This window comes from Carex rostrata, chromosome 15, assembly GCF_964058835.1.
Source record: "Carex rostrata chromosome 15, lpCarRost1.2, whole genome shotgun sequence".
Classification (NCBI taxonomy): Eukaryota; Viridiplantae; Streptophyta; class Magnoliopsida; order Poales; family Cyperaceae; genus Carex; species Carex rostrata.
In genome coordinates this window covers 5,567,327-5,639,415 of record NC_135932.1, presented here as the reverse complement: position 1 = coordinate 5,639,415, position 72,089 = coordinate 5,567,327, and the positions used below count along the sequence as shown (strand labels likewise).

Sequence of the window (72,089 nt, the reverse complement as noted above, 5' to 3'; positions counted from 1 at the left end):
TGAAGCAAAATAATTGCTAAAGCAAATTTAACAACTCTTCGTGCCAAACTTCCTAAAGAGGTACCATTATTCTGTCCAAATGCAGAATTAAAAGAGACTTGACTGAGACATACTATTCTACCTTGTACCAGTACACTACATTGACTATTTTGCTTTTGGCTTGAACTTGATGTCGAAGGTTCTAAAGTAATTGATTAATCCCATTAAGCACCAAACACACTAAGAAGAATACATGAATCACCGAAGAAAAAAAAATTGTGTTTAATTATTGAATAATAATAACAAGTTACCAAACAAGAAAAAAAATAGAAGGATACAGCTGCGGCCAGTATTTTTAAAAGGGAGCTAAATATTATTAAATCAATTACAGAGAAATAGACCAAGAAAGAAAAAGAAAAACAAAGAATAAAACAAAGAGATAAAGTAACTATGTACCAGTATCATAGCCAAAGAGCAGTCCACCAATTCCAGCTGTCATTGTAAGGCCAAGCACATACTTATTGCTCCAGAAAGACATCTCTCTCTTAGAAGAGGCCTTCAACAGACCTGAACTTCTCAGCATCATCGACTTGTTTATTGTCATATTTTTTCTCAAATTAGCCCAAATTTCTTTCAAAATTTTCTTATGTATTGTTGTTTTACCGACCCAATCCCCCAAAACAAAACACCCAAAATAAAGCATACAATAATTTTCTTTTTGAAAATGTGCAGTCAACATGGCTCCCTTTTTCTATTAGCAACAGAAAAGATTACATTAAACCAGAATTATTACACAGCTGAAAGACAACTAATTACAAAACCCTGAGAACCCTTCCTGAATAACAAGCCACATGCCATCAGCTAAGATTTTTTGCCGTAAGAGAGGTGAGAAACATATCTACATCATCAGCACATCATTGTTTGTTATCAGGGAAGACTCATGCTAATGCCCACTAAAATCTGGTACAATTCCTTATTATCATCAATTGCCTACTGGTACGAACGTACCATACTACAATAAAGAATCATTACAATCAGCCACATCTTCAATATTAAAGAAAGCCATACAAATTCTCATGCACAATGGGAATCGTATATGTAACAAGGTTTATTTGCAAACAAAGGCCAAACTGACCATAAAATTAGTATAACTAACTGATATATCATACCACTGCCATCTAATTTGAAATTTTCGGCTGAATCACACATCCCATTCCCATCAGGATTGTTTAAGTTTCTTCCAGCAGAGCGAGCTGTCAGAATGGATGGCATGAGCAAACTCCTTGTGTAAGTTACTTGGTTTCTTGTAAGAAAAGAGGAGGTTATGGTTTCTGAAGAAGAAAGACAAGATGAATAGGTGAAAGGGGGCAACTGTGAGTGAGAGATCACTCTGCTTATCAACATTTTCTACAATTCTACTGTTCCGAGAGAGAGGGAGGGACTGAGAAGAAAAGAAAGAGAAATAGATTTCGCACACGACTTTTGGATTGAGTGCGTATCCTCTGAGATATCTCATAGCCGGTGCATATTCGGGGACAGCGCAGGGGGCCGGGGGGCAGTATTATTTGTGCTTTGAGATTCGTGCGGAATATATTTGAACGGTTAGGATAATCCACACAAAAAACTCATATTATTTGATAAACGCTATTTAAACTTTTGATACGAATAACTGGAGTCTCTGTTCAAAACTACAACTGCAATCCAGGGATTTGTCGACATATTATAGATAGATGCATCTCGTCCTTTCTTGCGATTAGGAGTGTCCATTCCTTTTTAACTTTCTGTGTGAAGAACCACAGATTCTTGGACTCGTAGGTTAAGACTGCAGCATGGAGAGTTTGGTTTTCTGTCAGTGACCCGCCACAAAAAAAAGGGTTATCAGCCCTCCAGAGATCTGGTCATGGGTCTACTAAAATCGGCCTGTACAAGTTGAATTTCAAGATGGGCCTTAGACCCTTGGTTGGTTAGTTTCCTATTTGTATATCCAATTATAACGCAGATTACAAAACTAATTAACTACGCCCAGAGTTTGATTTGTGGGCCTGATGGGCTTAGAGATGGCACAACCCAATTTTGTCTGAATTAATTTTTCGGCGGGCTCTCTAAAGTCCAAAGCGAATATTTATGAATCAAATTAATTATAATAAAGAATAAGTTGAAGTAATATAATTTGCTCGTAAGTAATGGATATACGTCTGGTTCTACGGGATAATTTAATATTGAGTTTTTGGTTTGGAAAATAATATGATTTTTTTAATTATTCATGTAGATCAAATGGGGTTAATAGGTAAGAAGCAACTTTAAATCACGAAAAATGAAAAACCACCGATCGTATTTTTGAGTTCAATTAAATTAAGTTAGTATGCACAATATATAATAGTGTAAACATGAATTTAGAATATAATGTTGTTACACGAATTAAACAAAAGAAAATATATTATGAAGATATCAAAATGATTAGTTGTGCATACCAAGATCTAGAAATATTGTCAAATCTATACCTAAATTAATTAGATCTATATCTATATCAACACCTACATCATATCTTCCTTTTTTATATCTATATCTAAATAGACGAGTTTTTATCGACCACGATTTTTTTTGTTAACCGCAATACCCAATCAAACAATTATCAAAATAAACAGGCCGTAAAAGATAAAGAAATGATAGATTATCACTAGTACAGAAAACGCGGTCATACACGGATACAAAAATTTTCCACATTAACAGTGTGTAATGGAAGGGTGTAATGGAAGGAGGCGCTTACGCAAAAAGCTCACAGATATCCACACAGTCCAATAGTACCGAACTGTGTACGAAAGTCACTAACTTTTATACACAGTTTGATAATACTAAACCGTGTATGCTAGAATATAATTGTACACAATTAGTTAGTTAAAGGCCGTGTATGGTTATCACCAATCTTCAAACATAGATTTATACTTTTAAACTGTGTAGTCTTTGTTCTCGTTTTTTCAACCAAGCCTGTTCAAAATTGATTTCTTGTACTAATCGCCCCCTCGCTATGCGCGTCTTTTGAACTTCTGCCCTTAAATCCAATTTAAGTTTGCCCCCTCTCTCCCTTGTCTCGCTATGGCTACTTTCCTTAATAGGTTTACTGATGTTGAGCATCTGGAGCTACATTTCAAGTGCAGAGGACACCGGGTATGAAATTTCATTAAAAGATAAATTCAATATGCCTGACTATAATTTGTTCTAACTTTATGCATTTTTACATTTTTTGCGATTTAAGAAAATGATCTTGCCAGTTGTTTTGCTGGTACAACGGATATTTCATTAGTTGGAGAACGTCACTGTTTTATCTCTTTGTTTTTCTTCATGCATTCAGATGGTAACATGGATTATGAGGAGTTCACCAAACTTGAAGAGACTCATAGTAATTCAACAATGCTGTTGATTTTAGCGGAAGTATGAGACAGAGAGAGTTATGAATATTTTGTATTAATATTGATCTGTTTTTTTGTTATTGAAAAACTTTTTTTTTACACAAGTCCTATTCTATATTTATACTACAACTTCTAACGGCTATATTATGTACCTGTTACTCTACCAACGTTACTATTCCTATTTATGGTATATACTATTCATACTTTATACATATTTCTAAAAATAACAACAGAACATATATTTTATTCTTGATTGATTCTAGGCTGCTTGATCGATGATGAATGACTAAGATCAGCCTTCAACTTTTTTATTATTTTTAACACTCCCCCTCAAGCTAGGAATGTATATGTTGTACAATCCTAGCTTGCTTGTGATATTTTTGAATGGACTCGGGTCCAATTCTTTGATGTGGATATTGGCAAGTTGCTCCTCACTTCGCATATTGTGGAGTTTCGATTTTGGCTTGCATATTTTTCATGCACGAACGGATTGCATCGTCTCTAAGTCTTGAAGATGGTTGCATCACCCTTGATGTTCTTCGCATTTCTTCAATCCTACAATTAAAAATTCAAACAATCGCAGTAACCCGATCTTTGTATCTAAATTAATATAAAGTCAAGGTGCCAAATTTAAATTCCTGTGTTAACTTATTGATTTTGTCATTTTTGTTATGTCTAGATTATAAAAAATATTTTGTCACCACTATCAATTATCAATTATTAATTTATCATGTAAGAAAATTTTAATTATATTAAAAAAAGATACCGTATTTTTGAGTTATCTTATTGAGCCAGCCACCCCAAACACCCCTTTTTGGGGTTATTACTGACCCCTTTTTTTGGGTTTTGTTTTGGTGATTTTTCGACTCTAGATAAACATCCATGAATTAAATTGTTATGGTCACCAGATAAAAATAATTTTTTCAAAATTCATGAATTAAATTTTACAAGTCCATGTATATTAAATTTGTGCACTGAATTGGGTTTTCTGGTAAATTGACAAACATAATTAATACAATTGTTATAGGAAAGTTAGAAGATTTTAAATATTTTATTGAAAGGATGTCCAAAAGTCTTGTGCTATATTTCTCTCATATTTTTTCAAAAAAAACAATTCACTGTAAGAAAACTCTGTGTATTAATTTATGCATTAAATTTGAGAGAGTATTAATTTTAAATTTTGATTTACAAAAATAAATAATTAGAACTTAGATATAATAACTTGGAAATGTTTCAAATTTTAGAAATTTGCGAAACAATTTTATACCGTTCAATATGTCAACATACAATTGAAAAGAGTCAAGCTTTTAAAAATGCCGAAAAGTAAGTTTTGAACTTTTATAATTAAAATGTTGAAATTTATCAAAACATGTTTTTTTTTTTTTTTTAATGAAAAATTTGCATTGCAATCAAATTCGAATTGTACTAATTTTTTAATAGAAAGCAAATTTGTTGTAGATGGTTCTATAAAAATATTTTGAACATTTTCAGAAATATATTCGGAAAGTTTTTAAATTTTTCTATTGATTGGTGCACAGCTATATATATGATTTCTTTATTATTCAGATTAGGTCTAACGGGGAATCATTTTTTTTTTTTTACATAAACTTAAAGGCTACACAATATGAATTTAAATATTGGTTTTAGAGTACCACATGGGGATTCTCATGAACATTAAGCGTATTGGATCACCTTCACTGGACCCGTTTGACCCACTAAAGGAGCCTTAAATGGATACCTCCATTTTCCTGACCGAATGGAGAGAATTCACCTTTTCCCTTTCTTCTTCTCCCCGTTCCTCTTTTCTTCGGTCCGATTCCACCTTCCTCCTCCCTTCTCCGCTGCCATCTCTCTCTTTGGTCGGAGATGGGAATAGAGGAACCAACGCCGGTCAACTATATGCCCTTCTTTTTTGCAATCTATGCACTTTTTTATTTCAATTTTAGAGCTAGGTTTTGACGGGAGCAAAGTTGCTCGTGTCCCTTGCCTCCGAGGACTTGTGGACCATTCATAACGCAGCATCGTGACTCTTCTTATTGAATCATAGAGAATACGGCTGAGAGAGAATTTGTGACCTCACCGCATCAAGGTTCGAGTTGAGGCCAACTAGAACTTTCGGCTCTTCTCAAGACTTCGACACTATCGGTTGTGTGAGGTTGGTGTGGTATTTTTGTGGCTTTGGCTTTTATTGGTGCTGTCTTTTCTCATTTTTGCTGATATGGCTGTTTTTTCGGTATTTGATATGAAAGGAGGGATTTTGATAAATTTTTGGTCACTGGTTTTTTATGGATTTCTTTTCTGGTTTTTTGTACCAGGTTTTGCTGGTATTGGCTGAAACAACACTGTTCTTTTTCTGAAATTTCTGGTATAAATCAGATAAAATCAGATCTTGGAATTTTGTTGGGTTTTCCTCTTGGACCTGATAAGAACAGGTACCAGTATGGGTATTGGTTATTGATATCTTATAGGAACAGATGCGATTTGGTGCTATTTTCGGTTTGTTTTCTGGTATTAATCTGATCAAAACAGATCTTTGAGGGGGTTTTTCATTTTTTTTTCTGGTATTTGCTCGTTGGTTTTTGCTGGGATGAATAGCCTTTTTTGGCATTTTTGTTGGTATGAATCTGATATTGGCTCTGCGGTATTGATTATTTCGTGAATACCAGTTCTTACTGGTACTATGGTGGTTTATTGGGTTATTGAGTTATTGGGTTATCGGGTCTCGGTGCTGCAGCCATCTCTCTCCTTTTTTCTTTTTCTGATATGGGTATTTCTGCTTCGCCCATGACATTCTCATATAGATCTCAGCTCTGGCCCATGATTGAAAGTTACGATTGTTGAGCAGCGTGACGGTTAAGCGTGACGATCGTACCTTGATGGTGCTGTTCATCGCCTCTGCCATGTTGGTGTCACGATCTCAATCGCAACAATTTGTTGATTGAACTATTCTGAGGCCTTAAAGCAAGGCTCTGATACCATGTTGATTTTAGCGGAAGTATGAGACAGAGAGAGTTATGAATATTTTGTATTAATATTGATCTGTTTTTTTGTTATTGAAAAACTTTTTTTTTACACAAGTCCTATTCTATATTTATACTACAACTTCTAACGGCTATATTATGTACCTGTTACTGTACCAACGTTACTATTCCTATTTATGGTATATACTATTCATACTTTATACATATTTCTAAAAATAACAACAGAACATATATTTTATTCTTGATTGATTCTAGGCTGCTTGATCGATGATGAATGACTAAGATCAGCCTTCAACTTTTTTATTATTTTTAACAAATGCAGATGTGTAATTTTTTCTTACCAAAATAATACTAATTTTTTTATACTTGCAGTAGACACGCGCTGAAACAACATAAATTACATATATAATAACTAATTAGTAAGCTGTAAAATACCTGATTACTTCAATTCTTGCATGCATAGTTAAATAAAGATATCGTTAGTTATTATTTGATTATTTGTTAGTTATTATTTGATTATTGTTTGTAGAGTTGTTCTAGTATAACAACTGAATTCTCAACGGAGATTGAAATTAATTGGTGGAAAAATGATGACACGTAAGACAATTGATCAGCGAGATTTGTGCTAAAGAGGAAGTTCATCATACTTCGATCCTTGACACAACAAAAAGCTTAAAAGAGAAAGAAGAGGAATTAATGTTCAGAGCCTAAATAGAATATATTCCCCTTCTCCATTATACGCACATGGGGAACATTAATTTACTAATTAGATAAATATAGAAATGATCTCTCTCTATTTTCTATTATTATTTATTTTTCTTCTAGTTTGTCGTCGCCTGTTAATTTAATTCGCTTTGTGGTATAATTTAGTAATCACACTTATCATCAATGAGGTAATGAAGATGTGCTTCGTGGAAGGTAGGTAATTAAGAGGTGCAAGGTAACTGTCAAGGAGTAATATTAATATGAGGAGGGCATATAGAGAAACTTTCTGGGGACAAACCAATTAAACTAATGCAAAGGCCAGGGAAAAGAAATCTTCTATTCCTATGTATCACAGCATCAGTATCGATCATTTCAATCATTATTATATATAATTAGAGATTTCTTTTAACTTCGTCTAAAAAAATGTTTGAAATATTAAATTATAAAATAATATAACAATTATTAATAAATTTAATGTTGGATTTATTGCCAACCTCGTTGGATTTAATGCCAACATTGAGCATATATGTAATCTAATTATGCATTGTTTACTGTCATATATGATTGTCAATTAAAGTGATCAAATAAGAAAATAGACAATCAATATATTCATTAGGATGTGGTCCACAAATGTGTAGAACAATTTAGGCAAAAATTAAATCATTGATGGACTGATTCTGAAATTTGCAATTAAGGAAACCAAATTTTCAGCTGCTGCACGGATTTTGATGCAGATGCACATTTTTTTATGCACGTTTTTTTAAGTTGGCATGTGGCTGAAAATTGGTTTAGAGTTAGGGTGGCAATATGCCGACTCTACATCTCTATAAATAGGTTGGTCCCCAAAGCACAAGAATATACGAAAAGTTGCAGAATTTTCTAGCCGTCATCTAGTCAATTCTGTAGCCTTCTCTACTTCTCCCCATTAAAGAATAGAGATGTGAGATCATTAAAAAATTGTGAACACGATCTCACAAGGGCGGTCTTGTAGCTTTGGAAGGCTTTATCCTACCACTAAGGAGGCCGCCGACGCTTCAACCTCTACATCGGCACGAAGTTTTTCTTGCCGCTGTCTTACAAGTTCATCAACCGCTTTTGAGAGAAGCTTTGCATAAATACGCTAATGGAGTCAGGTATTGCGTCTGCTCCCTAAGAATTGATGAATTTTGCATGATGACCATTTTGGCATAGGTAGATCAATAGTGACATATAGAATTGAATTGTTTATGTGTAACAATAAGATTCCAACATTTAAAACAAATAAGTTTTTTTTTTTCAAAACACAAGACTATATAATAACAAAAAACACAATTAGCTACATGAAAGTTTCTAGAGAGGAATCATAAAAGAGTGTATCACTTCAAAATTTTCATTACATTTTAGCTATATATGTTAACCCGATACTTTATATATGGTTTCGTATCCGTATCAGATACGTATCTGATACACGTCCGATACACTCCCGATCGATATCAGATATATCAAGACGTATTTGATTATTGTAATATATTGATTGGCCGAAACAGTCTCTAATATGTCCCAAAACTTGAATTCCCAAATATTTTGCTTGTGATTCGAACCCAGGTTCTATGGATATATTGAGCACCGAATTAACTCTTAGCCACTATATTAGACTATATATCTTAATTATGTGATGTATGTTAGTAATTAACTATGGCATTTAATTTATACTTGAGTTAAGCCTTTGATTTTTTGTGCAAATTTGATTTAAGTTATGGTTATCATTATTATAAAAATACCATAATTAAAATAACAATAAAAAAGCAAATCGAACAACTGATAATATAAGTTAACATAGATTAAAAAAGTTTGAAACACAACCACTTTTATGGAGTATATAGATATTATCTAACCATCAATTTTCATTTTATTACTCATTTTATCTGAGAGTCTGAATGATTTGGATAGGAATAGATCAGTATTTTGTAATACCAATTTAATTTGTTTTAATTATATTAGCAATCATATATTATATATAGTGCAATTTCTACGGATATACCAATTTTTTTTTTTATTATATTAGGCATGAACATTCACTCATTCAGCCATGTGCATATACCAAGTGTAGCTTGCGTGGCTTTACGTTGACTTAAAAGGTATCACAGGAAGGTTCTAGATTTTTTTTTAAAGTCCTGATCGATATCACACAAGTGACAACAAACCTACAAAAGCCCTTGAGAACTGAGATCAATTTATTTGGCTGTATGCCTCACAAATCAACTGCACATATTTTCTAATTACCGAAAGAAAATCGGAATTTGTTAATTGAGAAAGCTTAATTACATTCAACTGACTCGTTTGTAATAGATGTAGCAATAAATCAGGTTGGATGTGTTGCATTGAGGATCATGTCGGCTTAGATATTGGTTTGACTTCAAAATATTATTTGGTTTCAAATCTAATCAGGTTGGGTCGGATTTTGAATTAACCATTTTTGAGTATATTTTTTAATTTGAAATTGTCCCAAATTACAAATTGAACCTCAAGACTTCAATTTTGAATTGTTTAAGTTTTCATTTATCTTTACTTCTTTTGCTGATCTAACTTAATTAAACCGTTTCAGTTAAAATTTTGAGCGAACGGACAAAAATTACTATTTAAGGATCATTATTACCGACAAAATTATCCATAACAATATAAACACTAAAAACTTTTATACTTGCCAATAGCAGATTCTTGTAATAAGTCTAATATTTATTCTCCCTTCCTCTCTTGACTTCGCCGACACCCTTCTCTCCTCTCTCCTCTCTCTGATCTCTGGCGATGAACTGATACGCTCTCTCGTCGACTAAAGTCTTGCCTCCTCTTAATTATCCCCTCCGTTGATGAAGGGGCCAATCTCTCCTTAATAACTAGATCTCATTAATAATGGAAGTTCTACTGCCTCCAATTGTTTCAAAGAGATAAAGTTCTGACTTTTTCATACGAGTTCTCTTTCCTCGCAGCCCACATGCATGCATTTGATTAAGTGTATGTAATATGTATCGATCTGATTGTTATATTCTAACTGAAGCAAACATTAAATTGACCAACAGATTCAATAGCACGCCAGAAGACAAAACATGCCGTACGTATATATATATATATAGTAGTACTATACATCCCATTTTATATAAAGACAAATAATATATTGACTTCTATAACAATTTGCAGCCATTGTTTCGGATTGATCAAATATTTAATTTCCTCTCAGCATTTAAATAATGTTTATGTGGGCCGCCATGCATATTTAATTTCCTCATCATGTCTAGTTTAGGTTGTGCATGTATATCAAACAATTACAGAAATCTTACTTTTAGCATGTCACCATCTCTCATCGTTGACCCTAATTAATGTTTAAAAATTCACATTTGCACTAAAAATTTCAGTGTATACCAAATTAGTTAGCATTCAATTATCATCGACAAAATAGAAAAAATAAAAACACTTGGCTACAGTTAATAAGCACTAGAACATCTAATATATGATTCTTATAATTGAGAGGCATTCAATATACATGTTTTTTTTTATGCTAGCTCTGTAGTATCATTAAACAATTAAACCTGAAAAATATAATAAATGAATGTTGAATAAATATCATTTTTCTAATTAGAATTAGGACCACATATATTTTCAATAAATATCACTAATTTGAAAAAATATCATCGACTATATAATTAAATAATATAATAGATATTTGAATAAATGAATTTTGCAGTTATAAGAAACTATATATATATATATATATATATTAAATGATTGTTACAAAAGAGGAGGGTTCAAATACCTTTATTTTTTGTGCCTCCATGCCTCCACTTCTCAATTTTCTAATAACAAAAATTCTAAAATTTATATGCCAAATGAAACCATTAGATGCGATCCATATTATTTTCTTTACATTCACACAAAAAATGTCACTTGTCGATTTTGATTTTATATAAATCAATAATTTGAAAAATTAATGTCCTTAATTAATTTATCTACATCGGTGTAAATTTGCAAGCTCTTTATACTAATTAAAACAAAATTGAAATGTCATGATATTTGATGTGTGTATAGAGAAAATGATATTGATCATATATAATAGTTTTATTTTGACATTTAAGCTTTACATTTTTAGTTATTATAATTCTAAAAATCGATGCATGATTGAGACACAAGAAATGGAGTTATTTGAATAAACCCTCCTCATTACAAAAATATCATAAATAATCTTGTATCTATCAATTACTCTAACCCAATTAACTAACGAAATATTTTATTTCCATTTTTTTTCTGATGAAAAGAAAGTTCTTTTATTAATTCCCGTTATAAAATAGGTATGGATCAACCTACTGGACAAAGGAGTTTTAATTTGTTGATACCCATTGGGTGAATATACTCTCCGACCTAACTACTATATTTGCAACTAGATTAATCGTTGAGAAAAAGAAAAATTAATGGATGGAAGACTTGCATGATCCAAAAGAACCCAAATTTGAAAACATGAGGTCCAAAATTTGGTCAGAAAATTCAAATTCAAATAGCCATATAAATCATGCGCAATTGCATATTCATATAAAATATCACCTGGAAAAAATTACAATATATTATATATGCCAGTTCTTATCCAAAGCTTTAAAAAATTTCTGTTAGCAATTTCTTTCTATTGATCACTGTTTTCATAATTAATTTAGTCCCGTTATTTCATTTGAGTTGAATATTGGTGATGTGGAGTTATTCTAGACACGGCTGCTTATCATCCTATCACGATATCCACATGTTGATATACTCTGCATATCTATAAAAAATTGCATAGTGAGCGCAATCTTAGTGCACCATCTTCGTGAGAAGATTCAATATCGCCAAAAACGGAGCTTGAAAAATTTAACTTTGACTTATATGCGCCAATACCTCTTGTCTATATAAGCAAGCCCATTTGGGAAAAGCGAGACAAACATAGAGCTGCGCTACCAAATTGTTATATATATACATATATATTATTCCACGAGATCTATAGAGAAAGAGAGAGTGAGAGAATATGGAGACAATGGTCGATTGGAGAGGAAACCAAGTAAATCCAAAGAGGCATGGAGGAGTCAGAGCAACTCTATTTCTCTACTGTAAGCACCCCTACGTACATATATATATATATATGCACATTAATTTACTGATATTGTATTTCAACTCGTGGATGTGAAAATATATGCGTGCATCTCTTGTGACATGCAGCCTGCATTGTCTTTGATTGTATTTTGTAAACCAAAATGACGAATTTATGTATAAATTTTTCTTCAATAAAAAGTTATGTTGAAAAATAATCAATATTCGAAATCTTATGGAAGTTTAAAGCTCATGACTAACTAGCTCAACATTATGTACCATTGCTTGTATACTAAGCGTAATATCTCATAGTAAATTTTTTGGATGTTTAAAACTTGCTTGTATACTAAAAGATTTTCCTGCCAACAGGTAGGCAGGAGATTCGGTTCCTATTAAACGTAACAACATAAGCTTGTTCAATATATTAATTAATTTTACATATGCATTCATGCAGTGTTGGTGATAGTGAGGAGCAGCATTAATGCGGCAAACACAAATCTGGTCGGATTTTTTCGTTCAACACACAACATGACCATTGCACGCAGCGTGATTCTCAGCACGAATTTTGGTGGTACCACGTGGATATTATCCATTTTGGGAGCATTTGTCGCAGATTCTTACATTGGCAGATTCAAAGCAATATTTTTCTTTGGTCCATTTGAAATCCTGGTAATCTTCCTGCATATCTTTATGAAATATCTTCAAAATTGTTGTGGTACCACGCGCACGAAACTAAATAATTACGAAAAAAAACATACATGAAATTGAGACGTTTCAGCTAAAACTTCAGTTAGCTGCTTTAAATTAATGTTGTGCACATACTTTACATCATTATGGAAGGACAACTTTCATCTCTTTCAATGAACTGAGAAATTAATTTAAGCATACATCATGTACATGATTTTCAATTGTGTTCATTTTCTAATTGACCATATCCACCACATGTACAAACAGGGATATGGAATACTTGCATTCCAAGTGCACCACTCCTCGCTCCACCCTCCTCACTGCAACATAAAACAAAACCCTAACGCACACTGTGAGTCGCTCCAAGGCTGGAAAACCTCGTTGCTTTACCTCGGCCTCTTCATGGTGGCATTTGGTGAAGGCTTCATGCGCTCTTCTACACCCGCATTTGGCAGCGACCAGTTTGACACCAATGATGCACCTCAGATGAAGCAAAAAATTAGGTTTTTTGACATCGCTGCCTTTGGTACTTGTTTTGGAGCAACTGTTGGACTGGTACTTGTGGTGTGGGTTCAGAGTTTTAAGGGGTGGAATCTGGGTCTAGGTGTATGTGCATTGTTTATTCTGTCTGGATTGATTGTTGGAGCCACCGGAACTCCTTTTTATCGCTATAGATTACCCGTTGGAAGTCCGCTGACTCGAATTATACAGGTATTTTTATAGCAGTATGTACACAATTTCTTTATGATTGTTTTCAAAGAAAAAATAGAATGTTATGTGATCGTTTGATGTCAGTATATACGTGCAAAACGACTAATTGGAGAGTATAAAATTATAAGATAGTTCTTAGTTTGCTATAATAGCTAGAGATTGATTGAGAGTTTGACACTTCAATACTTCATCTCACTTAGCGGCTGGTGGATAATAAAGTATTGGTAATATAGTAAGAATTAATTAATTAATGACTAAAAGAGAGTAATTTATGATCCTATGCTTTGACAAATAGACTAGTAATACAATTGTATAAGCCAAAAATAATAGAAGTCCAAAAGAAGTCCATTGGAATAGCAGCATCTATTGTGGCATTAACTAAAATAGTATCATATCTACGTTAATTGTAGACTTGTAGTTGGCAAATTAACTAAAATATTATCTTAATTTGTTTAGGTCATTATTGTGGCATTCAAGAAGAGGAAGATTGTAATGCCTGAGAAGAGCATCGAAGATCCTGAGCTTCCTGCAGCAGATGCCAGTGATGCAGAAATGCTTTCTCGGACAAAAGACCTGAGGTAACAAAAATAATAATCTTTATAAATATGTATATGAGTTAACATTTAAGTTGTCATTTCTAGAAACACAAAAGAAATGTCAAATTGCAACTCATATATATGTATTTGTTGTAATTATGTCCACAAAACGAAATGGTTGATATTTGACAAGATACATATATTTATCATGCAGATTTCTCGATAAAGCATCGATATACACTGGTGACACAAATGCATGGTCCTACTGCACCATTTCTCAAGTGGAGGAGACTAAATCTTTCCTAAAGATGTTACCGATACTCTTTAGCGCTGTATTCTGTTACTTTCCTTTCGCTCTATTCTTCACTCTTACAGCCCCTGTAGCTGCCACTATGAATACTCATCTCGGCGGTGTCAGGATAGCACCAGCAGCCCTCTATGCTGTGCCAGTATTAATTCAGTGGATTGTCCTTGTACTATATAACCGTCTAATCACACCATTAGTAGGAAGATGTACCAGTAACAAGTACAACACCATTACTATTCACTTGGTACGTGCTGGAGTAGGCTTTGTTTTTGCAATGATTGCCACGATTGTTGCTGCATTGGTTGAAAGAAAGAGGAGGATGGCAACAGACCCCAAAGATTTATCTTTTCTTTGGATGCTACCGCAATTTATTCTTGTTGGTCTCATGGAAGTTACATCATTTGTGGGGTTAATGGAGTTTTTCAGCAATCAGCTGCCAGAGAGAATTAAATCTCTTAGCTCTTCTATGGTGTTCTGCATTGTAGGTCTATCAGTATGGCTGGACGGAGCGATTGTTGCAGTCGTAAGTAGAGTTACAAGAAGTGGAAATGATGGAAGAGGGTGGTTGGATGGAATGACATTTGATACCACTAGGCTTGATCTCTTTTATGGCATGCTATCTGTGCTTGAATTTGTTGCTTTGTTAAATTTTGCCTTTTGGGCAAGAAAATACTTGCAGGGACAGAGGTCTCAATGAAGATCTCTCTTTGATGACCTCTGAACATAATTTTGAAAATTGATATAGTTCAACTTTTATAAATGCACATAATTTTTTACGAGATTTATTTGTAACATCCTACCAATAATATATACTTAATTCTTTGTATATTAATATTCGTTTGGAAGTAGTGGAGTACCAATGTGAATTTATCCGTCAAAAGCGCACATATAGCATAGTTATATATACAGGGCATAGAGAGTTCATTTCCAGAGAGTGTTATGGAAGTTTAAACCTACATTAATTTAAGGTTAAAAGTTTTTGTGTGGCCCTCCTAAATAGATTTCTTACTAAAGACAATCTAGTAATTAGGAGAAGCTGGAGACTAAATTCATCATATATTCTATGCTCTTCAAATTGGTTGAGATAGTAGATCATCTTGTCTGACTTTGCCCCTTTGCTCAATATTTGTTGCTCACTTCAAATTTCATATTGTAATGGGATACAAGAAAAAAATGAAATTATAGGCATGGTGGATAAATTGGCAAATTAAAGGTTAGCAAAATCACAGAACAAAGAATACAAGTCTATTGGTTGGACATTATGAAGGAAAAAGAACATACAATATTCTCTAGAGAAGCAGGGTTCGAAGGAACTGCTTGCAGAATTGCTAACTGGTATGTTTTAAGTTTTGTTAGACTATATATGAAGTAGAATTAGTGTGTTCCTAAGTTCAACAAACCTCATTGTGAACTCAACTTTAAAACCTATCGAATTGACTTTAAATGATAAATCTGAATTGTTGAAACTCGTCTACTTTATAAGTGATGCATCTATATACAAAAAAAATTAACTTTCAAATTAATTTAGTATAAAGTCAAGCGGTCAAAATTAGAAACTTTATAAATTAATTTTAATGCATTCATTTTTTGAATATTTGTTGACCACTTGACTCTATACAAAATTAATTCGAAAGTTTTAATTTTTTGCATATAGATGCATCACTCATAAGTTAGATGGATTTCAAATTCGTCATTTGAAATCAAAATTTTAAAGTTAAATTCACAATGAGACTTGGTGAGAAACACCCTAGTTCTACTCTATATATGCTTTTCATCGTAATGTTTAAAGTCTCAAGGGGACCAATGAAAATAGACGGTTTAAACCATAATTTTTTTTTTTTATAAAAATTATTAATGCAAAGGGTTCTCGAGCCCTTTTCGGAGAGTTTTCTTAGCGACACGCTACAAAAAAGGGTTCCCCAGCCCTCCAGAGATCTGGTTATGGGTTTACTGAAATCGGCTATCAAGGATGGGCCTTGGTTTCCTATTGCATATCCAGACCAGCTGATTTTAACACATATTACAAATTTAATTAACCAGGCCATAAGAGTTTGATTTGCTAGCCTGATGGGCTTGCAGATGGCACAAACCCAAATCCAGCCCAGTTAATTGCTTACTGGCGTGGTCTTTAAAGTCTAAATTGAATAATCAAGAATCAGATTGTAATAAAGACTAAGTGGAGGTTTTAATTTGCTGGTATGTAATGTGTGGGTGGGGATGTGTGCCTCCAGACAATGAATCAACGGATATAACTCTGGTTCTACAGGAAAAATTGATCCTCGCAATTGTATTGAGGAGACAGATTTGGAATAGCACTGAAGAGAAGCTCGTTCAACATCGCTTGAGATGGTTTGAGCATTTTCAAAGGAGACATCTCAAGATAACGGTGCGCACTGAAATTATAACCTGTATCAAAAATACAAAAAGAGGAAGTTGTCGGCCAATATTAACTTAGGAGGAAGCAGTAAGAAATGACTTAAAGGAGTGGAATGTATCTGAAGAACTGATTTTGGATAAGAGCGCATGAAAGTTAGTGATTCATGTATCAAAATCATAACCTATAAAATATTATTGAGGGGTAGTATTATAGACTTTAGATCATATAAGACCAGTGATTCGAGATCAATGACGTAGGACTTAGGACTTTAACCCCTACAATTTATAGTACTGTAGACATAATATATTTACTATTCGAAAAATCCAGCGAGGGTATGTTTAGTTCAATTAAAGTTAGTATGCAAAATATAGAATGGCGTAGACATGAATTTAGATTATATATATATATAGTGTGCACGTGTTACACGAATTACATAAATATATTATGAAGATATCAAAATTATTAGTTGTGCATACTAAGATCTAGATTATATTAATTTGTACAATCTATACCTAAATTTAGATCTATATCTAAATCAACACCTACAATTTTATCTTTTTTTGTTTAAAATATCTATATCTAAAGAGATGTGTTATATTATATATCAACAACAAACTTTTTTGATAACCGTACGTGATACCCGATCAAATTATTATCAAATAAAAATAAATAAAGAAATGATGGATTATGTTGGTGCAATTTGAAGATTGATTGGTCTCATTTGGAAAGAGCGGTTAAAAAAAATTAAAGTTTCATTTTTGTAAAAATGATAGACTATACTACTAAATGATTTTCAAATTTATCAAATTTTTATATATGTCTGTACATCTATATCGATTTTTTTTGGTCAAAATTTCAAGTCTATCAATAATTTACGGTCCAGAACGACAAGATCCTAAAAAAACATGAGGAAGATGCAAGATTCAGTTTATATAACAAGAAGAACGATAGCAAACTAGTACTCTCAAATTAAACAAGAAATGTTAACGTAATTCTACTCAACATTTGTCTAACAATTTATTGTTTTATAGGAGAAAAATTAGGGTGTGATGTACTCATCAAGAGCGGTTAGTGAACATACACATCTTTAAAAAGCTATCGGATTGACTTCCAACTACGAATTTAAACCGTTGAAATTCATGTTCTTCATGAATGATGGATGTACATGCAATTTTTTTAAAGTTTTGAATTCATTTAGAACATGGTCAAGTGGTAAAAAATATGATGAAAAATAAATACATAAAACAATTTACAAAACAATTTATAAAATGTTCATTATTTTGACCGCTTGATCATACACTAAATAAATTCGAAACTTCAAAATTTTTGCATGTACATGCATTACTCACGAAATACATGGATTCCAACGGTTTTGATTCATAATTCTAAGTCAATCTGATAGTCTTTTGAAGGTGTGCTCATCAACATCTCTTGGTGAGCACATCACACTCTAATTTTGCTCATTTTATAGGAAGAAATCGTGCATATGCGCATTCATCTAATAAATATAATATTCCCTTACAATTCGTGTGAGAATATTTGGTTTAATAATTAAGACAAATTATATATCTTTTTTCTTAGGGTAAGTCGACATCAATTATATATTATATATATATACATCTTAGACATTATATATTAATTCTATGAGTGAAAAGATGTTTACCTAGCCTTTTAAGATTTAGAAAAGTTTATGTATGAATGCCTACGGGAATTTTACTTACAACCAAAGTCGACGAAGTTTATAAATGAATCTGAGTTATTTGAGCTTGTCTACTTTGTCAAAACAAAAATGTTTAAAAAAAAACAATCAATAATACCAAACAAAGCTTAAGAAGAGGAACTGTCCGAGCCTAAATAGCATATTCCAGTTCTCCATTAATATACGCACATGGGGAACATTAATCTACTAAGAGAAATGGAAAAATGATTTCTCTGATATTATTTTATATTCTAGTTTGTCGCTTTGTGGTAATTAATTCAGTAATCACTTATCCCGTACGATAAATGTTAACTTAATATTAAAAAGAGAAACTCTTCGGGGTTGCAAACCAATTAAACTAACGCAAGAAAAAAAAATTCGACCTTTCTATATATTATGGGTACAGAATCGCAGGTCCTACGATTTCAATTTCAAACCCTTCATTTATTAAAGTGTGGAAATCTTAAAAATAGATAGTTTTTATGCACGAATCTCAAAAAATATAAACGGCTGAGATTAGAATCGCAGGAACCCTGCGATCCTGTAGGATCGCAGCAGATTTATTTCCTTCTATTATATCCTTCTATTATATGTCGGCTTTAAAAAAAAAAAGTTTCGGAAACAATATTGAATTAAAATGATATAATTTTTTAATTATTAATGTAACAAATTTGAAACAATAAATATTTTCTTCGAAACATATTCAAACTCTGTATAATAAATATAGAACTAATTAACAACATGAAAATCTTTGCATGATAATCACAAATTTAAAGAGAGAATTATTTTTTGGTCTGGTAGGAAAGGCAATGCCTTCTTTATAGAAGGTCACTAGTTTGAAATTTAGATTAGAGAAATTTTTTGTGAATATTAAATAGTTGGGTAACTTAATCTTCAATTTTTATTTTTAAAAATAAAATATAAAGAGTGTATCACTTTAAAAATGAGTAGAGTGTGTTCTTAAGTTCTTCAAATCTTTTTGTGAACTCAACTCTCTAAAATCTATCATATTGGCTTAGAAATTTATATTTATTACACCTTAGACATATCAAACATATTTTTAAATGAGTGAAAAGTAGATAACATGAACCCTCCGATAAATAAATATGAAGTTCAACGAAGCACATTGAATTATTGATAGTATAGGTGACATGGCTAAGAAGTTTAAAACCATTTAGTTTTATTAAATATATATTTATCTAAGCATCAGTTTTTATCACTTATTTTATCAGAAAAAAAATTAATTAAAAATGTGCCAATTTTGAAATGACTAATTTAACCCAAATTATAAAAAGATACATACAACTGTAAATGCTTTTAAGAGGTTTTACAGAATAAGAGAGGTGACAAAATCTGCAAAGGATACATAATCCATTGTACAACTAATTCAACATACCATAATGCAGTGTACGTACGTAGCTGACTTGTAATATACAACAAAACCGCTATAACCCCTTTCTCCTTGAGAATATAAATCTGTAGTAGTTGGATTGTAAGAATACTCGTTAGATTTTGAATTTATATATAATAAATTCGTTATAAGAGGACAATTTATTATAACAAACATGTCTTCAGGGGTGGACCTACTGTAGCACAGGGGAGGGGGGGTAGCTGTCCCCTTGAATTTTGAGTTTTAGTGATAATCTATTGGTACTGATCGATTTTGTTCCTTTCTGAATTTTTTTTTGCTCCCCTCTGGATGTTTGATTTGTAATTCAGGTTAAATTTAGTGTTCAAATCAAAATAAATTTCTTGAATTATGATTTGTAATATTAATTATAACTCAAAACATTATTTTTTTTATCGAGTACTCAATTAGTTAATGTGTTTAAATCCGATAAGCTATTTAAACCCGATTCGATATTTTTTTGTACCCCTCTGACGAAAATCCTGGGTCCGCCCCTGCATGTCTTTATATTGAAAATACATACTTTTATACTACATAAACGAACGTTTATGCTAAGCAAAGGCGATCTCGTTGTTGCATAGCTCAGGTCGAAGCAAGGTGCCATCGGACAGAAGGCACTGGACTTTGACAACTAATGAAAAAAGAGTTCAAAGAGAAGCGTTGTTCCTTAGAGTCATTTCTCTTTTCTATTGTCAAGTACTCAGTCTCCCCTCTCGGAAAGGAGAGAATTTTATGAGGAGTATTGTCAGTTTGTCGCGAGGTGTGAGAAGGAAGGGCGGGCAAGTGCAAGTTGGCTTGAGTGGGGGATAGAGCCGTAAGCGCGGTGGGGTTACAGAGGACGTGCTCGTATGGTCTACTTGTTCTCCCTCTCCACCCATCCATCGCCAAGTGAAACCTAAAAAGTAGATGTTTATGTTTGACAAACATAACATGTGTATATAGTAAATAGTTATGTGCTTATACATATTAAATAGATGAATATTTTAACATATATAACTGAAGTTTATGCTAAAATAAAATGTGTTTATACTTGCAAGCTCGATCAGGTGTTTATAATAATGCACATATATATATTTTGATTCATCAATCTACACAATAACTGTATAGTTTTCACATTAATATATACATTTATAAGGGAAAATTCAAGATTGTGTTAAACAATTAAGAGGAGAGAAATATCTGCTAAAAATAAAACAACAAAAAAATGAATATATAAGCATTCTATAAGTAGAAATGCTGAAGGGTGGTCAAAATCCAAATAAAAAAGATTGCTTGAAAAAAGGTGCTAGGGACAAATCTAATGGACGATATAAATGAAGGGTTTATAATAACAAAATTTACTGCAAAAGAGTTTTAAAACGGGGTTGAAACTTGAATTAAACCATAAAGATAACAACAATGAAAAACGATTCGGACCGAACTATTATGTGGAACCTTATAGTCACGGTATAGCAGAATATTTTCATGTTTTCTTTCTGAAATGATTTGGAGAGAAATGGATTTGTACTTTGTTTACCAATTTTATTTTTATTATTAGCAAATAAAATTAAAACATATATAGTGCAATTTCTACTGATGTACCAATTTTGTGTTTATTATATCCGGCATGTATATATATTCAGCCATGTGCCTTTACCAGATCTTCCAAGTGTTGCTTGCGTGGCTTTACGTTGACTTACTACGTACTTATCATAGAAGGTTCTAGTAGGCGTATTTTTCTAGTCCTGATCGTCACAACAAAAGTATAAACAAGTGACAACAAAAGCCCTTGACAACTGAGATCCACATATTTCGGCTGTATGTCTCATCTATTAATTTATATATAAATCAACCGCTTAACTACATTCAAGTGACTTGTTTGTCCTGTACTTTAAAAAAAATAAAAAGTAGAGGTGGCAATTAATTAATCAGGTAATTGAATTAGGTTTTAATCAGATTAATTAGGTCAGATGCAGATTATCTTGAATTTGAATCATTAATGATCTTCACATAGCTAGCTAGGCTGGGTTTCAAATTATTTCAGTTTGACAGTCTTCTCAATCTAGTCAGATTTAATTTGCCACTATATATAAAGATGATAAATGGACGTGTCATTAGCTTGACTTCAAGATCAGATTTAGTTTGGAAAATATTTTTTGGAGTTTTTATTTATATATCAAGATGGATTGAGCTCGAATCGATTAAATATCATATGGAATTGAATTTGATGGAAGCTCTAACGTAAGCCTTTTCCGGATCCTCCTGTATTTCTTCAGTTTGTTGATGGGTCTCTCCTTCCCTCAAATTATAGTTTTTAAAATTTGTGTTTAATGGAAGCTCTAGGTCTCCAATTTTTTAAGAGTTTTAAGTTTTGACTTTTTTTCTCACGACTCACTTTCCTCGCACCCCACATGCATTTTATTATAAGTATATGTATCTTATCGTTATTATATACTTTCTAACAGAAGCAAACATTAAATTGACCAACAGATCCAAGATGCCAGAAGACAAAAAGAGGCCGTACTTATATAGAATATAGTACTATACATCCTTTTTATATAAATACAGATCGAATATGTTGACTTTCTGTGATCGATCTCTATTATTTCGCAGCCAATATTTCGGATTGACAGATTTCCAGCCTTTGAATAATGTTTTTTTTCTGTTCGTTAATTAAAAGCACAATATAGGTTGGTTTTGTGGGCCGCCATGTTTGTCCTCGTCATGCCTCTTTAGGTTGTGTATATCAAACAATTACAGAAATATTACTTAAAACATCACCATCTTTCATTGTTGACCCTAATGTATACAAATTAACATTTTGACTATAAATTTCAGTGTAGATCATTCAATTATATCATCGTAAAAAAAAAAAAAAAAGTTAGCTACAATATTTAATTAGTACTAGAACATCGAATATATGATACTTAAGAGGCATTCAATATCCATATTTTTTATGAGAGATTTGTAGAAGAATCAGAAAACTTTAAAAAGTAAATGAATGTTGAATAAATATCTTTTTAATTGGTAATTAGTATTATAACGACAAATCTTTTTTCAATAAATATCATCAACTTAATAAATAAATAATAGAATAGAAACTCAATTGCTTAAAACAATTTTGTTGTCATTATTAAAAAAAAATATCATAAATGATTTTGTATTATCAATTATTTTAACCTGATTAACTAATGAAATATTTTATTTTCATTTTCTTATCTGATAAGCTAACGATATGAAAGTTCTCATATATATTTCCGTAATAAACGAGGTATGGGTCAAGTTGCTGGATAAGGAGTTCTGTTGATACCCATTGGGTAAATATACTCAGATATATTAATATGCAACTAAATCTTGAGAAAAAGAAAAACTAAATTGATAGAAGACTTATATAATCCAAAATAATCCAAATATTTAAAAACATGAGGTAAAAAATTGGGTCACAAAAGAACCAAAATCCTATTTCATTAGTCAAGAAAAGGAAAATTCAAATAGCCATTCAAATCATGCGCAATTGCATATTCATATAAAACATCACTTAGAAAAATTTACGATGATCGAATCATCAACTGCTTTGACCAAATAAACAATTATTTATTATTCCAGTTCTTATCCAAAACCTTCAAAAAAATGTCTGTTAGTTTTTCTTTCGTTCATTAAATACTGTTTTCATGATTAATTTAGTCCTGTATTTAATTTGAGTTGAACATTGGTGATATGGAGTTAATCTAGACAGGGCTGCTTATCATCCTATCACGACATCCACATGTTGATCTACTCTGCATATCCATAAAAAATTGCGTAGTTAACGCAATCTGAGTGCACCATCTTCGTGAGAAGATTCAAAAGCGACAAATACGGGAGCTATAAAAAAAAATTAACTTGGACTTTTATGCACCACCTCCTCTCTATATAAGCAAGCCCATTAGGCGCAAAGTTACTCAAATCAAACGCAGGAAAATAGAGAGAGAAAAAGCATAGCAACTGCTATTAAGCTGTTATACATTTTTCCGCGAGATCTTGAAATAAAGAGAGTGAGAGAGACCGAGAGAGAGAATGGAGACAATGGTCGATTGGAGAGGAAACCAAGTAAATCCAAAGAGGCATGGAGGGGTCAGAGCAACTCTATTTCTCTACTGTAAGCACCCCTACTGATATTGTATTTCAACTTGTGGAAGTGAAAATATATGTGCATCGGTTGTGCATTGTCTTTGATTGTATTTTGGCTACATAAAAATTGATGCCACAATTTTTCCGAATAAAAGAAAATTAATATAAAATTTGAAATCAAAACGACGAAGTTTTGTTGAAAAATAATATTCGAAATATTTCTTGAAGTTTAAAGCTCATCACTAACTAAGCAAACCATTACCATTGCTTGTATGTATACTAAAGTAAATATTTCTCATTTATAGTAAACTTTCATATGATTATGATAAGTGACAACGTAAGCATTTTCAATATATTAATTAATTTTACATATGCATTGATGCAGTGTTGGTGATAGTTAGGAGCAGCATAAATGCAGCAAACACCAATCTGGTCGGATTTTTTCGTTCAACTCACAACATGACCATCGCACGCAGCGTGATTCTCAGCACGAATTTTGGTGGTGCCACGTGGATATTATCCATTTTGGGAGCATTTGTCGCAGATTCTTACATTGGCAGATTCAAAGCGATATTTTTCTTTGGTCCATTTGAGATCCTGGTAAACTTTCTACGTATCTTTATGACATATCATCCAAATTGTTCTAGTACCACGTGCACGAAACTAAATATTAGCTAGGAAAAAAAAAACATTTGAAATTGAGACATTTATCTACGATTTACATCAACTACTCCATTAACTAGACTTGAGATTTCTAGCTAAAATTTCTGTTAGCTGATTTAAATGTTGTACACATATTTTGAGTAGAACTAGGGTGCTCCTATGTTCACTAAGCATCTTTGTGAACTTAATTCTAAAATATATCTAATTAACTTCAAAGAACGAATCCAAACCGTTAAAATAATTCTACTTTACGAGTGATACGTCTACATACACAAATTTTAAAATAGTTTTGTATAGAGCAAGTGGTCAAAAGACATTCAAAAAATTAATGCATTAAAATTAATTTATAAATCTTCTAATTTTGACCGCTTGATTTTATACTAAATTAAACTTTATGATTGTCAAGTGTTACTTTTCTAATTAATAATATCCATCACATGTACGCACAGGGATATGGATTACTTGCATTCCAAGCGCACCACTCCTCGCTCCACCCCCCTGACTGCAACACAAAACAAAACCCTAACGCAGACTGTGAGTCGCTCCAAGGTTGGAAAACCTTGCTGCTTTACCTTGGCCTCTTCATGGTGGCATTTGGTGAAGGCTTCATGCGCTCTTCTACACCTGCATTTGGCAGTGACCAGTTTGACACCAATGACCCGCCTCAGATGAAGCAAAAAATTAGGTTCTTTGACTTTGCTGCATTCGGAACTTGTTTTGGAGCGACTGTTGGACTGGTACTTGTGGTGTGGGTTCAGAGTTTTAAGGGGTGGAATCTGGGTCTAGGTGTATGTGCATTGTTTATTCTGTCTGGGTTGATTATTGGAGCCACTGGAACACCTTTTTATCGCTATAGATTACCCGGTGGAAGTCCGCTGACTCGAATTTTACAGGTATATTTATAGCAGTATGTACAATTTCTGTATGTTTATTTGTTTTCTAAGAAAAATTAGAACCTTAAGTGATTGTTTGATTAATTTGTTTTGTGTATGTTTATGATCCTATGATTTGACTATTAATAGACTAGCTAGTAATACAATTATATAAGCCAAAAATAATAGTAAGTCCTCCAAAGGAAATCCATTTGAATAGCTGCATATATATCATAGATAAATTAGTTGTAGTTGGGAAATGAACTAAAGTAGTATCTTAATTTGTTTAGGTCATTGTGGTGGCATTCAAGAAGAGAAAGATTGTAATGCCTGAGAAGAACATCGAAGATCCTGAGATTCCTGTAGCAGATGCCAGTGATGCAGAAATGCTTTCTGGGACAAAAGATCTAAGGTAACAAACATATATATAATATTTTATATATATATACATATATATGAGTTGTCATTTGTAGAACCACAAAAGAGAAATGTCAAATTGCAAGTTTGCAACTGATATATATGTATTCATGATAAGTCCACAAATCGAAATGGTTGACATTTAACAAGATACATATCTTTATCATTTAGATTTCTTGATAAAGCATTGATATACACTGGTGATACAAATTCATGGTCCTACTGCACCATTTCTCAAGTGGAGGAGACTAAATCTTTCCTAAAGATGTTACCGATACTCTTCAGCGCTGTATTTTGTTACTTTCCTTTCGCTCTATTCTTCACCCTTACTGCTCCGGTAGCTTCTACTATGAATACTTATCTTGGCGGTGTCAGGATAGCGCCGGCAGCCCTCTATGCTGTGCCAGTATTAATTCAATGGATTGTCCTTGTACTATATAACCGTCTAATCACACCATTAGTAGGAAGATGTACCAGTAACAAGTACAGCACCGTTACTACTCACTTGGTACGTGCTGGAGTAGGCTTTGTATTTGCAATGATTGCCACGATTGTTGCTGCATTGGTTGAAAGAAAGAGAAGGATGGCAGCAGATCCTAAAGATTTATCTTTTCTTTGGATGCTACCGCAATTTATTTTTGTTGGTCTCATGGAAGTTACATCATTTATCGGGTTAATGGAGTTCTTCAGCAATCAGCTGCCAGAGAGAATTAGATCTCTAGGCTCTTCTATGGTGTTCTGCATTGTAGGTCTATCAATATGGTTGGATGGAGCGATTGTTGCAGTCGTAAGTAGAGTTACCAGAATCGGAAATGATGGAAGAGGGTGGTTGGATGGAATGACATTTGATACCACGAGGCTTGATCTTTTTTATGGCATGCTAGCTGTTCTTGAATTTGTTTGTTTGTTGAATTTTGCCTTTTGGGCAAGAAAATACTTGCAGGGGCTGAGGTCTCAATGAAGATCTCTTTGATGACCTCTGACTATACTTTTGATAACATAATTGAAACTTTTGTAAATGGCATGCACATAATTTAATTATTAGATGTAATTGTAACTTGACTAACTTCCTATATATCAATATTATTTGGCAATAATGTAAATACTTATTCTGAATATAATAATATTAGTTTGGAAGTGGAGTATGAATGCCTTGAGTGATCAAGGAGCAAAGCCATACTAGTACTCTTTTTAACTGCGTGCGCTAATTTTTAGGCGTGCATCATTGCAAGAGGCCAATTGGACGGTCTAGGTTTTGCCATCTCTTATTAATTGATGAAATGGCGAGATTAACTGCTAATTGAAAGTTCGAAGCAACTGCTAATCTAATAAATCAATTAAGTAGTAGAATAGCAAGCTAACTCTTAATATCGACAACATTTCAAATTTATTTATGGTGGTCCGTCAAGAAATTTTTTTTTTCAAAATATAAAATGACCTAATATCGTAAACTAAAATTATTAAGAAAAAATAATTTATTATTGAGAGGTTAAAATTTAAAGAAAACACACAGAATTAAAATATTCAAATAGTTTCTTGGTTCAATTTTTTTTAATTTTCAGAATTATCATTCTCTGTAATTTTTTTTTTAAAAAAAAAAATCATCTTCTACGTACTTTCTAAAATCAAGTTAAAAAAAAAGTTTTATTAAAATTTGGCTGATTTCAATTTTTGAGAATTTGATGATATATTGATTGAATTTTTTTTGTTTAGAAATAAAAACTATGTTCTACTTGTAAAAAAACCTTAGAAGAATTTTTGAAAAATAGATCAAATCGTGCCAATATCGTAAACATGGAGAGCTCTCGGTGTGACTGTATTTCAACTCAAACACAAAAACCACACATTCTCACATCAAAATGAAAATAATTATCATACCTGTGTGACAGGTTTTGTGAAATCAACTGCATATGCACATATCGATTTGGAATCTACGATGAATATCTCGGTGGATCTGTCGGATCTCATGATTTATATTATCTTACACTACAAAGTACAAACAGTACTTTTTATTTGCTGCATAATAGAAAGTCAATGGGTGAGAGAAATGGCTAAACATAAACTACTAGACCAGTGGTTTGCTAAAATTTGTAATGGGTTACTCAAACTTGGTCTGCCCGTATCCGCTGCCCGGGGTACTCATACCCAAGGCCAGATATAAACAGGTAAACAGGTACATGGGTACGGGTATGAGACGGGCCAGACCCACCTTTTTTGAAAAAAAAACCCGCCCATACCCGTACCCGCCAATACTCGTACCAGCCCATTGTACCCGCCACCCGTACCCTACCCGTTTACCCATCCCGGTTTACCCGAGGTACCCATACCCTATCCGTTTACCCTCTTTTTTTTAATTTGATTTTTTTTCAAATTTCCCTTCCCACCCCCCACCCAGTTCAACTCACCAGGGCCCGGACCGGTCAAGTCAAACCCGGACTGGCCAGGCCCAATCCGTCCCATCCCTTTTTTTTTTAATTTCAAATTTTATTCCCCCTCCAATATTTTCTTTAAATACATCCCTCTTCCTCTCAAAAAATTCACTCTAATTTTCTCATTCTCTCAATCTCTCAATCTCTCAATCTCTCATTCTCTCAATCTCAATTCTCAAATTTTATTATTCTCAATTTTTAAATTTATTGTTTAAAAAAAATATAGTTGTAAATTTAATTCATTCTACAAATCCGCAAACGGAATTACGAAGGTATCGAAATTACGAAGTTCGACATCTCCCGCAAGATTTATCCGCGAAATTGGTTACATTTATTTCATGTTAAATTAATTTATTTTTGTAGAGTAAATTTAGTTTAAGTTAGATTTATTGAATGTTAAGTAATTAGATTTGTTAGATTTGTTAAATTTGTTAAGTAATTAGATTTGTTAGCTTTGTTTTATGTTAGATTTGTAAAGTAATTAGATTTGTTAGATTTATTTTATGTTAGATTTGTTAGATTTATTGAATATGTTAGATTTATTTAGTTTATGTTAGATTTGTTAGATGTGAAGTAATATTTGTTTTGAATATGTTAGATTTTATTTTTGAAATTCGAATTTATTTTTAATAGGTTAAAAAAATATGTTAGATTTATTTTTTTGAATATGTGAAGTAATTAGATTTGTTTTGAATATGTTAGATTTTATTTTTGAAATTCGGATTTATTTTTAATAGGTTAAAAAAATGTGTTAGAATTATTTTTTTGAATATGTGAAGTAATTAGATTTGTTTTGAATATGTTAGATTTTATTTTTCAAATTCGGATTTATTTTTATTAGGTTAAAAAAATGTGTTAGAATTATTTTTGTGAATATGTGAAGTAATTAGATTTGTTTTGAATATGTTAGATTTTATTTTTCAAATTCGGATTTATTTTTATTAGGTTAAAAAATGTGTTAGAATTATTTTTGTGAATATGTGAAGTAATTAGATTTGTTTTGAATAGGTTAGAATTTATTTTTCAAATTCGGATTTATTTTTAATAGGTTAAAAAAATATGTTAGATTTATTTTTAAACATGTTAGATTTATTTTGAATAGGTTAGATTTATTTTTGAAAATGTTAGATTTATTTTTAAATAGATTAGATTTATTTTTGAGAATGTAAGATTTATTTTGAATAGGTTAGATTTATTTTTGAAAATGTTAGATTTGTTTTTAAATAGATTAGATTTATTTTTCTGTTTATAATTTCTGTTTTTTAAATTATATTTTTCAATTTCTGTTTTTTAAATTCTGTTTTTTAATTTCTGTTTTTAAAATTCTGTTTTTATTTCTGTTTTTTAAATTCTGTTTTTTAATTTCTATTTTTAAAATTCTGTTTTATTTCTGTTTTTTAAATTCTGTTTATTAATTTCTGTTTTAATTTCTGTTTTAATTTCTGTTTTTTTAATTTCTGTTTTTTTAATTTCTATTTTTTAATTTCTGTTTTTAGTTCTGTTTTTATTTTTTGGAATAGGTTTAAAAAATGACATCTCCTCATCGTGAATCGGTGGAAGAAACATTTGAAGCGAGAATATCGGCTTCTATTTTTTACCCCGATATGTCACCACCTAAACTGCTACTTGATTACTTTTTTTTAATGTAAGGTTGTTCACTTTATTTTATTACTTTTGTATTTTTTTTATTGCAGGAATTTTGACAACTCATACAATATTGGACATAGAAGGTTACATAAATCGTTAAATTTATAATTTACAATTTATAATCATGTTTTATGTTTTGTATTCTTTTATTTTGTTGGTATAGTAATTTATGATTTGCAATTTATATATTTTTATCTTGATTGGCATTGGTTGTTGCCTAATTAAAAAAAACATATATTTGATAATATATATTAATTATTTAATTGAAAATTTGTTGCATGTTTATAAAATATTTGTTGTCTATTATGCGCTCATTAAAGTTCAATAAGAGAGAAAGTGCTAAAATTTTATGAGAGTAAATAGGAGGGAGGAGGAGAGAGAGGGAGAAGAAGAGAGAAATGGGGATCCATAAGGATATTTTGTTAATTATTTTAGAGAAGGGATATTTTGTTTGAAAATTTAGGAAAGTAGAGTAATTTGTAAAATTTGCATATTTTTATTTCTAAATAAAAAAAATCTGAATCTTATATATATCTGTTCCTTTGTATCGAAGAAGTCAAAGAAAGAAGTTATGATGAGTTGTGACTCGTGAGTACACGAATGTACGGTTGTACGACCTCCGGCTTGTCCTTGCCCATGTGCTTCCAAGAAGATGGAAATTGGAGAGCTACGGAGTGAGAGAGGAGATGGAAACTGGAGAGCAACCGAGCGAGAGAGCGACGAAGCGAAGGAAAGCGAAGGAAAAGAAACGAAGCGATGGTTCGACTCAATGGACGGCCCGGCTCAGATCGGATCGATTAGGAAAAGGATGTTATATTTCGAGTTCGAGCTGAGTTTGGACTCAACTCGAATTGAACCCAGCTCAATTCAGCACATTCAAGAGCCTAGCTCAAAGCCCATGAGCTGACCCGGCTCGTTTAGCAGACCTAGTTATAAGCGTATAAAATTAAACAGTTATTTGTCCTACCCTCCCATTCCCCCCATTTTCTCCTACAATTTAATGATGTGCTTTCAAGACCCAATATATATATATATATATAGGAATATGCTAGCATGCTATGCATAGCATAGAGCCCCTCCATGCAACGCCTTGGATTTTGACTTTTCAAAATTCTAACGGTCGATCCGAACCGTCCATCTTGTTCTCCATATTAATATGTGTTTGGGGACCAAATTTTATATTTTTTGGAATTTTTTTACTATTTCTTTAGATTTATTGAAAATCGCTGTTTTTTTATGGTCCAGATTTGCTGAAAACAGCGATTTTCAATAAATCTAAAGAAATAGTAAAAAAATTCCAAAAAATGTAAAATTTGGTCCCCAAACATCCAAATTAACCTAACATGTAATATCCAATAATAATAGAAAATTAAGTAAGCTTACATGTATTATTGCTTAATTATGTTAGTTAAATAATATATGCTTCTTGAACTAACGATGAACATGGACAATTGTTGACAAAAGAGCCAACAGCTGGAAATTTTAATGCAAAAGACTTTTGAACGGACTCTAATCGGAAAAAAAACAGTAAAATAATTAGTTATTCAATATTCAGATTATAGGAGTACGGATTTAGGCCAGTCACATGAATTGGTGTGCAAGCTAGGTTAACTATCAAACAACTAGCTAGGCATAAAAATATTTGATTCTCAAACTAGTGCTAAACTAAAAAGAACAATAATGAAGGGCTAAAATATCACAATAGCACAAAATTACTATGAAAGCGTCTCAAATTAATCAGCGTTGAAGAGAACAATATATTATCTAGTTCTGAAGTTATATAAACCAGTAAACCACCATTTAGGAAAAATAAAGAAGAGCCAAACCAATTCAGTTTATTATAATAACAATAGCAGTTATATGATAACGATAAAATATTGTCCTTATATATATATTTTATTAGCAATATTAATTTGTAGAGTGCTGAGTGCAATTTTCAGAAAATTAGTATTATTATATGAGGCATGTACGACTGATGTACATTCAGCCACGTGAGTATGTGATAATACCAAATCATCCCAGTGTTTCTTCCGTGGCTTAACATTGACTTATGATAAGTTATTATATACGAAGATTCCAGGGCGTTCCCATTTTTGCGCCTGATTGCGACAAAAACAATACAATAACGAACTGACAGCGTAACAAAAGCCCTTAATTTGGACTTTAAGGGCTGAGATAAACTTATTTAAAAAGGAAATCTACCAAATATTCTTACTGATCAACATCATAAACTCGGAACAAAAGTGTTAATTTCAACTAATATGTTTGAGTATATATATATAAATACACGTGTGTATGTCGAGTCGCACACTAGTCACATTTAGTGTATTGCAAAACCACGGCATGTCGGGCATACGTGCCGATATATATGTACCATGTACGGCTAAAGACATGGCATGCCTTGTTAAAAGTGCTGTGTCAACTGTCAAGATGTATATGTATGTGTTCTTAACTGTGTTGTATTCAAATTCTATAATTGAAATCTGCACTGCTAAATATAGCATGTCTAAACACAGATATGATACGGCAGGTTTAAGTTCTGACATAGCACGTCTAGACATAGATATTAAAAAGGAGGGAAAAATTCGAGTTAGCAAATTTTGAGAGATGTTTGAACAGTTAATAAGATTTTTTCTAAATGGGAAAAAAAATGAAAAAGTGAATAAAATTCGTGCATCAAGAGAAAATACAGTGAAATAAAAATTATATTTACTAAAACTAAAACTTGAATTTAATTATTTTATATTTTTTAAGGCATGCATTTTCAGAATTTTAAATTTCTTTACTAACAAATGTTTTCTCAAATTATACCAAAACAAATATACTATAAATATAGGCCTCATCGAGACATGATGTTGGCTGATATTTGGCTATGCATCAGATCCTCACTACATGGACAGGCAAAGCGCTCGTGGGATACGGCATGGGCGGCAGGGGCATGGGGTATTTGGCGGGAAAGAAACAAGAGGATTTTTACAGACAAGAGAAGACCACCTGGTTTGGTCATTGCGAGCGCATCACTAGAAGTTAATGATTGGACACAACTTTCTTAAATTTTGTAAAATGAGCTTAGATAGCAGAGGGGTCAGGGATAGAGGGCATGGAAGCACCTATAGTATAATGTTACAAGCAAATTTTGACAAATAGTTAATGAGAGAAGAGGGTCAGGGGGAGGAAAACAGGGCAAAATACCGTGTATAGTGCTAGATATGTAATCAACTCTTTTATAAATATATTTATTAGTTTAGCATTTGCCAACTAACCATCAAAAAAAAAATATATCTTTAAAAAAATGAAACTTACGTTAATATAAATGTAATTGAATTTATTTCTGATTTTCTGGAAATTTTTCTAGTTTTTTTTGGAGATTAGCACACATTTTAAAATAATAAATTAGCTAAATATAAAAAAAAAAAAAAAAAGCACAATATGTATAAGTACCGGCACGACAGGTTCAATTAATAAGTTGTACTAAATTGGACCGTACCGTTAAACATATTATGTTCATCTAACGGCACGATTTTGCTCCAAATACATTTAAACACAATACATTAAAACACAGTTCGCTACAGTCACAATACACTAGTCATATCGCCAGATTGGCACCATTAATTAATTTGCAGATCATTTGGTGATACTGAGTTCTCGTTGACTTTGTCATGTCTCTTTCCTGGAAGCCCACATGGATTTGGTTAATTGTATATTTCAATATTATTTTACTTTCCAAATGACGACAAAACATCAATTGACTAACAGATCCAAGATCATGCCAGAAGGAACAAAATAGGACGTACGTATATAGTACAAGACTTTCATATCCTCCCAACTAAATAGCATGCTAATTTTTTTAGAACCCAATCCTCTATTTGTCTAGAGAAAATCTGAGCCGTTGATTGTATAAATCTCAGCCACTCATCAAAATAGATCTTAATCTCAGTCTTTAATAAATAGTTCTGATTTTATACATCTGTTTAATGTTGTCAAGCGTGTAAAAATCTAAATTTAATTAAAACCATATCCATTACATGAAACGCCGCATAGTAATTGCAGTTAATTCTCCATGCGTTTTCCCTTCTTTCCACGCACTCGACGCGTTTTCCTTCTCTCCACGAATTCGTATCCTCTGAGATATCTCAAACTTAGCGTGACATAATGGAAAATCCCAACCATTTAAATACGCTCCGCACGAATCTCAAAACACACATAATACTGACCCTCTACATCACCTCGAATAGGCACCGGACACGCGTCACGCAAAAGTTGGAATATCTCACCGGATACGCAAAAGTTACGCAAAAGTTGAGATATCTCAGAGGATACATTCCCGGATCTTCCGTGGCCTGTTTGATGTGGTTGTTTGTGTTTTCATCTATTAACAATTTATTGATTTTTGTTTCTCTCATTATTAATTAATACATTATGACAAAATCAAATAAATATTAATCACATCTAAAGAAAGTAATCAAAATAATATTTCAATCCCGTTGCAACGGACGGACACTTAGCTAGTAAAAACAAATATAGCAAATATAAGTTGACTTGCTCCAATTTCTAAATTGATAGTCTCTAGCTGGCAGCCTTTTTAAATAACAATGCTTTTGGTCCCTTAATTACAATATGCGGCTTTTGTGGGCCGCCATGTTTGTTTTCGTCATCTATTATTACTTGAAATAACATCTAAGGGCCCTAAATTATATATATTATTATTTTCTTTAAAAACGCTAATTTACCTTATATTAATTAGCTATTCAATAATCTATTGTAATAAATAAAAGATTGCAAATGCATCACCCGTGAAGTATATTAGTTCCAACGGTTTAGATTTGTCATTTGAACTCAATTGGATAGATTTTTTATTTTTTATTTTTTTAGACAGAAAGATTGAGGTCTATACTTTTAAATTTCAATTAATAACTATAAAGAACTCTCTAACTGGACTTCAAACCCACGATCTTCCACATGAAAGATATTGCCATTTACCCACTAGATCGACCAAATGCCGATTCTTAAAATAATAGATGTGTAATTAATTATTTAAGTTGGACAGTATAAATTTAAAATTATTGGATGGAATGCCAAGTTACTATCAAAATAAATTAAATTTAATACACTCACTATTTCATTAATAATAAAACATCATATTAAATTTTAAAATTTTGAATTTATTTTTTAAGAATATCAAACATATGTACATTAAAGTTTGTCGTATATTAGAATTACTCTAATAAAATAAAAATCACCTAGAAAAATCTTATGTGCTTATCATCAATTGCTTTGACCAAACAATTTTCTATTATATATGCCATTACTTACCCAAAGCCTGCACAATTCATTGTAATTAATTTAATCATGTTATCGATCTGAGTTGAATATTGGTGATGTGGAAACTAATCAAGAGATAACTGCTTATCATCCTATCACAACATTCATGTTGATCCACATAATTTGTATATATTGATAGAAAAAATAATTAAATCCAAAGAGTGCTGATAAAAATAAAATCCAAATTGCCCCAATTATATGGATCTTGAAGAAAACGAACTTGGACTTAAAACCAATATATATGTTCTAGAGAAAACTATTTGATAAGCCCGTGTTCCCAAGGCCCTCATAGCCTCAATCTGGACCATGAACAAGGCTGGGATTAGGATCTCGTTCTGCGAGGCCAACCCGGGACACAATGCAAAGTCCATGATTGAGGCCCATAATAAACCGGCTCAGCTATGGTCAAGATAGCCTACATCTCAGGACATAAAGTCCAAAGTCGCCCTTGAGTCAATAACTGCTTATAACTGGCAGCCACGTCGGCTATCAATCTCGCCGCTGCCCATACAGCCACGATTACACGATCATACGTGGCCACGATCACATGACCTTATAACTAACCCATGTTCTGGCTTACTCTGGTAGGGGTAAGGCGGTACGTAGGTCATACTATATAAGGACTTTCCTTCTACAGGAAAAGGGCGAACTTGAAGCTGCTACAGCTTACACACACACAATCATCTCGGGAATGAGACATGTTAGAGTTAAATCATTTTCGAGATCTTCCCTCAGTCTCCGAAGCCCCCTGCGACTTCCGAGATCAGAGATCGTCCTCAGATCTCCCAAGCACAACCACTACTCGACCTGCGATTCCAAGCAGGACAAGCCTAATCTAAGCCCATTTTAGCATACGGCCCACTATCCCCAGATAGCCCGTATCACTATTAATTTATTGGTTCTCATATTTTGTGCGCAAACTAATTTTCTTATTGGTTTATAACTTCATATGTATCGTAAATATGTGAACTTTCTACTTCTTTCAGTGTCTTGTTTGCCAACTTTATCATTGTTGTATGAATTGAAAATATACGTGCATCACTTTTATCATCATGCATGGTTTGAGATTACCCAGTTCACCCGAGTTATGTACAGGAAATGGCCTTAAATTATTTCCTCAAAATTGCCTTTCGTAAATTCGAACCCCTCTCAAATTTGAGGAAATAATTTAAGGCCAATTTTCATCATTGTTTTCTTGTTTGCATTTATTTGTTATTTGTTTTTTTGTTGTTAAACAATAAGTCTTCCATTGACCAAATACTCGACGGTTAATTATACCGACAAAAAAATACAGATACAAACATGTTATTCCTATTATATACACTCTCTATGCGGTATCAAATCTATAGTTACTGAGACCTTTGCCTTAATAAGTATCTCCTTGCACAAAATACAAAAATAAAAAAACAGAGAAATTCAAGAGCAGTTGAGAACGCATAGAAGAGATCAAGTCTAGTAGACTCAAAACCCATGCCATCCAACCATCCATTATCCTTATCTCCATGTCTTGTAACTCTGCCTATGACGGCGACAAGTGCACCATCAAGCCAGATAGCCATGCCGACAATACAAAACACCATTGATGAGCTTAGAGATTTCAACTGCACTGGCAATTGATTGCTGAAGAACTCCATTAGCCCGACAAATGAAAGTATTTCCATGAGACCGACACAAATAAATTGCGGTAATGACCAAATAAAAGATAAATCCTTTGGATCCTCTGCCATCCTCCTTTTCCTCTCTACTAATGCCGCCACACCGGTACCAAGCATGGCAAATACAAAACCTACACCGGCACGTACCAAAGGTGATGTGGTACTGTAGTATTTGTTGCTTGTATACCTTTGCATTATCGGTACAATAAAACGGTTGTAAATTACAAGTACAACAAATTGAATGACTACTGCAACTGCGTAGAGTGATGCAGGAGCAATTTTGACGCCCATTAGTTTTGTGTTCATAGTGGAGGCTGCCGGTGCAGTTAGTGTGAAGAAGAAGGAAAAAGGCAAGAAACAAAAAATTGAGCTGAAGAATATTGGGAGCATCTTTACAAAGATTTTTGCCTCCTCGACTTGAGAAATGTCGCAGTACGACCAAGCGTCAGTGTCACCTGTGTACATTGACGCTTTATCGAGAAACCTGCAAAGAAATTTTTAGGATTAATTGTGAATATCAGCAAAATATATAGTAAAGAGGACATACAAGTGATTTTACTTTGTCCTTGAAAATTTTGAGTAAAAGACTGTCCTTGAAAATAAAAAATTTACCTAAGATCTTTTGTGCGAGGAAGCACTTCTAAACTTGTTATATCATCTCTCAAGTCCTTAATAATTTGAGGATCTTCTAAATTCTCAGGCGACACATGAATTTTTCTCTTTTTCAACGCCACCACGAAAACCTAAAATTCAAAACAGTACTTTTTGTCAGGTTGACATAAATTGCTTATTAAAATATACAATAATAATTTAGCACTTTCATTTTGTAAAATGGATACAGTTTTCGTTCAAGAACAAAGATATGATTATATATATACACAATACAGAACGCTTTATCCAAATTACGGTACCTGCACTATACGAGTAAAAAAAAAAAAACAAAGAGAGAGAAAAAACTAAAATTCAAAAGAGAAAATACATGAAATATCATGCTAGATGTGTCTAATTGATGTCATGCATTACAAAATAGGTACCTGCACTATACGAGTCAATGGACTGCCACAAGGCCTTTTGTTGCGGTAGACGGGAAATCCAACGGCTGCTACTATCAGCCCGGCCAGAATAAACAGTGCGCACACACCTAGTCCCAAATCCCAGCCCTTGAAAATCTGAACCCATACCACGAGTACTAAACCAAGAAATGCTCCAAAGCAAGTTGCCATGGCTGCAAAGTCAAAGAACCTTATTCTGAGCTTTGACTCTGATGGATCGTCAGAATCGAATTGGTCGCCACCAAATCCCGGCGTGGCGGCGTGCATGAAGCCCTCTCCTAGCGCTATCATGAAGAGGCCAAGGTAAAGCAGTAAAGCTCTCCATCCATGCAAAGATTCGCAGTCCGAATTCTGATTTTGATTTAAGTTACATGGAGGGAGGTGGAACGAGTGGATGTGCACTTGTAGTGCAAGCAAAGTATATCCCTTCATATATATTATAGTTCATAACATTAGCATGTTAATGTGAGAATTAATTATCTCAATTTCTGAACTGAAATTTTTTGCTAATTATATGTAAGAGTGAGAGAGCACACATAAGAAATTGAATAAAGGATGTACCAGTATCTCAAATGGACCGAAGAAGAGAATGACTTTGAAGCGCTTGATATATGAATCAGCGACGAAAGCACCTAATATGGACAACATCCATGTGGCACCACCAAAATTTGTGCTTAGGATAACACTACGCGCAATGCTCATGTTATGAGTTGAACGAAAAAACCCGACAAGATTTGTATTTGCAGCATTAATACTGCTTCTCACCACCACCAAAGCTGCATACACCCAAATTTCTCAGTCAATACAAAATTATACACAAAATAAGAAAAATAAATAGATGTTTATGCAGCAAACTTATAATGCCACTTAAATTTTCTTAATTTGTGGGAGCAAAGATGTTAATTTTTTTCTTTTTCCTTTTATTAATAATAACAGAGACTGAAAAATGTGATTAATAAATATCAGATAAAAAAATGCATTCTTACTTACTGTAGAGAAACAATGTAGCTCTAATCCCTCCATGCTTTCTTGAATCCACTGGGTTACCTCTCCAGTTCCCTATCCCCTCCATTTTCTTCTCCCGCTCTCTCTGTGAAAACCTTAACAGAGGCTGCTCTGTTTGTGTGTTTTTGGAAGAAAAGATGTGTGCAAGTTGCGTATTTATAGATGGAAGTCGTATTAAAGTCAAAGTTTCTTTTATATTAAAGTAAAAAAGATCAGTACATATGCTGATGAGTACCGTACATGTCGTTCCAAAAAATCTGCTAACAGTAACAAAATAAAAGAAAAATGTCTCAAGTCCACGGTCCACCTCTTAATTGTCCTCCTTAGTGTTTACCAAATCAATGCTATGTCCTTATAGTACATCGAAAAGTACGGCATCTTAAACTTTTATTTAAAAAGTAATATTCGGATTACTAAAAATAAGAAAAATTGGGAAATTGTCGCCCCAAGAAATCTGTTGAAGGTTTGTTCTCACATTAGTAAGGAAATAAAAAAATTAATAATAGATTGGAAACTGAAGTGATTACTAAGCGAGGTTGTATTTGTGTACAGGGGACGACTTATCATAAGTAGAACAATCTATGGAACTTCATCTGAAACTCATACTTGACTAATTAATTTTTTTTTTTTCTTATTTACAGGGGAAGTAGATAGCTCTAGCTTCATGAGAGATACAGATAAGCATGTGTTATGATAGGCTGATAAGCAGCTATGTCAAAGAGAAATTTCAATCCTACACGTCTCATTCGTTTTAAAATCAAAGAGAAGTGCTACCATCCAAACAAAAGACAACTGCAAAATGAGAAAACAAAGACAAGTGTATGTCTCTTGTCAAGTTTTTTATCTAGTGACAGAGATGATGTTTTTTATGAGAGGTTGCAGATTTGAAATCTAAATAAGAGATGCTGGATATTAAACTATTTGTTTATTTCTTTTAGTTTATTTCCTGTTACTTCTGAGTGTTTTGGTTTCTGTTTTTTTTTCATTTCTTTTCCATTCCTATTTGCTGTTTGTTCTTTTTTCCTTTCTTTTTTAGGGCTCCAATGTTTTGAGCAAATTTAATTTTCTTGTAAACATGTTTTAGTTCAAAACCTGAACTTTGTTTTTTACCGGTTGGAGTAATAAAACAAATATGAACATGACATATATAGATCCCTAGCTATTCTTCCTCAAAAATAATTTGTGTAAACTGTATAACATAAATAAAATTGAGCGATATATATAATTTACATTAAGAAAGTCCCCATGTAACCGACAAGTAGAGGTGTTAATGGGTACGGTAAAAGTTGGGTGGAAGCATTTTCATATTCGTACCCGTCACAAATTATCCTTATCTGTATTTTACTCTTACTCGTTACAAATTGTCTTACACGTATCTTACCCTTACTCATTGTAGTTGTCGGATAACGAAATGGTAGCGGGTAAATAACGGTTAATACTTTTATAATAATTATTTTTATTATTTATTAAATAAAACACTAAGACATATATATTTGTCGCATATATAATCACATTACTAATATGCAAATTAATTTCAACTAAATTATTTTTTTTATCAAAACACAAATATCTATGTTCTTTAATAAAAAAAAAAATTAGGCATGCAAATAAAAGTAAGATGGTCAATTGTTCAAGTACTTTAATGGTGAATTATATTTAACACGGTTTCATAAATGGTTAATTTTTCAAATTAGAAAATTTAATAAATTTTATTTTTCAAGATCAAGAGTACGTAATTGACAGTTGGACTGTTGGAGATGGATAATAATTCAATACTTATTAAGATATATAATATATATAATTTTTTTTATATATAATTACCCGATCGGATAATTGATACGAAATAGGCTTTACCCGCACCTCTACCTGTTTTGATAACGGAAAAAATCTTTACCCGTATATGTATCCAATAAGTTTACGAAAAAAAAAATCTTATCATTCCAGTTTTATCGAATACGATACAAATCGGGTAAACGAATAAAAAGGTGCCATTGACACCCCTACCGACAAGGTGATCATTAATTAATGATCTCGATCGGCAATGGAAATTAAAAAAAAAAAAATTGTTTTGGCGTTTTGTGATTTGGGAAGGATAGTAAGCGATTTGCATGCTGATTGCTGAGACAGACAGGGCTAATTACTTGCTAGCCACTTATCTCCATGAGTCCATTCTTCGCTTGAGTTCCTATTTTTTAGGAGAAAAACCCTTGGAATTTAGTGGAATTATATATAATTAAGTGATCTTTCAATAGATTGTGAAAGAAAATTACTCCTGTTAGGTGAATAGGTGGTTAGCTTTTCTTTAAGTATCTATCATTTGAAATTAATTTTGCTGGTGTCAGGTTTTGGTGGCTCGTTTGTTTTATTTATTCCTTTTTAATTAAGAAGTCGAGAAGGTAGTTGTGAGTAAACGAAGGTACGGCTGCACGGCCTCCAACTTGCCGTTCTCCATGTGCTCATAATTGTATAGTCAACGCTATGCTTTGTTTATTTATTTGTTTAGTTGATTACATTTTATACAAATATTGTTTTCCTAAATAAATAATAGTAGGTCGGTCATCTGTATCAAGATTCGGATCGATGAGGTTGAGCAACACAATCAAGCAACAAACCCATCTAAAATAAATCAATACATAATTAAATAATTAGTTGATGGTAGGGGTGAAAACGGATCTGGATTCCGATCCAAATCCGCTCCATATCCGCTTGAGATCCGGATTCGAATAAATGAATTCAGATATTATGTGGATTCTGATAATTTTCAAATATATTAAATATAACCAGATACAGATTCAAATAAATATTCTTACCTGCAAACGGAGCGGATATCTGGTGTATCCGGATACATCCGCAAATATAAGTAAAGCGAATTCAATACCCACAGTCTAGGATCTGTTCCCTCTTCAAAGGGGGCTTCACGTGGGTGAACCAAGTGGAATTTTTTTTTTTTTTACAAATTATAATTAATAAAATTAATTTTAGCAAAATAACATGATTATTTTATTTTATTTTTTTAAAAATTAGAAGAACCGAATAAGTTATTCGGACCCAAATTTGTATTTTTTTTTTAGACCGAATTTTTACTTTTCAACCAAGTGCTACCTAGGGAGCTCTTCTCTCTCCACGTAAAATTCGGATCGCAGCAGATTTCATTCCACAATGGAAACAAATCTGCTGCGATCCGAATTGAATGAACAGTACCCTTAAATCCCTGTTTTTCCAAATCCAACTATTGATTTATTTTGAGATGCGTGCATAGAAAAACTAGCTGTTTGAAGATGCGTGCACAGAAAAAGTTGAATAGTTAGATTTGGAAAAATAGAGATTTCAGGGTACTGTTCATAAAATTCGGATTGCAGCAGATTTCATTCCACAATTCAAGTGCTTCACGTAGGTTAGAATGGTCTCAATTCCAACTGTTCTCTCTCCAACTATTCAACATACAGGTCAATGCTTTATTAGAGAGTTATATACTCTTGTGGGTAAATGTATGTGTGTGGAGTCCACAGATAATTCTCAAAAAAAAAAAAAAAAAAAATTCTTGTGGGCTAATACAAAAAAGACACATTTGGACATTTTAGTCGCATGAAGGACGCGCTTATATTTTCTGTGATACATAATTTAGATGGAAATCATGTTGCTGCATTTTTTTAAATTATAAACTAACTTAAATTATTTATTTATTTTAATATTTGCATTTTGTTAATTAATATATGTATCTTAAAGTTTATATGACTTAATTATCTGATAATTATTCATTTCCACTACAGCAAATCCCACTTTCTGCGACCGGAAAACCGGTCGCAGAAAGTATTGGCGCCGGTCGCAGAAAATCAATTCGGTCGCAGAAAGTGAAAAACGGTCGCTAATACCCCGGTCGCTGAAAGCATTGTCGCAGATACCCTCCTGATGACGTCACCGGTCGCTGAATGACGTCATCCGGTCGCTGATACTTTTTCTGCGACCAAATTTTTTGGTCGCAGTTATTTTTTACTGACGTCATGAAAAGGTATCAGAGACTGGTGTAACCGGTCTCTGATACCTAAATACCGGTCGCTGATACTTATATCAGCATTTATTTTGTATATTTTGTTATTTACATTTATCCATGACATTTCAAATAACATAAATAAGACAACAAATAACATAAATAAGACAACAAATGACATATAATTCCACATTCACATCGATCAAACAATAATATCAAATAATAGCTCAATTCGAATAAGCCGATTGATGCAATATCAAATAATAACAAATTGATGCAATAATAGCTCAATTCCACATTCACATCGATCAAACAATAATCAAGAAGGACTTATTGCGAGAAATTTTAGCTTCAAACGATAAGCCGATTGATGCAATATGGTTCTGCGCATGCTTCACGAAAAGGGGCGTAACTTTTGATCCGTCCGTCGGATCGAGCTGAAATTTTGACAGGAGCTCCACAGCCCAAAATCCAAGCTTTCCTTTCCAGCCCGATCCGACCGTGGGATTCGCGATCCGAGCCTTCCTTCATGGACCTTTCTTTATAAATATATCAAGCAAATTGAAAAGCTGAGATTCAAAAATTCATAGAAAATAGTATAAAAATCCAAATAATACAAAATTTGGGTCTAAACTGCATGAAAAAGAGTCTTCTTTCTGTTTGTGAACTTGGATTTGACAGAAACATGGCCTATGCCCTCTGATTTGTCTGTTTTCTCATAGAGGGCATTTCTTGGATACCAAACAATTTATGCATATTAATAATTCAGTATAAGATGGTTTAATTACCTGTGCAGTGAGTTCATTGGAAGAGTTTGCATGACCAGTATCATTGCTATAAGCCTTCTTGTAACTCTCAATTGTACCTTTAAATTGTTATACAAATGCAAAAAGGGCAGCAACAGTCACCTCTGCCGATACATGATACTTTTAGGATATAAATTAGGATTGAAAGAATATAAATTAAAAGTGAAGCATAGCATACCTCGTCTTGACAAGTGAGAGATTTTATGTTTGTATTTGGCTCGACTGAAATTGCAACAATGGAAGTTTAGACAATGAATCATTAGTAGGAAACATCTAAATTCTCACAAAAGAGAAGTACTAGTGCAATAATAGACATGAAAAGAGAAGTGCTTCTTGCCTCCCACCTCAAGAAAAAACAAAGCATAATCCAAAGAGATCTTCCTTTTAAGCTTTGTTGAGAGCTAGTGTGCATGGTAGGATCATACCACCTCTCTTCCAACTTGTAACATAATATATAAAATAGAGACTCAATTCTCTATGCTCAAATCCATCCATTGATGGATGGTGTGCATAGGGTTTGAACCCCAACTCCTAAGAAATCTACTTGATAGCTTCAATTTTGATATTTATTTCGTATATTTTTTATACAAGAAATGAGACTGACCACCAAACCGAATTGGTGTTCATTACTTGTAGATACATATAACTCAGCCATTACCCTAAATTATTGAGTACCAAATCAGCCATTACCCTAAATTATGCCCCAAATTCATCCGAAATTAATCCTAAATCAAAAAGTACCAAATCAGCAATTGATTAGTGAATTTCATAAAATACAATTCAATTCAGTGCATTTCAGAAAATCGAATCAAAATTCAATAAAAATCAGTGAAATACCTAGAGAAGAGACAGTGATGTGACGAACCTGCTGGCTCTTCCTTAGACCTTCCTCGATCAGTCGGGCGATGGTCGTGCTAGCGCAGAGAGGAAAGGAAGGGGGCTGTGGCTGGCGGTGGTGTGGCCGCTCCGTCTAGCGAGCTAGTGGCGCAACGAGGGAGGAGAGTACAGCGAGAGAACGGGAGAGAGAGAGCGGCTAAAAAAACGATCGGATCGGGTTAGGGTTTCGCGCGAGGGAGGAAGGTCTGGCGCGCATTTGGAATAAGAAAAAAAATACTTTCTGCGACCGGTGCCTTCGCCGGTCGCAGATACGGTCGCAGATAGTCATCGTCGCATTTGTTTTTTTGTTTTTGATTTTTTTTTGGGGGGAAACAACTATCTGCGACCGGCAGAAACGCCGGTCGCTGATAACGGTCGCAGAAAAAGATTTCTGCTGTAGTGTTCGTATCCGTATTCGTAAATTATCCGTTCCGTATTCGTATCCACTTAAGACGTATCCGTATTCGTAAATTATTCATTTCCTATCCGTATTTGATATGCTGACCCTCTAATATCACAACAAGAATAAGACACTTTTTGCGAAGATAAAAAAGTGACTTTTCGCGATGGAGTACCGTTATTATTCTGTTTTTTTTATGCACGACGGAATACTATCATAAATGCGTTTTTTCTCTTGCGAAATTAATTGGATGTAAAATATCAATTTGTTGATTACAATATTATTAACCCAATGCTGACTAGCCGATTTTTCTTTTACCATCTTCTCAAAATCGATAAACAAAAGTGACAGGATTTTGTAAAATTCTATTTTTTTTTTTTTTATCAGGGATGCAGATTTAACCTGCCCAAATCCAGAGAAACAGCGCATATTAAATCTATGCTGTCATTTAAGGGAGCACAGATTTAATCTTCGTTGTCATTTGAGTAGAAAAAGTGATTCATGCCATATGCATTTCTGCTTAATTATCATATCATCTGAGGACCCATAAACCGTATAAAACAGCATCATGTAACCCCAACTTGACTGCTTTAAAATTACCGAAATGGAGTGTTTAGTGAACCATGCATTAATCATTTCAAATTACAAGAAAATTAAGCACATCTTCCATAAAAAAGAGTAGGCAAAAAACGAGAATACTAAGCCAAATTGTAGTCACTTAATTTAGTTTCTTGTAATAAACATACATCACATCTAGATAACCGTGTGACATCTCTCACAACATCACATTTATCTCACATTTCCACTTTTTTTTTTAAAAAAAAAAAAAAAAAAAAAACCACCCCTCCCTTTTAAGTATCTTTATTACCTAATGCATGCCTTGAGTTCCACTGAAATCTCTAAATTAAATTATTTTTACCATGAGACTGCCTTATAAATGATACAATATAATTAATTGCCATATTGAAGATTCAATATAAATAATTCAGTTTCATATCCGTTAATGCATATGGCATGAATCATACATCCTGATATTTTATTTTTTCACAGAATATAACGGAAGCTCATGACTAAAAAAACATTATAACTAATTAAGATAATTATATATATAAGCTTGGTGAAGTACCAAAAGTTTTAAATACAAGCTACCATGCACATATACGATGGTTGGTCAGCTATACAGTCGCTTATTAAGTTATATATCAAAATGCAATAAGTCAACACAACGATCATAATTAATGCATTAGAGGTTGATAACATCTTTTCGCCTATAATTTAATTGAACAAATTTAATATTTGCTTCCATGACTATGCATGTTCTTATTGAGACCGACCCGGGTTGAATTGGCATGAATTGGGAGGAGCCAACCTAGAGGGGCTATGATATTGGGATGAATATTTTGTTTTTAGCTCTTTTTTTATCGCATAAATCAATATATAATCCATACGTGACCAATTGCAAAATTTAAATCCGTAAATTTTTAGTTACACTTATTCACTCTTAATTTTAAATTGATGAGAAAATATTCAAATTAGGAACAATTTATGAATATTCACCCAATTCATCATAATTAAATTAGGAGGAACGACTATCATTATTTTTGTCTTTCTATTCGGTTTTCATTGTATTGCCCTCTTTTCTTTGTATTAAATCAAAGCTAGAGAGACGTACAACACAAATTACTTTATTTTGTTTCCAATTAATTTAACAATGGGAGGGCATGATTTCTTTTTCTTTTTTTGGAAATGTGCAAATAGCCTTCAATTTTTTTTTTTTTTTTTTTTTTGTGTGGCATTGTGGAATGATGCACTAATAATTGTCAAATAACAATAACAAAGTTTCAAAATTTTACATGACCAAAACAAATTTGTAGCAAAATTACATCCGACATTTCAATAACAGACATAAGAGCTTGAATTGGATAATTTTGATTAGGCGCAAATTTTAATTTTCCAGTTTGTTGGGACTAGGTTTGATTCTAATTGGCCCAACAAGCTCTTTTTCCTTGATTTTGGGTTGGCTATAAAAAATATTAGGCTCTCTTCTTCTCTTCTAAAAAATGGCTAGACCTAATTTTTCTTATCCCAGGTTAATAACTTGATAAATAATTCGGGCTTAGAATCTTTCAATTTCTCTTTGAATTGCCTCAAAATTTTCAGGGTTGTGTTGTCGACAGCGAACAGTGTTATCTACATGCCTTTACAATTAATGTTTCAAACCAGGAGTGAATCTGATGGGAAAATTATGGAAGCCGATTCAAGTTCAGCTGTAAATAATACTGGTAATTGGAGATGTTTTCTATTTAAATCACTGTTGTGAATGTACATATTTATAGATACGTGAATGAGGAGAATAAGAAAAGTAATAATAGACAATATAGACATCACAACGAAGAGAGGAATTATATCCAGCATATGAAAAAAATAATTAATAGCTGGCCCAAATTTAAATCCTAGCTAGTAACATAAAGAAACTTGATTAAAATTTAAAATTCACAATATGTGATACTGATATATGAATAGAAATTGAATCGAAGTTTTTCACAATCATAAAATATTCTTTAATTACTATGCTACAAATAGACTTGTAATACTTTATGAGGAGGATCCGACTATATAAAAAAATTATCTTTAAATTTGAAATGAAAAATCATCTTCTAACTTTCAAAATTCAAGTTTTACAAAAAAAATTAGGCTTGTTTCAGTTCTTGAGGGTTCGATTGTTATATTTTTTTTTTCCTTTGTATATAACTTACGAAGTCAAGAAAGCAGTTGTGACCTGTGACTTGTGAGTTTATGAATGTACGGTTGTTCGACCTCCAACTTGTCCTTGGCCCATGTGCTCTCAAGTCGTAAGCGTATAGTCATCGTTCTAATTTGTTTATAGGTTTGTTTATTTAGTTGTTGTATCTTTTGTCTATGAAAAAAGTCAAATTATAAAGTATGAAAGGTAAAAAAGAGTTTGACTAGTATAATATTAGTGTCATTTTAGTTTAAATAACACAAACTTCAAAATCTATCAAATTGACTTTAAACGGTAAATTCAAACGTTCAAACTGGTATTCTGTTTACATCAAAATTTATAATTTTTCGAATTTATTTAGTATTAAGTCAAGCTGTCAAATGTGTGTGTGTTTTAAGTTAATTTTAATACATTCATTTTTCAACATTTTTACCGCTTGATTTGATACTAAAATAACTGGAAAATATAAAAAAAATTATATCTAAACGCATCACTCATAAAGTAAATCGGTTTGAACGGTTTGAATTAGTTATTTGAACCTATTCAATTAATTTTTGAAGTTAGTGTCATATAACACTGATGTTATACTGGCCGGACTCGGTAAAAAATGTTCTACTACACAATTGAACGATTATAAAAATAAAAAATTTATAATAGTAAAAATTAACATAATTATATTGTACAAGAAAAAAATGAGGAAAAGGAGGATTTTTCAAAAGAAGTAATTTGATAAAATTATTTATAATTACCGACTAACTGTTTATTTAGTTGTATCTTTTGTCTATAATTCTTTTATATGTTATTAATAAAAAGTTTGGAACGATGAACATCCACAATTTTTGACAAAAGAGCCAACAGCTGGAAATTTTAATGCAAAATAGTTTTGAACGATCTAATAGGACAAAACGAATAAAATAATTATTTTTTCAATATTCAGATTAATTTTAGGAGTGAGGATTTAGGTCACATGAATTAATGCGCAAGTTATCTATCAATCATAAAAATATTTAATTCTCAAACTAGCTAGCTAGTGCTAAACTAAATAGAATAACAATGAAGGGTTTGAAAATCCCAAAATTACTGTGAAAGCGTCTCAAATTAGGGTTGAAGTGAACAAAATATATATGTATATATAACAATCATTTATCTATAGTTCATGAAGTCATATAAACTACGTACCATTTAGGAAAATAAAGAGAATACAAACCAATTCATTTGATGATATATAATAACAATTAATAGCTGTTATGATAAAGATAAAATATTGTCCTCATTTGTAGAGTGCAATTTTTCAGAAATTAGTATAATTATATAGAATAAAGATTTTTATTCTCCATCTTTGTTCTCCCGATTGTCCCCCAAACTCATTAATCCTCTAACTGATATTTCTAACGGTCAAAGCTACTCTCTTTAACGGTATCTTTCCAAAAATAATGCAAAAAAAGATATGTCATATTTAGATCGGATAGATTCGATGAATAGAGCAATCTCATTTTTCATTGTGAAAAAGCATGATATAAACGACAACTGGTATATCAACAAGAACACAAATTCTCCATTACTGAGGAAAAATAAAAGGCACAATGAACATCATCAAATCATGTTTTCAAATCTAATTTAAGAGCATGAGAAGGATATCAAGGATCGCCTATTTCCACCATCTTCTCCACCTCTATCATCACCACAATACCTCTGTCTCCAACTCTAATGGCCGAGCGGTGGACGCATCGCATCTAAGACTTTGCTGGATGAGATCATCTTTGGGCAAGCAGTGGCTGCCACCGATGCTCTTTCTGATACGCTCCTTCCAACCACGTCCATTGAATTCGAACACGTCGCCGGTTGCCTCACCGACAAGCTCCCTCCATTACTACAAAAAAAACCCTTTTATATCGGTTAGAATCGCGTTGCGCCATCGGGGTCCGATCCGATGCATATCACCCCGATAGGAAATCCACAGACATAGACTATCGACGGAAAGTGATGGCGTTAAGCACCAATGCCATATGTTGAGAGATTAGGGACCGACGGGAAAATTAGTCTTTCGGCCGTTAAATGTGCCGTTAAAATAGAAACACTATCGCCTGTGGGTGTTATTAGCCATTAGCAAAAGTGTATTACACCATCGGATGTGTATGAGTTGGTGTTTGCATGTCGTAGTTTGTCATCTGTTATTACTTTAGATCGTTGGTGATTTCTTTTTATATATTTCATTATATATGTCTGTATTAGAGGGTAGCCTCCATTTATATATAGCATATATATATATATATATATAGGCTGTGGCTAATTTGCTGCCGGCAGTGCTGCCGCTGCTTTTTTTATTTTGTGATGCCCAAACAACAAATCCAAACCGTTAGATATTTAATCTATATTATAATCTACTTGGAGACCAAATTTTACATTTTTTGGAATTTTTTTACTATATATTAAGCTGGCTTGAAAACCGCTGATTTCAATGCTGCAGAAATTTACTGAAATCAGCGGTTTTCAAACCAGCTTAATATATAGTAAAAAAATTCCAAAAAATGTAAAATTTGGTCTCCAACTAGATTATAATATAGATTAAATATCTAACAGTTTGGATTTGTTGTTTGGACATCACACGGCTAAATATAGCCCCGGCAGCACCTCTGCTGAAATGCTGCCAGCAGCAATTTAGACAGACCATATATATATATATATATATATATAGAGAGAGAGAGAGAGAGAGAGAGAGAGCTAGGCTACGGTGAGTTGCGAAGTAAAGCGACTATTTTACTTCACGCTCATATTTTGCGATTTTAAAGTTCAAAACGTCGATCCGAACCGTTCATCTTGTTCTTCATATTGAAATGTGCTTGGAGACCAAATTTTACATTTTTTGGAATTTTTTTTACTATTTATTAAGCAATTTTGAAAGTCGCTGATCTGATGGTCCAGAAAATTTTACTGTTTTTTACTGTTCACAGCAAAACAACAATTTTAAAAAATGCTTAATAAATAGTAAAAAAATTCCAAAAAATATAAAATTTTGTCTCCATGCACATTTCAATATGGATTAAATATCTAACGGTTCAGATCGGTAATTTGGACTTTCAAAATAAAAATACAGCGTGAAGTAGAAACGCATTTTACTTCGCAACTCACCGTAGACTAGCTCTCTCTCTCTCTCTCTATATATATATATATATATATAACCCCTCACTAGATCTATACATATAGCACCAAATCAAATACAATTAACATGCAGCAAATTAAGCAAGATAGTATAGAAAACCAACACACATATATATAGAACAATGCGTGCAGCACTAAATGAACCAACATAATTAATCTGTAGCACTAAATTAATCCAAGTACCATCATTAATTAACCTATATGTTCTGTTGCAATAAATTAGCACCACCCCCAAGACATACCAGATCAATCACACACCAGTCCCCTCCACCTGTATGACTAAACTAAAGCCAGCAATGGATCTTTCAAAAATGACACCCCCACTGGTTGTACTTACACCAAAAAACCACCAGCATTGTACTTATAACAATTAATAGCAAAACACAACCATTAATTTAGTGCTTACACAAGGTACATCACAATTACGTTACCTAAAGCTTTTAATTTCCCACCTCAGAAAGTTGTAGTGGTAGAATATACTCCAACATGTACCAGCGCCACTGATCACAAATTGAAGCCAGTTCTTCGAGAGGATATGGAAGCTGTGGTAGGTGAGACTGCATATATTTAAGAACTTAAAAATCAATGCATGATAGAAACAAATTGACATACCTGATGTGGAAATCGTCTTGTGTAGTGACGAATGATGAAATACATATTTTTCATCACATAGTATCCGCACTCCCAATTGGATACTCTCTGTGGAGACTCAAAATAGAGTTTGAAAACAAAATTCAATTTTATCAGTGCAATTTTATAAACCAAGCTTTTGTGAGTCTAAACTCCAAAAGTACATATACTAAGGTAGCAATAACTAAGCCACACAACAAGGGGCTAATGATATAAACTAAGTACACCATAATTTCCATTGACATGTATTAGTAAAGGGGTATAACATCTTCAATGACAGCCAAATACTGTTCAACTATCCTCTGTACTGGTTCCTTGATGTTTCCTTTATGTTTGAACTTGAAATAAGTTAAAATGAAATACTCCATTAAATTTTATAATACCTCAAACATTGCCCAGTCACAAGTTTGTCTCTCCTCTGATTGCTGTCCAGTCTCTTGTAGATATTTGGCATAAGCCATACAATTAATAAAGGTCAGTGTGGTACTTACCTTAAGAATTTATCACGTAGATCAGATTATTACTTTGTATTTTACATAATAATAATTTTGCTTACTCTCGCAAATGGGATTCGATTATGAACACCGTGCCATCCACAAAGTTAGAGTTGATGCAGTACACCACATGCATTCTTGGAAGTATCACAAGCAGTACCCAATGATCCCTACAATTAAAGTAATAGTAATAAATCAATATGGACTTGTGATTTAGGGAGAAGAAACATGAGTGAACTCTATGATATTACCTCTCGTGATACGGTGCAAAGATGATTATCTTGTCCTTTAATCTCAGCAAGTTTTCAATGCAATACTGCATCGACGCTTGGTTATAGTGTTGAATCATTGTTGCGCACATCATGCCTGCATCCATATGTCCGATGAACATGTTGTTTTTCTCAAGGGAAGGAATAATAGTGTTGCAATACCTGAAAATAATGATTGTCAGACTAGATGGGGAATAAAGGAACTGTGAAGAGAATAAATATGTTTAAGAAAAAATAAAGTCTCACAGGGAATACACTTGTATGATGGAAATGTCTAGCGGCCTCCAAGTCATGAAATCCCTGAATTCCGCAAACCCCACTGAGATATAGAAGCTATCAGCCCTAGTTTTGCCCGAAAGGATTTCGCACACCCATCTATCTCCTTTTGATAGGGGGGTCAGATGATATTCTGCATGGAGCTATTGAACGTGCTCTCCAAGCTGTTGTAACAACTCCGCACTGACAAGCGGTAACCGTTGGCCATTGTCACATACCAACGACACTTCCTGCAACAACCAATTGCATACATGGTTAAAAAAATAAAAAGTGTGATTACGTTAATGAGGATATTTAGTAAATAATTTATTAATTTGACCTCTGCAAGACTGATCCCCATCTTCGGCCATTGGATTTCTGCTCTGACGGCATCCCGGAGGAAAACTCCGCCTACAATTGGTACAGGTAAAGGTAAGTGGCTATATGTCTTGGTTATGCTTCTGACAAACACCAGCACATGCCTTGGTAGGATGGCATCATCATAACATGATTGAAACTCAGTGAGAGGATAAACATGCCTGTTTGCAACAACGACTTTTCCCTAACCATAGTTGATGCACATAGTGCATCTCCTCACCACCTGCGCAGATGTAATTAAGCAGAAGATATTTAATTAAATTAGAAGTCCATTAAATCAAATAAGAATTAATCCAACAAAGTACAGTAAAGAGATGTGGACTTACCTCGATCGAGTCCAAGGGATGTGGACTTGCTGCTTTTCGCTGGATGCTTTTGACGTCTTTGTTGTTGCTGCATTACGGCTTGAATTTATGGCAATCTTGAAACAATGAAGCACTCTATGTTATTTTCCATGAGGGGCATACACATGAGAGGTGTTGGTTCCTTCATCCCATTTAAAATCTAAACAATGGAAGGGAAGAGGTGGCATCGTTGGAAGAATAGACTGGAACAAAAAAAAATATAACGGGGAAGAGAACAGCGTGGGGGAGACTCGCGTGGGGTCTTTTCCGCTCAATCCGGGTCTAACTCAGCCTTAATGGGTCTGACAAAAAAGGGGTTTTAACAGGTCCGACTGAGTCTAGCGCTAGAGTTGTTTTTTTCCCTGGCGGGTCAAATTCAAGTGGAAACGGGTCAGCAGCCCCTTGTGATCAATTGCAGTCACTTCTTTAGCATATGTCTATATTGCTGGCAAAACAAAACCCTTCTTTTTTCTGGTATTTCTTCACAATCAAAAGATTTAAATTTGCTAGATAAAATAATTATTGACAGTGGAGCCATTGATCATATGTTTGGTAACCAAAAATTGCTAAAAAATTTAGATATGACGAAAAACAACCAATTTTGTCTTGGTAGCTAATGGTATGAAGGCTAAAATAAATAGAATAGGTGAAACTATGTTTTGGAATAAAAAAAATAATGTATTATATTTGGAAACCTTTCCTATAAACCTACTTTCGATATAAAAATTAACACAAGAATTAAATTGTGATGTAATATTTTCTTGTAAAAATATTGTATTTTGGGACCGGAAAATCGGGACGAAGATTGGTGAAGAATTTCTTGGAAATGAACATTATTTTTTGAACCAAAAAAGTTATCTTTGTGCTTCCGCTAAATCCATCGACATTGATTTTTGGCATAGAAGATTTGGGCATCCCTCCGACGAGATTTTAAATTTTATTTTGGATTGTGAAAGTTCAAATTGTACTAATTGTGAAGTTTGCAAGTTAGCAAAACAAACAAAACTTCCTTTCCTTAATTATATTAGTAAAAGTAAAGCTATGTTTAATTTGATCCATTCGGATGTATGGGGACCGGCCCCAATTGAATTGTATAATGGATTCAAATATTTTGTTACCTTTATTAATGACTTTTCAAGAACTACTTGGTTACATTTACTAAAATCAAAAGATGAAGTTTTTAACAATTTCAAATAATTTTTTTTATCTCATAGAAAATTAATTTAATATCAAACTAAAAATATTTAGATTGGATAATGGGACGAAAATTTATAAAAAAATTTTTGCAAATTTTTTTAAAGAAAAAAAGATTATACATCAAACCACTTGCATTAATATGTTAGTGTAATAATCTAGAAGTCAATAATACGATAATTTATCATAAAGCTTTGTTCATGAATTGGATGATTAATATCATTTTGTTGCCTTGAGTATTATTAAATTTATGAATCATTTCGAGTTCATGACTGAAATTGTGAAACTCCATAATATAGATGATATATACTCTTAAAAAGTCACTGACCAAGGTAATTAGCAGGAACACTAATTACCGCGATAAGGTTAGTATGTGGATTAAAAGATGGTTAAGTTTTACAAACCACCTGACACGAGATGTCATTTTAATCACATAGATACATGTTCTAGGAACATGGTATTTGACAGACCCCGAATGAAACATTAAATAGAATTGTGTTCGTGTCATTAATGTTTTCATTCAGTGTCAAGTTCTACAGTATGATGTATTTATCGTTCCCACTGAGAAATATGTATGTGTGATTGTTATCTACCGCTGTCCGTAAAAAGCAGTCATAACGGTAGCATTCCCATATGTATAGCTTAGCTGAGGAAGTGATAGTCTACCAAGAATACTATTTGTCCCTCGTATCTCCATACGAGCTATAGCATCACTGGGCCCCTTGATAGAGTAAGATTATCTGCTAGCGGTATAATTACAAGAGTAATTATATTTGATAATCTGCTCAAGATCAAGAAAAGATTCAGTTAGCAAGGATGGCACATATCTACCTTGAAACTAATCTGATAGCTATGAGACAGAAGAACAGACACAAGTAAATTGTTTACTATATCGTGATATTGTACTGTACAGCATCATCTGTGTAATTGGATGGTCATGATGTGTTGCCAGATGCCACCCATGATTATAGAAGTTAAAACAGTTTTAACTCTATTTACCAACATAACACAGATCCTATTGGGTCACACCATATAGGAGTTAATCGGAGAATCTTATTGTGATTGATTATAAATTGGTTATGATCAATAGTAAGATGGTTATAATTAATTATACGTGTTATAATTAAATTATAAATGTTATGTAAAAATAACAAGCAAAAACATTGGTTAATTTATAAACGTGTGTGACACGTTGTATAAAAGTTAACCGGTTAATTTATAAATGTGCAGGACACGTTGTATAAATTACCGAAACAACAACCGTAAGAAAAATATATATAATTGTTCAGAATAATTATACGAATATTATTTGTATTCGGGCCGAGGGCATTCGAGTCTTTTCAGATTCGTCCTTATCCGTATGACATGTCATCGATCCTATCCAGATGACACGTCATCGATCTTATCCACATGACATGTCATCCTTATCCATTCAATGGCATATCTTGTAAATAGGCCGAACTTGGAGGGCATTTTGGTCTTTTGGCAACCGACCCTAAACCCTATAAATAGGGGTGGAGGGGTAGAGAGAAAAATTGCTAATTCACTCGTATCGTTTCGTGTCGAAACGGATTGGTATTTTCTCTCTTTCTCGGTTTCTCTCCCAAATAGTGTTTCGGTTGAGAAAAGAAAGTTATACGTACTTGACGTATAATCTTGCGGGTTGTTGTGGAGTATATTTATGGGATCGATGAATAGTGTTTTACCGAATTTAGCGGTATGTCAGTTTTGCATATTGATGAAACTGAGCAACCGAAAATTCGTGTTTACGGGTTTTCGTCTTTTTCCCCATGAATAGTGTTTTTGCAGAATTCCGCGGTTTACGGTATTTCTGGCAGAAGAAACAAACCGCTCTCCGGTTAGTCCTGGTGGATAACCGATAGAGGCATCAGACGTCTGATGCTCCGAGTCGATTCCTTCCCTAGTGAGGCTCTACTCGCTCGATCTGCATTCCAACTGTGATTTGGAAACAAGGTATAAATATGTTATATTAATCTATTTAATTTGTAAGTAGATTAAAGTTTTAGAAATCAATCATGGAGTAGATCTGTAAAAGGATTAAATTGGGTTTTGATGCCAAAGGAATACTGAAGGTGGACCGCTTTGGAAAGTTTCCTGACATACACCGTTTAATCCTGATCTTAAGTTGGCCGTAGAAATTTTTGTTCTACGGTCATTCCGCACCTTAAGCCTAAACGGTTTCCGGTTAGCACCGCGTGAACCCCAACATAATACACCCGAGCAAAATAGAGTGTCGGAAAGGAAAAATAGGCACTTATTAGAAATGACACGAATGTTAATGTTTCAAAGTAATGTCCCTAAAATATATTGGTCGGGTGCTATACTTTGTGTTACACATGTGATTAATAGATTACCAAGTTCAACGCTAAAAAATAAAATCCCACTAGAAAATCTTTACCAACAAAAAATTACTTTTTATCACTTAAAAATATTTGGATGCACAAGTTTTGTACATATTAAAAGAAAAAACAAACTAGATTTTGTATCAACAAAAACTATTTTCTTAGGATATTCATCCTTTAAAAAGGGACACAAATGTTATGATCCTATTTATAAAAAAATATTTATCTCTAGAAATGTTGTATTTTTTGAAAATGAACCGTATTTCAAAAAAGGGGGAGAAATTCAAGTACCTTGTAAAAAAAAAAATTAACCCATGATATCCTACTTTGAAAACCAAGACCTTGTTCAAAATAAAAATGATACAAGTGATCATGAAGAAGAAATAGATGAAAATGAAGTGATGCAAGTGAAACTGAAGTAGAATGTAATTCGGGACCTAAATGAACAACTAGAATATCACAACCGTCTACTAGACTTAGAGATTATGTAACCTATACCGTTCAATATCCCATACAAAATTTTATTTCATATAATAAAATTTTACCTTCATACCAAGCTTTCTTTACTACTATAGAAAAGAAGTAGAACCGAAAAGTTACTAAGAAGCCATTCAAAAATCAACTTTGAATAAAGTCATGAAAGGAGCTAAAAGCTATAGAAAAAAAATGAAACATGGGTAATCATGAAAGGAGCTAAAAGCTATAGAAAAAAAATGAAACATGGGTAATTGTTCCATTACCAAAAAATAAAAAACCCGTTAGGTGCAAATGGGTTTACAAGATTAAATATAATTGTGATGGTACCATAGAATGGTATAAGGCAAGGTTAGTGGCCAAAGGATTTACACAAACCTATGGTATATAATACAATGAAACTTTTGCACCGGTTGTAAAAATGAATACCGTTAGGGTCTTATTTTCCATTGTCGTAAACAATGGATGAAACCTATATCAAATGGACGTTAAAAATGTATTTCTTCAAGGAACACTTGAGTAAGAGATTTATATGACTCTACCACCGAGTCATGTAAAACAAAAAATACTAACATTGTTTGTAGACTAAATAAATCAATATATGGATTGAAGCAATCTCCACGAGTATGGTATGAAAAACTTAGCTCATATTTAATTTCTTGCAATTTTAAAGTTAACAATGCTGACCATTCATTGTTTGCAGAAAATGAAGGAAATAATACAACTCTTGTGATAATATAGATGATTTAATAATCATCGGAAATAATTTAGAAGAAATTAGAAAAATCAAATCCCAATTAAAATAAAAATTTGACATTAAAGATTTAGAATATTTAAAATATTTCATAGGAATAGAAGTAGTTTTTTCCAACAAAGGCCTATTAATTTCACAAAGAAAATATACTTTAGACTTATTAAAAGAAACCGGTAAATTAGGTAGTAAACCGGCCTCTACACCAATAGATAGTAAGTATATATAAACTAAATATCGAAGATGGTGAACCTTTAGAAGATATAAACCAATTTCAAAGACTTGTAACAAAATTAATTTATCTCACGGTAACCCGTCCAGATATTTTATTTTCTGTAAGCCAAATTAGTAAATTTATGTATTCACCAAGAACACCACATTTAGAGGTCGTAAATAGAATTTTGAGATATTTAAAAGGCAATCCCGAAAATGGCATATGGATGAAGAATAATAACTCTAATGCAATATGTGGCTATTCCGATGCAGATTGAGCCGGTAGCTTTGAAAAAAAAATTACCACCGGTTTTTGCATATTTGTAGGCGAAAATTTAGTTACATAGAAAAGCAAGAAGCAAAGTGTCGTGACACGATCAAGCGCGGAAACGGAGTATCGAGCCATGGCATCAACCGCAAGCGAATTGATATGGCTCAAACAATTGCTTAAAGATATGGGAATCAACTTTAATCAACCCATGAGAATGTATTGCGACAACAATTCGGCACGTCACATTGCTCAAAATCCCGTATTTCATGAACAGACCAAACACATAGAAGTAGATTATCATTTTATTAGAGAGAAGGTCCAAGCCAAGAAAATAGAAACACCGTTTGTTCAAAGTGGAGATCAACTAGCGAATGTGTTCACAAAAGAATTGAATCCAAAATCGTTTGAAGAAATCACAAGCAAGTTAGGATTACTCGACATCTATAATTCTAGCTTGAGGGAGAGTATTAAGAATAATTGAAAATAAAAGGGTAGAAATATAAAATAAAAAAAGGACTAAAGTGTAATTAGGATAATTAAATGATTGTACCGTTAGGTACCATTTTTGAGTACCAACAATAAATTTGAAATGAGCATGTAATACACAACAGAAAAAATTCAAAAAAATTGTCTTCTCAAATTTGCATCTCAAAACTCAATAGTATGTGATTACACCCAAACATCCAAGTGTAATTATTAGTTTATTATAGGAAGATTCCAGGGCGTTCCCTTTTTTTGCGCCTGATTGCGACAATAACAATATAATGACGAACTAACAACAAAAGCCCTTTGCTATAAAATTGTTAGTTGAGTGTAAGCTCGATAAGACGCTAACCATAAAAAACAAAAGCCCTTTGGACTTTGAGAGCTGAGATAAACTTATTATATAAAAAAACTACCAAATATTCTTACTGACTCGGAACAAATAAATGTGTTAATTTAACAGCTTAATTACTTTCAACTAATATGTTCTAGTCTAGTTAATGCAAAAAAAAGAAAAAAAAGATAGGAATTGTGTGGAGTACTCATTAATTAGTCATTGACTCATTGCCAGGTTGCCATTTGGAGATTGTTTGGTGATACGTACTGAGTTCTCGTTGACTTTGTCATGTCTCTTTCCTGGAAGCCCACATGGATTTGGTTAATTGTATATTTGAATATTATTTTACTTTCCAAATGACGACAACATCAATTGACTAACAGATCCAATTAAGATCACGCCAGAAGCAATAGTTTTTTTCATAAACCATAATTGAAAAATGGATTCTTAGGGAACCAATATGATTACAATTTTTTTTTCAAAAACCATAAGAACCGTGGGAACCTCACGGTCTGGCATTTTTTTTTTTTCCAGACCGTGTGCTTCTCACGGTCTTGCCAAATTTTTTTTTTTTTTTTTTTTAAAAAAAGCAGATTTTTTTTTCAGACCGTGGGGTTCCACGGTCTCAATTTTTTTTTTTTTTTTTTTTTTTATAAAACAGAATTTTTTTTAATTTTTTGTATTAAAATATTAGAAATGTTGAATATGTTTCTTTGAAAATAGATGAAATACAATATAATTTGATTTATTAGAAATACTGCAATAAATAACCCGGATCAATATTTTTCAGGTCGGATTTTTCGCGGCTGTAAGAAAAATTAATATATTTATTTATGTGTTATTAGAAAAAAATAAAAATGCTTAGATTCTGAGTTATTGATCCCGGTTCAAAAGTCATTTCTAGGTAATCCAGAAAATATTGTGATCTTTCTAGTAAATTTAATTTATGAAAAGTTGTATCTATTTTTGAAAATAATAATAACTTTTAAGTTATTTAATAATTGTTATTCAAAAAGAATTCTCAAAATAGATATAACTTTTTATAAATTAAATGTCCTAGAGGGATCACAATATTTTCTGGATTACCTAGAAGTGACTTTTGAATCGGGATCAATAACTCAGAATCTAAGCATTTTTATTTTTTTCTAATAACACATAAATAAATATATTAATTTTTCTTGCAGCCGCGAAAAATCCGACCTGAAAAATATTGATCCGGATTATTTATTGCAGTATTTCTAATAAATCAAATTATATTGTATTTCATCTATTTTCAAAGAAACATATTCAACATTTCTAATATTTTAATACAAAAAAAAAATTAAAAAAAATTCTGTTTTATCAAAAATAAAAAAAAAATAAAAAAATTGAGACCGTGGGAACCCCACGGTCTGAAAAAAAAAATCTGTTTTTTTTAATAAAAAAATCTGTTTTTTTTTAAAAAAAAATAAAAAAAATAAAAAATTTTTGGCAAGACCGTGAGAAGCACACGGTCTGGAAAAAAAAAATGCCAGACCGTGACGTTCCCACGGTTCTTATGGTTTTTGAAAAAAAAGTTGTAATCATATTGGTTTCCTAAGAATCCATTTTTCAATTATGGTTTATGAAAAAAATTCCAGAAGCAAGGCATAAAATAGGACGTACGTATATGGTACTAGTACATCCATATGAAGACAAAAAAATATGTGGCTTTTGTGGGCCGCCATGTTTGTTCTGGTCATCTATTATTAATTTAAATATCACCTAAAGGCCCCAAATTATATATAATATTTTTTTTTCAAAAAGATTAATTTATCTTTAATTAATTAGCCATTCGATAATCTTTCGTAATAAATAAAAGATTGCAAACACATCACTTGTGTTGACGTAAATCGGATTTAACTGTTTGAATTTATTATTTGAACTCAATCGAATAGATTTTGAATTTAAAGTCACCAACAATCTAGTTCTACTCCACGTAATAGTATATATTTTTTTTTGTTAAGATAGAAATATGGATGTCTTATCTTATAAATTTCAATTAATATTTATAAAGAACTTCTAATTTGAATTTCAAATTCACAACCTTCCACAGAAAGGATATTGCGCGCCCTTTACCTCTAGAACAAAAGTTGGTTCTTAATATAGTAGATGTGTTACTAAATTTTAAAGTTGGAATTAATGCAACAAACTTGAATCATTTGCAATTCGCCATCCATCATAAATTATTAAACTGTACTTAATGTTCGAAATTTAAAATTATTTGATGGAATGCTAAGTTACTGTCAAAATCAATTAATATGTAATACACTGACTATTTAATAAATAATAAGTTTCACAATTTAAATTCTATATTTTTAAATTATATTTGTATGAATATCAAACATATATACATTAAAATTTGTTTTCTATTAGAATTACTCTATATTCATATAAAACATCACTGAGAAAAATATAATGATCTTATCATCAATTGCTTTGACCAAACAATTATCTATTATGCCATGCACTACTTATCCAAAGCCTGCACAATTCATCGTTTCCTTAATTAATTTAATCAAGTTATCGATCTGAGTTGACTATTGGTGATATGGAACTAATCAAGACATGGCTACTTATCATCCTATCACAACTTGCACAAGTTGATCCACTATGTATATATCTACAGAAAAAAAAAAAGTCCGCTTTTTTCATGCAATTTGAGTGCAGATATGATTCAAAAGCCATTTTTCCACAATTATGGCTCTTGAAAAAAAAAAAAAAAAAAAGAACTTGGACTTGAAACCAGTATGTGCGAAACTTTTCATTTATGGGGTGCGCATATTTTGTGCGCAAACTAAACTTATTATTGTATATCATATGTGAACTTTCTCCTTTACAATTTATTCAGATTCAGTGTCTATTGTTTGCCAACTTCACCATTCTATGTATTGAAAGTACACGTTCATCAATTTTATTATGATATTATCATCGTTTGAAAACTCCAACGATTCTGACTCCAATTGTGTGATTCGTACAGGAATTGGCTTGAGATCAATTATTTCCTCAAATTGCCGTTCTTAAATTCGACTCCCCACCCCTCGCTCTCTCTCTCTCTCTCTCTCTCTCTCTCCTATATGACAAGATGGCAACCTCCTGCCCTGTCTTGTAGGGGAGAGAGAGGTGATGTTTGTTCTTTGTTGTTTTTCCCGTTTCATCTAGAAACTATTTATTCTTTGTTGTTAAACAATAAGTCTTCCATCGACGATACACTCAAGGGTTATACCAAGTTACCAACTACAACTACAAATACAAACATGTTGTTCCTATACTCAGAATTTAATAATTATAGAATTAAATTATATATATGGATCGAGTATACATTTACAAATACAAACATGATTATAGCTGCAGCAGATAATATATATGTAGTCGTATCAAATCTGTATTAACTAAGAACTTTGCCTTAATAAGTATCTCCTTGCACAAAATACAAAAATAAAAAAGCAGAGAAATTCTAGAGCAGTTAAGAACGCATAGAAGAGATCAAGCCTAGTAGACTCAAAACCCATGCCATCGAACCATCCATTTTCCTTATCTCCATGTCTTGTAACTCTGCCTATGACAGCGACAAGTGCACCATCGAGCCAGATAGCAGTGCCGACAATACAAAACACCATAGATGAGCTTATAGATTTCAACTGCACTGGCAACTGATTGCTGAAGAACTCCATTAGTCCAACAAATGAAAGTATTTCCATGAGGCCAACACAAATAAATTGCGGTAATGACCAAAGAAAAGATAAATCCTTTGGATCCTCCGCCATCCTCCTTTTCCTCTCTACTAATGCCGCCACACCGGTACCAAGCATGGCAAAAACAAAACCTACACCGGCACGTACCAAAGGTGATGTAGTACTGTAGTATTTGTTGCTTGTATACCTTTCCATTATCGGTACAATAAAACGGTTGTACATTACTAGTACAACAAATTGAATAACTATTGCAACTGCATAGAGTGATGCAGGAGCAATTTTGACTCCCATTAGTTTTGTGTTCATAGTGGAGGCTGCCGGTGCAGTTAATGTGAAGAAGAAGGAAAAAGGCAAGTAACAAAAAATTGAGCTGATGAATATTGGGAGCATCTTTACAAAGATTTTTGCCTCCTCGACTTGAGAAATGTCGCAATACGACCAAGCGTCAGTGTCACCTGTGTACATTGACGCTATATCGAGGAACCTGCAAAGAAATTTTCAGGATTAATTATGAATATCAGTAAAATATATAGCAAAGAGAACATACATGATTTTACTTTGTTCTCCAAAAATAAAAATCTACCTGAGATCTTTTGTGCGAGGAAGTACTTCTAAACTTGTTATATTATCATCTGTCGCGTCCTTAATAATTTGAGGATCTTCTAAATTCTCAGGCGAAACATGAATTTTTCTTTTTTTAAATGCAACCACAAAGACCTAGAATTCAAAACAGTAGTTCTTTTTGTCAGGTTTACAGAAATTGCTCATTGAATACACAATAATTCATCACTTTATTTTTGTAAAATGGATGCAGTTTTCATTCCAGAACAAAGATTATGATATATGCTAAATATGCATGATACATAACGTATTATGCAAATTATGTTATGTAATGATCATTTCTTAATATTGTCTACCTAATTTACTTACGTTCTATATTGATTTATTTATTAGATCTTTAATTGGGAAAACGAATTAATTAATTTAATCTGAATGTTAAAATAGAGATATGATTAGACGTACAATTTAGTTTTATATTAATTTTTTTTTTTTTGAAAACTTGATAGTAGCTACCAAGGTTCGAGTTTTATATTAAATTAATTAAAGATATTGTCATGTATGAAAAACACCACTTGACTATTTAATTATACATCATTTAATTTGCTAGCATGCTTAACTAATGTACAAATATATTTTTTTTTTCGTTTGAGTATAATCTTAATCTTATTAATTATTAATACCACTTAAATTTAAGCATTACTGTTTTTTCTCTTGGTAGTTACGCATATAGGGAGCTATAAGACCTTAATCAGACTATATTAATCAATTTCTATATAAAACTATATCATTAGTATAGTCGCACAAGAATATTACACGTTCCTATATAAAACTAAAATTCAACAGAGAAAAAACAGGAAATATCATGCTAGATGTGTCTAGTTGATATCATGCATTACAACATATAGGTACCTGCACTATACGAGTCAATGGACTCCCACAAGGCTCTTTGTAGCGGTAGATGGGAAATCCGACGGCTGCTACTAACAGCCCGGCCAGAATAAACAGCGCGCAAACGCCTAGTCCCAAATCCCAGCCCTTGAAACTCTGAACCCATACCACAAGTACTAAACCAAGAAATGCTCCAAAGCAAGTGGCCATGGCTGCAAAGTCAAAGAACTTTATTTTGAGCTGTGACTCTGATGGATCGTCAGAATCGAATTGGTCGCCCCCAAATCCCGGCGTGGTGACGCGCATGAAGCCCTCTCCTAGTGCTATCATGAAGAGACCAAGGTAAAGCAGGAATGCTCTCCATCCATGCAAAGATTCGCAGTCCATTAAGTTACATGCTGGGAGGTGGAGCGAGGGAATGTGCACTTGTAGTGCAAGCAAAGTATATCCCTTCATATAAAATATAGTTCATAACATTAGCATGTTAACGTGCGAATTTATCTCAAGTTCTAAACTGAAAAAATATTAATTCTATATATATATATATATTTTTATATATTAATTCTATATGTAAGCGTGAGAGAGCAAGCAAATAATAAATTTAATAAAAGATGTACCAGTATCTCAAATGGGCCGAAGAAGAGAATGACTTTGAAGCGGTTGATATATGAATCAGCGACGAAAGCACCTAATATGGAGAGCATCCATGTGGCACCGCCAAAATTTGTGCTGAGGATAACACTACGAGCGATGGTCATGTTGTGAGTCGAACGAAAAAACCCGACAAGATTTGTATTTGCAGCATTGATACTGCTTCTCACCACCACCAAAGCTGCATACACCACATCTCTCGGTCAAAACAAAATTATACACAAAATAAGAAAAACAAAAAAATGTTGATGCAGCAAAGGTTTTCATTATTGAATCAGTACTGGTAAAAAATTGTGAGAGCAAAGATTCTAACTTATTAACTTTCCTTTTATTAACAGACTGAGAAATGTTATGAATATCAGAATATATATGAGATAAAAATAAATGCACGCTTACTATAGAGAAACAAAGTAGCTCTAACCCCTCCATGCTTTCTTGGATCGACTGGGTTACCTCTCCAGTTCAAAACACCCTCCATTTTCCCCTCTCTCTCTCTCTCTTTCTTTTTAAAAAAACCTTCGCAGCGTCGTGAGGAGGAATTGAACTCTACTTTTGGGTATAACAACTTTAGGACTTTCTCCTAGCCAATTGTGCTACCTCTTCTTTCTCGTCTCTCTCTCTGTGAAAACCTTACCAACGGCTGCTCTGTTTGTGTTATTGCAGGAAAGATGTGCGCAAACTGCGTATTTATAGAGGGACCTCGTATTAAAGTCCAAGTTTCTTCTGTTAATCTATATTAAAGTCAAATGATCAGTAAGAAAATATTATACATGTGCTGATGAAAATTGTGATAACAATAACAAAGATAAATGACAAATGCATTAAGTCCACCTATTAAAAGTCCTCCTTAGTCCTTACCGTTTACCATTACAATTTTACGTACGGTTCCAGTACATCGAAGGAGTACAATAATCTTTCTTTTATTTACAAATTAATTAATATTCGGATTACTAAAAATTAGAAAAACAAAAATATGAAATTGTATTCCCAGATATCTGTTGTAATTGTAAACTGAAATTATTACTAAGCAAGGTTGTAATTGAGTAAAAAGGACGAGTTATCATAAATAGAACAATCTATATCTGAACTCATTAATTAATTCTTGACTTATTAAAATCAATGTGTTTCTTATTCTTGAATACTTAGGCTATATGATATAAGCAGTTATGTCAAAGAGAAACTTAATTCTTACACGTCTCATGACTCATTTTCAAATCAAAGAAAAGTACTACCATTTAAACAAAAGAGAACTGAGAAATCTCAAAACAAGATTAGTGCTTTTAATCACGTTGTCAAGATAATTTTCACTATGAAACATGTTTCTTCGTTTAATAATTAAAAATTAATGTTTGTTCGTTTAATAATTAAGAATTAATGTTTGTTCGTTTAATAATTAAGAATTAATGTTTGTTCGTTTAATAATTAAGAATTAATGTTTATTCATTTAATAATTTTCTTATTCTTGACTGATTAAGAACGAATTAATGTTTGTTCATTTAATAAAAGATATAAAGACGTACCGCAGGTACAAATTAGAGTTAGGTGTATATATATATGTTCGACAAATTAAATTAATTTCTACGCAACTTGCAAGACAACTTACCTTTTGTATTTTTATATTTATATGTACCATGGACCGATTTTTTTATTTATATCCCAAAAAAATATAAATTTAAAAAACTAACCAAACCTCTTGTCAATTTCGAAAACTATCCAAACTGGGAAAAAAAATTTCCGGTTTCAACACCAATTTCCGGAAAAAAAATTTCCGGTAAATGGATATTAAAACCGGAATAATTTTTTTCATTTTTAGGATTTTTTTTTTTAAAAAAACGGAATAATTTTTTCCGGATTTAAGATTTTTTTTTTCGGATTCTTTATTTTTCATTTTTCAGTTTTTATAATTTATTTATATTTTGTATTGAAGTATTACAACTATTAAATATTTTTTTTTAAATAGATGGAAAACTATATAATTTGATTTATTCGAAAGACTACTACAAATAATCCGGATTAACATTTTTCATGCCGGATTTGAAAATAATTTGAAAATACCGATCGTTGAATGCCTACCGTTGAACGAAAACTTAAACTGAATTTTTGAGGCACTAAACGATGTTTTTTTGAAATTCTGATGCCTCATTTTTTTTCATACCTCATCATACCTCATATTTTACATTTTCGTTTTCAAAGTCCAAATTGTCGATCCGAACCATTCAACAAAATATTTATACTAAAATATGCATGGAGATGAAATTTTATATTTTCCGGAATTTTTTTGCTATTTTTTAAGATAGTTACAAAATCACTGTTTTTGAACCGTTCAAAAAACATTTATTTTCTACCGATCTTAAAAAATAGTAGAAAATTTTCAAAACTTACAAAATTCCATCCCTAACCATATTTTAGTATGGATATCATGTTGAATGGTTCAGATCGACAATTTAGACTTTGAATATGAAGAAAATGAAGATATAAAATATGAGGTATGATGAGGTATAAAAAAAATGAGGCATTGGAACTCTCGTTTAGTGCCTCAAAAATTCAGTTTAAATTTTCGTTCAACGGTAGGCATTCAACGATCGGTATTTTCAAAGTTTTCAAAGTCCAAACAGTCAATCCAAACCGTTCAACATGATGGATATTTTAAAATGCGCTTGTAGATCAAATTTTACATTTTTCTAAATTTTTTACTATTTATTAAGATTGGTACAAAAATTCAATGGTCTGAATATAGCAATTTCGTTAAATACTTAATAAATAGTAAAAAAAATTCAAAAAAATATAAAATTTGATATGCAAGCACATTTTTACATATATATTATATTATATATACATATATATACATATATTATATTATATATACATATACATATATTATATTATATTAATTTTTCTTACGACCGTAAAAAATCCGGCATAAAAAATATTGATTCCGATTATTTGTAGCAGTCTTTCGAATAAATCAAATTATATAGTATTCCATCTATTTTTTTAAAAATATATTAAATATTTGTAATACTTCAATACAATAAATAAATAAATTATAAAAACTGAAAAATGAAAAAAAATCCGAAAAAAAAAATTTCCTAAAAAAAATTTTCCTAAAAAAAAAAATCCTAAATCCGGAAGAAATTATTCTGGTTTTTCTAAAAAAAAATCCTAAAACCGGAAAAAATTTGAGTGACTCTATGGTACTATGCATATTACGATTTGGCACTGTGCTACGGCTCTATATTCGAGTTTTCAAATCCTAACGGTCGATCCGAACTGTTCATCTTGTTCTCCATATTAATATGTGTTTGGAGATCAAATTTTACATTTTTTGAAATTCATTTACTAATTTTTTAGATTTATTGAAAATCACTATTTTTGGATGGTCCAGAATTTTCAGATCAAGTGATTTTCTAAATATCTAAAAAAATAGTAAAAAAAATTTCAAAAAATGTAAAATTTGGTCTCCAAACACATATTAATATGGAGAACAAGATGAACGGTTCAGATCGACCGTTAGGATTTAAAAACTCGAATATAGAGCCGTAGTACGGTAACAACCCGTGATATGCATAGTGCCATAGACTCACTCCAGAAATTTTGTTGGTTTCAGGTTTTGGTGGATTGTATGCATTTTAAAAAAAGATATGTTTTATTTATTCCTTTTTAATTAAGAAAGTCAAAAAAGTTATTGGGAGTAAACGAAGGTACGGCTGTACGGCTTCCAACGTGTCGTTTTCCATGAGCTCATAAGTGCGTTAGTCAACGCTCTGCTTTGTGTATTTATTTGATTGTTGTTGGTTTTTTTTTTTATATATATATATACTAAAGTTTTCCTAAATTAAAGAATAGTTAGTCGGTCATCTGTATTAACATTCCGATGGACAAGTACGAGTTAGCAATACAATTAGGCAACAAGTACATTTCGAATATATTAATATAGAAATTATTTGTTGGTGACAATATCAAGTTGAAGTCAGTAGTAAACTTTTCTGTGTTAAATACAAAAAATATAAAATTTGATTTATAAGCACATTTTAATATGTATATCATGCTGAACGGTTTGGATCGACTATTTGAACTTTGTAAACAGAGATAAAGACGTGGAGTATGGTTGAGGCACAAAACTAATAGTGCATTTTAACCCTACTCTTTATAGATACATGAAAGAGGAGAATAAAAAAAAGTAATAAAAGAAAATAATAACTAGCTTTTAGTCTAGTGACAAAGGCACATGGTCTCTATATGGAGGTCATGGGTTTGAAATCCAGATGGAGGAAATCATTTGCTGTGTTACAAATGTATTAAATAGTTGGATGGCTTGACCTCCAACCTTTACTCAAAAATAAAAGAGAAATAATAATAGACAAAATAAACAACCAAGAGAGGAAGTATATCCAGCATATGAAAAAAAAACATAGCTAGTCCAAATTTAAATAATAGCTAGTAGCATGACAAACTTGACTAAAACTTAAAATGCACAATAGAGTAGAAATTGAATTTAAATTGAATTTAAGTTTTCCACAACCACAAAAATATACTTTAATTATCAGGCTATAAGTAGATATGTAATATTTTATGAAAATGGTATATGAGGAGGGTCCCAATGCCTCATGTCTTTTATACATCATAATACTTCGTATTTTATATCTTTATTTTCAAAGCCTAAATTGTCGATCCGATCCGTTCAACATGATATCCATACTATAATGATTGAGCGAAATTTCAAATTTTTTATTATTTTTTAATATTGATAGAAAATCACTATTTATTAATGGTCCAAAAATAGTAATTTTATACCCATCTTAATAAATAGCAAAATAATTCCGAAAAATATAAAATTTTATTCTCAGGTACATCTTAGTATTATATTATGTTTAACGGTTCAAATCAATAATTTAGACTTTGAAAATAAAAATATAAAATGTGAATTATAATGAGATATAAAAAACGATAGCCATTTAGTGTATTTATACTCGGGCGGGTATGGGTACCCGGGTATACCCGGGACGGGTACGGGTACAAGGGTATACGGGTACGGGTATGGCGGGTATGATTTTCAAAAACCATACCCTACCCGTCCTATACCCTTAGCCGTGTACCCTTGACGGGTAAGGCGGGTACGGGTACGGGTAGGGCGGGTACAGGTATTTTATTTTATTTTTTTTTTTTGCTATTTTTTTTTTGTTGGTTTTTTTTTTGCTTTTTTTTTTTGCTGGTTTTTTTGTTGGTTTTTTTTTTGTTTTTTTTTTTAATGGCACCGGTTTGGGGGGGGGGGGAATCAGATTTTTTGAATTTTGAAATGGGATGAACAGTGGTCGGGTATACGAGTACGGGCACTCGGGTAGTCGGGTACGGGTAAACTCGGATAGGGTTTGGTCAGGTATAGGTCCAAAATAACGAGTCTGGTTCGATTTTTGCTCGTACCCGCGTACCCGAGTACCCGACCCATACCCAGGCTCGGACACGGATACCCCGGGCGGCGGGTACGGACGGGTATGGTCGGATATACCCGACCCGGATTTTATTCAAACTCTATAGCCATTAGAACTCTTCTAATAGTGTGTATATATATATAACTTCGGAAGTGAAAAAGCAGTTCTGACTTGTGAGTCTATGAATGTACGGTTGTACGACCTCCAACTTGTCCTTGGCCCATGTGCTCTCAAGTCGTAATCGTATAGTCATCATTCAAATTTGTTTATATGTTTGTTTATTTAGTTGTATCTTTTGTTCATAATTAAACAGTTAGTCGGTAATATATAAATAATTTTATCAAATGACTTCTTTTGAAAAATCCTCCTTTTCCTCATCTTTTCTTCTACAATATAATTATGTTAATTTTTACAATTATCAACTTTGAATTTTGAATTTTTATAGTCGTTCAACCGTGTAGTAGAACAATTTTTACCCTTCATACTTTATAATTTGACTTTTTTCAATTTAATATTTTCCAAATTAACTCCTAAAGCTAATACTAAATTCTAAATTTAAAATGTACAAAACGATATATATGGTCAAAGTATATTTTTTTCAAATTTTTATAATTTACAGATCGATCTTCATTTATAGTGCTGTCCTTAATTATATTGGGCCAATTCATTTATGCTGAATTTTGAAAAATTAATTAAAACCATGTTAATATGTTTCATTTGATTATTTTATATGTTATTAATAAAAAATTCGGAACAATGAACATCCACAATTTTTGACAAAAGAGCCAACAGCTGGAAATTTTAATGCAAAAGAGGTTTGAACGGACTCTAATCGGAGAAAAAGAATAAAATAATTAGTTTTTCAATATTCAGATTAATTATAGGAGTGAGGATTTAGGTCACATGATGAATTAATGCGCAAGTTAAATATCAATTATAAAAATATATAATTCTCAAACTAGTGCTAAACTAAATAGAATTACAATGAAGGGTTTAAAAATCCCAAAATTACTGTGAAAGCGTCTCAAATCAGGGTTGAAGTGAACAACATAAAAATGTATAACAATCATTTATGTATAGTTCGTGAAGTTATATAAACTACGTACCATTTAGGAAAATAAAGAGAATCCAAACCAATTCATTTGATGATATATAATTAGTATAATTATAAAGGTAAATTATTGTCCTCATTTGTAGAGTGCAATTTTTAGAAAATTAGTATAATTATTATATGAGGCATGTACATTCGGCCACGTTAGTATGTGATGACACCCAATCATCCAAGTATTTCTTGCGTGGTTTTACATTGACTTAATTATCAGTTTATTATAGGAAGATTCCAGAGTGTTCCCTTTTTTTGCGCCTGATTGCGACAACAACAATATAATG

The 72,089-nt window shown here is 32.4% G+C and overlaps 5 protein-coding genes across 5 annotated transcripts in view; 2 read left to right on the top strand and 3 right to left on the bottom strand.

Moving 5' to 3' along the window:
- LOC144566528 (inositol transporter 1-like) overlaps positions 1-1,467 on the bottom strand; it is a 4,587-nt gene extending 3,120 nt beyond the window's left edge. Inside the window, exons 1-2 of the mRNA XM_078316565.1 lie at positions 1,149-1,467; positions 436-546 (exon numbers count right to left, since the gene is read on the bottom strand). Coding sequence (XP_078172691.1) covers positions 436-546; positions 1,149-1,383 — 346 coding nt within the window. The 5' untranslated portion in view covers positions 1,384-1,467. The remainder of the gene's footprint in view (positions 1-435; positions 547-1,148) is intronic.
- Positions 1,468-12,056: 10,589 nt separating this feature from the next.
- LOC144566643 (protein NRT1/ PTR FAMILY 4.4-like) lies at positions 12,057-15,092 on the top strand. Its single transcript, XM_078316681.1, has 5 exons — positions 12,057-12,174; positions 12,609-12,823; positions 13,109-13,552; positions 14,009-14,130; positions 14,303-15,092. Exons 1-5 carry the CDS (start codon positions 12,093-12,095, stop codon positions 15,090-15,092), a joined length of 1,653 nt encoding a protein of 550 aa, XP_078172807.1. The 5' UTR covers positions 12,057-12,092.
- An 8,737-nt stretch (positions 15,093-23,829) lies between these two features.
- LOC144565968 (protein NRT1/ PTR FAMILY 4.3-like) lies at positions 23,830-26,974 on the top strand. Its single transcript, XM_078315822.1, has 5 exons — positions 23,830-23,996; positions 24,354-24,568; positions 25,081-25,524; positions 25,794-25,915; positions 26,092-26,974. Exons 1-5 carry the CDS (start codon positions 23,915-23,917, stop codon positions 26,879-26,881), a joined length of 1,653 nt encoding a protein of 550 aa, XP_078171948.1. The 5' UTR covers positions 23,830-23,914; the 3' UTR covers positions 26,882-26,974.
- A 9,686-nt stretch (positions 26,975-36,660) lies between these two features.
- On the bottom strand, positions 36,661-53,427 carry LOC144566642 (protein NRT1/ PTR FAMILY 4.3-like). The gene is made up of 12 exons (XM_078316680.1): positions 53,355-53,427; positions 53,218-53,251; positions 52,991-53,132; positions 52,890-52,901; positions 52,378-52,598; positions 52,189-52,296; positions 51,495-51,559; positions 39,016-39,141; positions 38,587-38,801; positions 38,008-38,451; positions 37,586-37,716; positions 36,661-37,457 (listed from the first exon to the last, which is right to left on the bottom strand). Exons 1-12 carry the CDS (start codon positions 53,425-53,427, stop codon positions 36,668-36,670), a joined length of 2,361 nt encoding a protein of 786 aa, XP_078172806.1. The 3' UTR covers positions 36,661-36,667.
- A 9,402-nt stretch (positions 53,428-62,829) lies between these two features.
- LOC144566915 (protein NRT1/ PTR FAMILY 4.4-like) lies at positions 62,830-65,862 on the bottom strand. The gene is made up of 5 exons (XM_078316958.1): positions 65,668-65,862; positions 65,238-65,452; positions 64,642-65,070; positions 63,755-63,888; positions 62,830-63,655 (listed from the first exon to the last, which is right to left on the bottom strand). The coding sequence occupies exons 1-5, from the start codon at positions 65,747-65,749 to the stop codon at positions 62,869-62,871; spliced, it is 1,647 nt and encodes a 548-aa protein (XP_078173084.1). The 5' UTR covers positions 65,750-65,862; the 3' UTR covers positions 62,830-62,868.
- Positions 65,863-72,089: the final 6,227 nt, after the last annotated feature.

Coding starts and splice junctions, on each gene's coding strand:
- LOC144566643 (XM_078316681.1), top strand. CDS start 12,093: ATGGAGACAATGGTCGATTGGAGAGGAAACCAAGTAAATCCAAAGAGG. Junction 12,175..12,608: donor AGCAACTCTATTTCTCTACT/GTAAGCACCCCT, acceptor GCATTCATGCAG/TGTTGGTGATAGTGAGGAGC. Junction 13,553..14,008: donor CGCTGACTCGAATTATACAG/GTATTTTTATAG, acceptor TAATTTGTTTAG/GTCATTATTGTGGCATTCAA.
- LOC144565968 (XM_078315822.1), top strand. CDS start 23,915: ATGGAGACAATGGTCGATTGGAGAGGAAACCAAGTAAATCCAAAGAGG. Junction 24,569..25,080: donor TTGGTCCATTTGAGATCCTG/GTAAACTTTCTA, acceptor ATGTACGCACAG/GGATATGGATTACTTGCATT. Junction 25,916..26,091: donor TCTGGGACAAAAGATCTAAG/GTAACAAACATA, acceptor TTTATCATTTAG/ATTTCTTGATAAAGCATTGA.
- LOC144566642 (XM_078316680.1), bottom strand. CDS start 53,427: ATGCAGCAACAACAAAGACGTCAAAAGCATCCAGCGAAAAGCAGCAAG. Junction 53,252..53,354: donor ATCCCTTGGACTCGATCGAG/GTAAGTCCACAT, acceptor ACATCTGCGCAG/GTGGTGAGGAGATGCACTAT. Junction 51,560..52,188: donor ATCGAATCCCATTTGCGAGA/GTAAGCAAAATT, acceptor AAATATATGCAG/TCTCACCTACCACAGCTTCC.
- LOC144566915 (XM_078316958.1), bottom strand. CDS start 65,749: ATGGAGGGTGTTTTGAACTGGAGAGGTAACCCAGTCGATCCAAGAAAG. Junction 65,071..65,237: donor TCGGCCCATTTGAGATACTG/GTACATCTTTTA, acceptor TTTTATATGAAG/GGATATACTTTGCTTGCACT. Junction 63,889..64,641: donor CATTGACTCGTATAGTGCAG/GTACCTATATGT, acceptor TTTGAATTCTAG/GTCTTTGTGGTTGCATTTAA.